Source organism: Bombina bombina, chromosome 6 (genome assembly GCF_027579735.1).
Source record: "Bombina bombina isolate aBomBom1 chromosome 6, aBomBom1.pri, whole genome shotgun sequence".
Classification (NCBI taxonomy): domain Eukaryota; kingdom Metazoa; phylum Chordata; class Amphibia; order Anura; family Bombinatoridae; genus Bombina; species Bombina bombina.
The window spans coordinates 763,067,279-763,120,186 of record NC_069504.1 but is presented as its reverse complement, the minus strand read 5'-3'; the positions used below and the strand labels follow the sequence as shown (position 1 = coordinate 763,120,186).

The 52,908-nt window shown below is 36.7% G+C and overlaps 6 non-coding genes across 6 annotated transcripts; all 6 read left to right on the top strand.

Annotated features, from left to right (window-relative positions):
- Positions 1–15,299: 15,299 nt before the first annotated feature.
- Positions 15,300–15,396, top strand: LOC128665388 (small nucleolar RNA U13). The gene has a single exon (XR_008403142.1). It is a non-coding gene; the product is annotated as a small nucleolar RNA U13 (small nucleolar RNA).
- Positions 15,397–21,226: 5,830 nt separating this feature from the next.
- Positions 21,227–21,323, top strand: LOC128665409 (small nucleolar RNA U13). The gene has a single exon (XR_008403161.1). It is a non-coding gene; the product is annotated as a small nucleolar RNA U13 (small nucleolar RNA).
- A 6,528-nt stretch (positions 21,324–27,851) lies between these two features.
- Positions 27,852–27,948, top strand: LOC128665404 (small nucleolar RNA U13). The gene has a single exon (XR_008403157.1). It is a non-coding gene; the product is annotated as a small nucleolar RNA U13 (small nucleolar RNA).
- Positions 27,949–32,690: 4,742 nt separating this feature from the next.
- LOC128665400 (small nucleolar RNA U13) lies at positions 32,691–32,787 on the top strand. The gene has a single exon (XR_008403153.1). It is a non-coding gene; the product is annotated as a small nucleolar RNA U13 (small nucleolar RNA).
- A 6,109-nt stretch (positions 32,788–38,896) lies between these two features.
- On the top strand, positions 38,897–38,993 carry LOC128665413 (small nucleolar RNA U13). Its single transcript, XR_008403165.1, has one exon. It is a non-coding gene; the product is annotated as a small nucleolar RNA U13 (small nucleolar RNA).
- An 8,063-nt stretch (positions 38,994–47,056) lies between these two features.
- On the top strand, positions 47,057–47,154 carry LOC128665412 (small nucleolar RNA U13). The gene has a single exon (XR_008403164.1). It is a non-coding gene; the product is annotated as a small nucleolar RNA U13 (small nucleolar RNA).
- Positions 47,155–52,908: the final 5,754 nt, after the last annotated feature.

The following is a 52,908-nucleotide window of genomic DNA, read 5'->3' as shown; positions in this document are numbered from 1 at the left end:
TATCCCACAAGTATGGATGAATCCGTGGACTCGATACATCTTACAAGAGAAAACATAATTTATGCTTACCTGATAAATTTATTTCTCTTGTGATGTATCGAGTCCACGGCCCGCCCTGTTTATTTAAGACAGGCAGTATATTTTTATTTAAAAAACTTCAGTCACCACTGACCCCTATAGTTTTTCCTTTTTCTTCCTAGGCTTCAGTCAAATGACTGGGGGTGGAGCTAAGGGAGGAGCTATATAGACAGCTCTGCTGTGGGTGCTCTCTTTGCCACTTCCTGTAAGGAAGGAGAATATCCCACAAGTATGTATGAATCCGTGGACTCGATACATCACAAGAGAAATAAATTTATCAGGTAAGCATAAATTATGTTTTCGTGATTCAGATAGAGCATGCAATTTTAAGCAACTTTCTAATTTACTCCTATTATCAATTTTTCTTCGTTCTCTTGCTATCTTTATTTGAAAAGAAGGCATCTAAGCTTTTCTTTGGTTCAGACCTCTGGCCAGCACTTTTTTATTGGTGGATGAATTTATCCACCAATCAGCAAGGACAACCCAGGTTTGTTCACCAAAAATGGGCCTGCATCTAAACTTATATTCTTGCATTTCAAATAAAGATACCAAGAGAATGAAGAAAATTTGATAATAGGAGTAAATTATAAAGTTGCTTAAAATGTCATGCTCTATCTGAATCAATAAAGAAAAAATTGGGTTCAGTGTCCCTTTAATGAAGGGATTATATATCTTTTTAAACAATAACAATTCAGGAGTTGACTGTCTCTTTAATAGCAAGGTGTGGGAGGCATTGGTTGGGGGAGGACTGTGCATTCTTACTAAGGGGGGGTTCTGAGGTTTCCCTTACATGTGTTTGTGCCCTCCAGACCCCTTTGGGGTCTCCCTAAATTTCATGGGGGGAACCAGACGTGGAGTCCCTGCCTGTTGTATTTCAAGAGAAAAAGAAAAAAAAAAGAAAAAGAAAAAGAGGAATACTTATCCTGCATTGCATATGGGAGTAGTAGGGAAGACCTGATATTGCAGTGGTTTTCTAGTCTCACTTGGAATCCTTTCTAGCAGGGTGTAGGAGCACAGACAGGGGCGAAACTACAGGGGGTGCAGAGCTCGCAGGTGCGACTGGGCCCCTGAGGGTGGGGGCCCAGCTTAAAAAAAATAAAAAAATTTTTTTTATTTTTTTTTATAATTTTTTTTTTTTTTTATAAAAAACGTTAACCTACCACTGCCTGCACTGATATCATGTGAGTGTGACATGACTACAGGGGTTAGTGTTTCTGTTTTACCCATTGGTGTTTATGTGTGTGTGTATGTGACTGTGTGTGTATTTATGTATGTTTGTGGAACCAGCAAATTACAGACCTTGTTACTACAGCATATGGGGGGGGGGGGCAGGGGGTAAACAGTGTCACTATACAGTACCACTATATACAGTAAGGGGGGCTGGACCATGTCACTGACTACTGTGGTCACTTTATAAAGTACTGGGCGGGTAGGGTCAGGCCAGCCATCTCACTGGCAGATTACAGACTGTGTTACTAACTCACTATATACAGTACTGGTGGGTTAAACAGTGTCACTATATACAGTAATAGGGGGTCAGACCATCTCACAGACTGTGGGCACAGGGTACCTCCTTTTGCAGACATGTAATCTGATTCACATTTTTTTTCCTGTGTTAAATGTAAAAAAAAAAAAAAAAAAAAAATGTATTAAATTCACATTTTTTTGGAGGGGGGAGGGGTGTTGTGGGGCCCCTTCTTAGATTCTTGCACCTGGGCCCTGTGGTTTCTAGTTACGCCTCTGAGCACAGAATAATCTTGTGTGGAAAGACACCTGAGTTTGTGGCGGTCGCTAGTGGGGTCTCCCTAAGTATTATGGGAGAAATCAGCTGTTAATATGATCAAGTGTAGTACTTTTTCTGTATTGCATATAGCAGTGATTCTCAACTCAAGGCCTGGTAAATTGTAGTGTATGTAGTATGAATGAATATTTATTGGTGTAAACGGGGGAAGACATTCATTGGTGAGCTGGTGTCACGTAACTGCGGTGCCCAGGTCTAGACCTATCTGCTCCTTGTCCCACGCTTGTTTGTATCTATCTATCTATCTATCTATCTATCGTAAAAGCTAAATACATAAAAAAAGAGAAGTGGCTGTTGTATAAGATCTAAAGGGGCACATTGTGCTCATACAATTGTTTGGACCTTCCTGGTTTGCACTGTCTTTAGCTTGCACATAATGCTGCCGATTCCAGGAGAGCGTGATATCCAACAGAGGGCGCTCTTAAGTGCACTGTCCACTCAATATTCCAGATCAGACTTCATTATGATTTGTATTGACAAATGCATTTTGGGTAAAATTACCAATAAATTCCAGTGATTACTAAATAACTTGATTTACTTTGTTCAAATTATTTTCAATAAAGCTGTGTTCCTGCTTCATTCCTGCTTATTACTTCTGTAAAATGTATGTTCCTGTACTGCATAAAAGTAATAATAATGATAAAAAAAGAAAAAACAATGGTGGGCATGTCCAAACAGCAAGTCTGAATGGTTGCACTTCTCTAGAGCTATAGCCGAGTATCCGCTGATTTTTGGAGACATTCTAAAGTAATAATTCATCATTTGCCATTTATACAATAGTAGTACTTAGTAGTGCGTTATATATCACGGTATTTACTGCATTCCTGACACTAGAGCACAGGATCAGATTACAGAGGCCTAAGGCGGCGGATAACAATTAGGCAAAGCACCCATGCACTGAGTTTGTAAACAAGGAAGAGAGCAGAACCGCCCATAATCCTCACAATACAACAGCAGAAAATGACCACCATGGGGGATACAGTTTCGCAAAATCACTGCAGCCAACGCCTGAAGAACTTTGAGAGACTCATGCTAAGACTACTTGTTAGAGCCCCATTGTAGTGTAGTGTATGTATGTATGTATTAATATATATATATTGGTCTAAATGGGGGAAGAAAATATATTCATTCTGAGTTGCTGAGTTACTATTGTGCAAGACGCATAATACATACAACACCTGATGGAGCTCTGAAGCAAATTCCTTGAATGGCGTCATTTCAGCTATGTGTGCAGCTGAAACAAGTAACCAACAAGGGAGGCCTAAACGACTGAATAACACAATCTTTCTGCCTATAGAATTTTACTCTACAATGGGACCCTCAACAAGTTTATGCAACTCACCTACTAACGCTGCAAGCTCCACTTTCATACATCCCTCCACCAGTGAGCAGCGTTCATCTTTTACAACATCATTATTCTCTGAGACCATCGGAGTATCAAATATGCCTCTGCAGGTGGGACAGACACCGATAGCATGTCTATGTCTATTCATTTGGGAAAGACACCAATGCACGATGTGCCTTTATGGATGCTTGGGGGGGCGGGTTCGGGAAAGCCACGAGCATTGTGATGACACGCTACCCATCTAACAACACCGCTTTTGTGATGAACACATTTTGCAAATTGAAGTCCCCAAAAAATTGTATGGCGGCCCATGGTCCTGGAGCTTACCAAAAGTACTGCCAGCCGATGCAACACTGAGACTTTTGGGTTCAATGAACTGGCTAACTTAACCTCTACATAGAGATTTTCAAGCCTGCACCATGGCCAGGTTTTATCAGCAGACAGTCTCTTGGGGCTGATAATATATATACAATCTATTATTGCCATTCTAAACGCGCCTCAAAGTTGATGGTAACTCCATAGAGTAAGTTTTTCACTCTACTTTGTTCTGTTTTGTGTTTCTCTTTATTCTACACATGTGTAGTCCTTTATTAGAAAGCATTTTTCATACAACCTATGACTATGTCGCAGATAGAATTATCTTACTGAGGCAATAGAAACCACATTGTATCTAAGCTATTTTTCACTGCTTTTACAGGCCTACAATCTAAGACCTATTAAAACCGTAATGGGAGAAATACTTTATCTTTATAAACTGAATGATGCTTTAAGTAATTATGATGACAGAGATGTTTGCCCAACATTTTTGCTCTTATCTCGCGGACTGCGGCTGGGGATACGGGTGGAGGAAATTATACCATATACAAGGAGTCACCTCCTGTCTCGATTTAGAAGAGATCATTTGCTCACCTGTAATTAATATTTTCCTGCCTATTGATATACAATTTCTTTTTTACCCACTAGATGGCAGTATTACCATACCATAATAATTAGCCATATTAAAAATAGTTATAGAGACATGGTTAGTTTCCTTTAATCCTCTAACTAAATATTCTTCATTCACCCTCATATCTGCCCTCTCGCACTCTACTCCTCACTACAGGCATTTTCTACCCTAAATATGAAAATCATAATTGCAAGGTGCTATGAATATCTCAGAATACTAATATTTAGTACAGTTTTGGTTTTAAGTTTATGTGTTTTATAAGACTTGGATTATATAGCTTCACTTATATTTGTTTCTAATCTAAGACACAGTGGAAAAGAAAACTTGTTAAAAAGAGCTGTACTAGGCGTGTCCTAGCAGCGACTGTGAATGGTCGCATCTTCTCTGTGCTCCTGCCGATAACCTAGCAATCCGCCGGTGTAGGGTACCTATTACAGTGACCTATCACAAAAACTGATCAACACTATTGGTTTAGTGGTCTGCTAAGAGAAAATCAGGTTCCTCACTGTGTTTCTGACGCTAAAGCAAGAGAGTGGACAAAAAAAGGCCTGGAGCGGCGGCTCAAGACAGGCAGCGCTACCCCCCTCGGTTCTCCGAGGGTTATTGTCAGGACTGGGCATAATTGAATATAAACTTCTCACACTTCTACAGCACTATAGCAGAAAGGGGACCTCTCAAACATAAAAACTTGCGGCTACTAAGCAACCTCTAGCTGCGCAATAAACATGGCCGCTGTGATGGAAGTTAATTGTCTACATCGCCTTGATGACATTATGGAAAGAATTGAACACCGCTTTCTGGATCTGTTACAAAGAGCGCCATGGGACTTTCTAACGCAATCACATATACTATACTTTAACCCAGAATGCAGAGCAGAGGACAAGGAGGCGGCAAGTATGGACGACACCTCCGCAGCAAAGAGCAATCCCATGGATTCCTCCCTACAAAGAAAGCGGGGAGTCAAGGCCGGTACAGATTTGGCTTTACTGGGTTCTCCTCGAAAGGTGTCGCCCCGGCAAAACAGCAAACAGCCAGTGATCAACATGCAACTGAAGCACACTAGTTCTGTGGAATCTTTCATTGCTGCTACAAAGCCCAAATGCAGCCCTGGCGACGGAACACGCTACACAGCAGCCTCTATACAACCCCAGCAGCCTGGCATTTTTCCACACGCTGGTTTGTGGTCAAATAGACGCGACCTGGAGGCATCCCATTCACAAGATGCTAGAAGTGATTCCTGGCTTATCACATCTAAGGAGGACACATCACCTTTTACCGAAGCAGCCTTAAAACAACTGATGAGTAAGTTTGCTCACTCTGGAAAAAATGACTCTGGGAAACAGTCCAAGATGAAATATTATTGGGACATGATGAAACCAGCATGACATAATTTTGGTACTGTAAAATGCTGTTTGAGTGTTGTTGGTTTGAATATGTTTTGATCCTGTTTATTTATACCTATGCTAATGTGGTTTTACTCGCTGTCACTTCCCCATGTTTTATTTAAAACGGCTACACACACTTTGCCTGATGCACGCTATGAGGGAGCTTTAGAGATATTCATGTATTTATGGCATAGTGGAGGCTTTGGGGATACACTGGCGCCCTTTTATTCCCCTGAGCGTTGCCTGTGGGGTTTGGGGGGGGGGCCCTGGGTTGACAAAATCGGAACTGAACGGGGGTCAGTGGTATGTGCGCTGCCTCAGAGCACATATAGAATAGCAATAACAGTGCCCCACTTGGCGGTCTACGGCCGGGACCGTTGTTGGGAGCCCATATGTCACTTATTATCGCTAACATGAGCTACACCTAATTGGAGAGTGCTGTGAGCCGTATTATAACCCATTGATACCTGCCCAGGGAATGTAACGCAACGATTAGAAGGAAGTGCATATATACAGCCACTAGGTTTAATAATGTAGACCATACTAGTTAGACAATAAGCCCTGCATGGGGGAGTTTCATTTTGTTCTGTTATGTAGTTTAATTTTTATGGTTCTCTCTTTGGTTAGGCCACAAAAATGGCCGCTTGTCACCGCGAGGTGTGTGTAAAAATGATATCCAGTCCTGACCGGTACATCTATATATATCTTTAAAAAAGAAGCAAACAGTTTCATGATACTTTTGAATATGACGATGTACGTCTATGTAAATCTTTCTTTATGTTGTGTGTTGTAACTAATGCTAGTATAAACTGAGGGCAGATGTCTTTATTTTGTGAACACAGTCGAAAGTATAACCCCTTGGACTCTGAACTGAACTACAACATAGGTCCAAAAGTGGCCTTACCTTTTGATATCAAGGGTTGGATGATGAAGACTTTTAATATCCACTGCAAATTAGATATGTCTTGAATGCCTTGTTATATGTTTTTCATTTGTGTTAATGCTTTTTGACCTCAATAAAAATATTTATTAAAAAAAAAAAAAAAAAAAAGAGCTGTACTATTACTGTGGACATTGGACCTAGTTACAATATCCTTAGTTACAATGCTTCTTTAAAGAACAAGTAAATACAGTAGATTTACATAATCAACAAATGCATGATAAAAAGACAATGCAATAGCTCTTAGTCTGAACTTCAATTGAGTAGCAGACTTTGTTCTGACAAATTTCAAACTTATGTCTATTTCCACTCCTCCTGTATCATGTGACAGCCATCAGCCAATCACAAATGCATATACGTATATTCTGTGAATTCTTGCACATGCTCAGTAGGAGCTGGTGACTGAAAAAGTGTAAATATTAAAAGACTGTGCACAATGTGTTAATGGAAGTAATTTGGAAATGTGTTTAAAATTGCATGCGTTATCTCAATTATCAAAGTTTAATTTTGACTTGAGTGTCCCTTTAAGTCATGTAATTTTAGTTATGGCATCGGTTTATTCCTGTTCTGGGTCATTGTGTTAGTTTTTGATGCAAACCATTATTTAATGATGGTAGACTGATTTTATTTCAATAAAGCTTTACAAATAAAATAAATACCTACTTTTTAATAAAAATTCTCTGTCTGAAACTCTTCTAGGTTCATTTAACCTGTTTAGTCTGAAACGTCATCTGTGAGATATTATGACCTGCCATAACAATATTTATAAAAAAATATTGGCATTATTAGAGCAACATACAACCCAAAGCTGTTCTTTGTATCTGTAGATAATATTGACCTTCAAATAATAAAAAACACCTTAATATTATCTCTAAAAGCTCAATCAAAAATAAATTTATAAAAATAATTAATAAAAAATTGTAAAAGATTTCTCCTTTCTTTTGAGGATTAGAATAATTTAGTATTTATTGCTTTAAAGTAAATATTTGATATTTGGTGGTGCTTGTAGTTATAACTTGTTAGGGATTAAATTGGAGTAACTTTGTACTATTAGCCACATGATGAATGAGCATTAATATGTGAAAAGTTGTTATTTTTTGTTCTTCACTGTTGCACAGACAATAAATAAAGAATTATTAACCTTTTAATGCCGTTATGCCGTTGTATTCCATCACAACGCCACTGGGCTTTAAAGCCGTTATGATGGAATACAACATCATCGCAAACGGCTGTCCTGAAGCCTACTAGGCTTGCAGGATTTGATTGCGGTCTGGAGGGCGTTTCTAGCGTCATAGGGATGCCCCCCAGACCCGATCCCATAATTGAAATCTCGGGATCATTTGCACGATCGTGTGATTTCAATTTGTCTACATCGGAACTTCGTTCCGATGTAGACTTTATAACCCTGTCATGAAAGGGTTAAAACAACAAAAAATATTGTTAACCCTTTCATGACCGGGTTAAAAAGTCTACATCAGAACAGCGTCCGATGTAGACAAATTGAAATCATGCGATCATGCAAAAGATCGCAAGATTTCAATTATGGGATCGGGTCTGGGGGGCGTCCCTAAGATGCTAGGAACGCCCTCCAGACCGCAATCAAATCCTGCAAGCCTAGTAGGATTCAGGACAGTCGTTTATGATGACGTTGTATTCCGTCATAACGGCTTTAACCCTTTCATGACAGGGTTAAAGTGTCTACATCGGAACACCTGTTCCGATGTAGACAAATTGAAACTACGCGATCGTGCATACGATCGCGAGATTTCAATTATTGGATCGCATCTGGGGGGCGTCCCTACAACCCTAGGAACGCCCTCCAGACCGCGATCAAGTCCTTGAAGCACAGAAGGCTTCAGGACAGCCGTTTGTTATGACGTTCTATTCCGTCATAACGGCTTTAAAGCCCAGTGTAAATATGACGGAATAGAACGGTATAACGGCGTTAAAAGGTTAAAGCCCAGTGCCGTTGTGATGGAATACAACGGCATAACGGCATTAAAAGGTTAAGATGTTTGAAAAGTGCTTTGTCAAATGCATGATATACATTTTAAGAGTTAAATGTCCCATTAACTTTTAACCATTCAAAAGTATTGCAGGTTGATTGGTAAAAATGGGTGTATATATTAGCATAGTAAATATTATTTGTAACCCAATTTTTAAAAATATATTTGTGGAAATTATAACAATGTTAAAAAATCTAATTTGAACAGGGAAAACAATACGGTTTTGGTAGCATAATAATAATAATAATAATAATAATAATATTAATAATCACCATTACTTTAAACAGAAATGCATTAGGTTGGGTAATTGTTTTGCAAGAAAACAATTTGATCCTTCTGGTTCTTACACAGGATGAGTGGGTGGTCATGCAGTTGCATGAAATGTGTCTTCCCTTATGATTTAGAACTAGAACTAGAAGTCAACTGGAATTACGTTAATAAACAGAAATAAATCTTAGTAGTCTAAACTCTAGACTATACCATATTGTTAGTAGGGGGGATCTGGTATTAGGTTTTCTAGTATCAGCCTGAAATTTTTGTAGCAGGATGGGGAAGGCTGTGTTTTCTTGCTTGAAGAGTATCCTGAGGTTCTCCCGTGTGCTTGAGCCATCCAAAGCTCACGTTGGTGGTCGACCTTTGGGTTCTACCTAAGTGTCGTAAGGGAGACCAGAACAACTCCCTGCCCAGTGTGTCTAGCTAAGATCAAGTGTAGTACCTACCCTGCTCATGAAAGTAACCTGGCTTTCCAGTGTCACCCTGAAATCTTAAAGGGACAGTCTAGTCAAAATTTAATTTTCATGATTTAGATAGGGCATACATTTTTAACCTTTTAAAGCCGTTATGACGTTCTATTCAGTCATAATTAGACTGGGCTTTAAAGCCATTATGATGGAATAGAACATCATAACTAACGGCTGCCCTGAAGCCTTCTGTGCTGTCAGGACTTGATCGCAGTCTTGGGGGTGTTCCTAGGGTTGTAGGGACGCCCCCCAGACGCAATCCAATAATTGAAATCTCGCAATCGTGTGCACGATCGCGTGGTTTCAATTTGTCTACATCGGAACAGTTGTTCCGATGTAGGCACTTTAGCCCAGACTCGAAAGGGTTAAACAACTTTCCAATTTACTTATATCATCAAATTTGCTTTGTTTTCTTGGTATTCTTTGTTGAAGCTAAATCTAGGTAGGCTTATAAGCAAATGTATAAGCCCTTGAAGACCGCCTCTTATCTCAGGGCATTTTGACAGTTGTTTACAGCTAGACAGCGCTAGTTCTTGCGTGTCATATTCATCTATTTACCTCTGTGAATACTTTGTATCTAAACCTCTGCAGGAAGTCCCCTTATAACAGTTAAAGAACAGACTTCCATTTTAGCCAATTAGTGCTGACTCCTAGGTAAATCCACAGTAGTGAGCACAAATTCATCTATTTGTGCTTACTCCTGTGGATTTACCTAGGAGTCAGCACTAATTGGCTAAAATGGAAGCCTGTTCTTTAACTGTTATAAGGGGGCTACATGCAAAGGTTTAGATACAAAGTATTCACAGTGGTAAAAAGTTTTTAACCCCTTCCCGGCATTAGGATGTTCCATGCCGTCCTAACCGTGCTGGTCTTTAGCGCCTTTAGTACGGCATGGAGCGTCCTAGTAGTTTGGCTGTCCTGAAACAGTAGCCGCTTCCTATATCATTAAAAAGACAAATGAGGCCTGGCAGGAATATAACTGTGTTTGTTATGCAAAAAATAGGGAATGGTTAATGAAGGGATTATATATCTTTTTAAACAATTAAAAATCCGGGAGTTGACTGTCCCTTTATTAGCAAGGTGTGGGAGGCATTGGTTGGGGGAGGACTGTGCTTTCTTGCTAAGGGGGGGTCCTGAGGTTTCCCTTGCATGTGTTTGTGTCCTCCAGAGCCCTTTGGGGTCTCCCTTATGGGGAAAACCAGATGTGGAGTCCTAAGGGAGGCCTAAATATCTTAATAACGCAATTGTTGTGCCTAGAGAATTTTACTCTACAATGGGACCCTTAACATATTTTTGCAACTCACCTACTAACGCTGCAAGCTCCACTTTCATAAGTCCCTGCACCAGTGAGCAGCGTTCATCTTTTACATCATCATCATTCTTGGAATGTACAGGAGTATCAAATATGCCTCTGCAGGCGGGACAGGCACCGATAGCATGTCTATGTCTATTCATTTGGGGAAGATACCAATGCTGGATGTGCCTTTATGGATGCTTGGGGGGTTCCGGACAGCCACAAGCATTGTGATGACACGCTACCCATCTAACACCACCGCTTTTGTGATGAGCACATGTTGCAAATTGAAGTCCCCAAAAAATTGTATGGCGCCCCATGGTCCTGGAGATTACCAAAAGTACCACCAGACTATGCAACACTGAGACTTTCAGGTTCAATGAACTGGCTAACTTAACCTCCACATAGAGATTTTCAGGACTGCACCATGGCCAGGTTTTATCAGCAGACAGACTCTTGGGGCTGATAATATATATACAATCTATTATTGCCTTTCTAAACGCGCCTCAAAGTTGATGGTAACTCCATAGAGTAATTGTTTCACTCTACTTTCTTCTGTTTTGTGAATCTCTTTATTCTACACACGTGTAGTCTTTTATTAGAAAGCATTTTTCATAGAACCTATAACTATGTTGCAGATAGAATTATCCTACCGAGGCAATAGAAACCACATTGTATCTATGCTATTTTTCACTGCTTTTATAGGCCTACAATCTTAGACATATTATAATGCTAATGGGAGAAATACTTTTACCTAACATTTTGGCCCTTATCTCAAAGCCTGGGCTGCGGAGGGAGGAAATTATATACCCTATGTACAAGGGGTTATCTTCTGTCTTGATTTAGAAGAGGTCATCTGCTCACCTGTAAATCCCTAACAGTAAAATTAATATTTTCCTGCCTATTGATATTCACTTTCTTTTTTACCCACTAGATGGCAGTATTACCATACCAGAAAAATTTAGCCTTATTAAAAGTAGTTATAGAGACATGATTAGTTTCCTTTAATCCTCTAACTAAATATTCTTCATTCACCCTCATATCTGTCCTCTCACACTCTACTCCTCACTACAGGCATTTTCTACCCTAAATATGAAAATCATTATTGCAAGGTGCAATGAATATCTCAGAATACTAATATTTAGTACAGTTTTGGTTTTAAGTTTATGTGTTTTATAAGACTTGGATTATATAGCTTCACTTATATTTGTTTCAATTCTAAGACACAGTAGAAAAGAAAACTTGTTAAAAAGAGCTGTACTATTACTGTGGACATTGGACCTAGTTACAATATCCTTAGTTACTGTGCTTCTTTAACACTTTCGTGTCTGGGTTAATGTGTCTACATTGGAACAACTGTTCCGATGTAAACAAATTGAAATCTCGTGATCGTGCACGTGATCACGAGATTTCAATGATGGGATCGCTCAGGGGGTGTCCATATGATGCTAGGCACGCTCTCCAGACCGTGATCCCAACAACGAAGCACCAGTAGCTTCAGGAAAGCCAAGCGGTTAGGACGTTGTATTTCGTCCTTCGGTGCTAAAGCCCAGCAAAATTTGGACGAAATACAACGTCCTAATGGCGTTACAGGGTTAAAGGACAAGTAAATACAGTAGATTTACATAATCAACAAATGCATGATAAAAAGACAATGCAAATAGCTCTTAGTCTGAACTTCAATTGAGTAGCAGACTTTGTTCTGACAAATTTCAAAGTTATGTCTATTTCCACTCCCCCTGTATCATGTGACAGCCATCAGCCAATCACAAATGCATATACGTATATTCTGTGAATTCTTGCACATGCTCACTAGGAGCTAGTGACTGAAAAAGTGTAAATATAAAAAGACTGTGCACAATGTGTTAATGGAAGTAATTTGGGAAAGTGTTTAAAATTGCATGCTTTATCTCAATTATCAAAGTTTAATTTTGACTTGAGTGTCCCTTTAAGTCATGTAAGTTTACAGTTATGACATTGGTTTATTCCTGTTCTGGGTCATTGTGTTAGTTTTTTTTTTATGTAAACCATTATATAAATAAGTAATGACTTGTAGACTGATTTTATTTCAATAAAGCGCTAAAAATAAAATAAATCCCTCCTTTTTAATAATAATTCTGTCTGAAACTCTTCTAGGTTCATTTAACCAGTTTAGTCTGAAACGTCATCTGTGAGATACCTGCCATAAAAATATTTATAAAACAATATTGGCAGAATTAGAGCAACATTTGAACCCATAGCTGTTCTTTGTATCTGTAGATAATATTGACCTTGAAATAATAAAAAACACCTTAATATTATCTCTAAAAGCTCAATCAAAAATAAATATATAAAAATAATAAATAAAAATTGTAAAAGATTTCTCCCTTCTTTTGAGGATTAGAATAATTTAGTATTTATTGCTTTTAGATAAATATTTGTTATTTGGTGGTGCTTGTAGTTATAACTTGTTAGGGATTAAATTGGAGTAACTTTGTACTTTTAGCCACATGATGAATGAGCAGTAAAATGTGAAAAGTTGTTATTTTTTGTTCTACACTGTTGCACAGACAATAAATAAAGAATGATTAACCTTTTAACGCCGTTATGCCGTTCTATTCCGTCATATTTACACTGGGCTTAACAACAAAAAATATTGTTAAGATGTTTGAAAAGTGCTCTGTCAAATGCATGATATACATTTTAAGAGTTAAATGTCCCATTAACTTTTAACCATTCAAAAGTATTGCAGGTTGATTGGTAAAAATGGGTGTATATATTAGCATAGTAAATATTATTTGTAACCCAATTTTTTAGTATATTTTTAGTATATTTTTTATATTTTTAAAGTATATTTGTGGAAATTATAACAATGTTAAAAAATATAATTTGAACAGGGAAAACAATACGGTTTTGGTAGCATAATAATAATAATAATAATAATAATAATCACCACCATTACTTTAAACAGAAATGCATTAGGTTGGGTAATTGTCTTGCAAGAAAACAATTTGATCCTTTTTGTTCTTGCATAGGATGAGTGGTTGTGCAGTTGCATGAAATGTGTCTTCTCTTATGTTGTGATTTGACGCAATACCTTTCTGATTTAGAACTAGAAGTCAACTGGAATTAAGTTAAAGAAACACTAAATCCAAATTTTTGGTGGATCAGAAAGAGCATTAAATTTTAAGCAACTTTCTAATTTACTCCTTTTATCAAATTTTCTTCATTCGCTAGGTGTATTTATTTCAAATGCAAAAATGTAAGTTTAGATGCTGGCCCATTTTTGGTTAACAACCTGGGTTGTTCTTGCTGATTGGTGGATACATTCATCCACCAATAAAAAAGTCAGAGTTCTGAACCAAACAAAAGCTTAGATGCATGATTTTTCAAATAAAGATAACAATTGAATGAAGGAAAATTGATAATAGGAATATATTAGAAAGTTGCATGAACTACAAAAGAAAAAAAAATGGGTTCAGTGTCCCTTTAAGGTGCAGATATCTCCCAAAGCTCAATCAATAAGAAGAATTGAAGATGTAAATATATATATATATAAATAATTTAAAAAAATGTAAATTATGTCTCCCTTCTTTTGAGAATATAATAATATAGCAGTTATCACTTCTAAATAAATATTTGTAATTTGGTGCATGTTAGGGATAACATGTTTTCTTGCAAAGCAATTACCCAATCTAATGTCATTCTTTTTAAAGTAATGGTGATTATTATTATCATTATTATTATTTTGCTACCAAAACCTTATTGTTTCCACTGTTCATATTATTTTTTGTTATATTGTTATAATTTCCCAAAATACATTTTAACAAATTGTCTTGTTACAAATAAAATTTACGATGCTAATATAAACACCTATTTTTACAAATCCACCTGCAAGTTGTTATTTTTTTGTTCTTCACTGTTGAACATACAATAAAGACAGAATTATTAAAACAACAACAAAAAAATATTGTTAAGATGTTTGAAAAGTGCTCTCTCAAATGCATGATATACATTTTAAGAGTTTAATGTCCCTTTAAATTTTAACCATTTAAAAGTATTGCATGTGGATTTGTAAAAATTGGTGTATATATTAGCATAGTAAATATAATTTGTACAGAAAGAAGTGCACTCACAGGAACGAACAACTGCTCAATACCATTGTTAGCCTGTTCTATGGCAAATAACCACCTGGGTGCAGCTTTTTAGCCCAGTAATGCTTTTCACAGAGAAGAACTTTCCTGTAGTATATCAGTCTGATCCCACCTATGACGGTCAGTCCAGCACCGAAATACCAGGCAATTCCTCTCTGAACAAGGAATACAGCAACCCCAGACAATCGTTTTGGCCTTCATTGGGCCTCGTCAGTGAGGTGTAGCCATATTCCTCTAAGCACACTGAGCAAGGAGTCCACGTCGGGTTGCCCCTTTTTCCCATAGAGAAATAGGAGGGATCAGACTGATTTACTACAGGAAAGTTCTACTCTGTGAAAAGCATTACTGGGCTAAAAAGCTCCACCTGGGTGGTAAATCGCCATAGAACAGACTAACAATGGTATTGAGCCAGTTGTTCGTTCCTGTGCGTGCACCTCTCTCTGTAAATATTATTTGTAACAAGACAATTTTTTAAAATGTATTTGGGGAAATTATAACAATGTAAGAAAATATCATTTGAACGATGGAAACAATAAGGTTTGGTAGCAAAATAATAATAATGATAATAATCACCATTACTTTAAACAGAAATGCATTAGGTTGGGTAATTGTTTTGCAATAAAACAATTTGATCCTTCTGGTTCTTACACAGGATGAGTGGGTGGTCATGCAGTTGCATGAAATGTGTCTTCCCTTATGTTACGACCTGACACAATACCCTTCTGATTTAGAACTAGAAGTCAACTGGTTTTCAGTTAGCGAATAGAAATAAAGGCTTAGTAGTCTAAAGGAGTAGAAGTGAAGATCTGGTGTTGTGGTTTTCCAAGGTCACCCAAAATCCTTTTAAGCAGATTGTGTGAGGCCTTGGTTGGGGAGGGCTGGGTATTATTGTTTGAAGGGGATCCTGAGGTTCTCCCGTGCTTGTGCTCTCCAAAGCCCTTCTTAAGTGTCATAGGGGAGACCAGAAGTTGACTCCCTGCTTAGTGTGATGTAAGTAAGATTAAGTGTAATACCTACTCTGCATTGCATATGAAAGTGACCTGGTTTTCAGTGTCACTTTGAACTCTTAAAGGGACAGTTTTGTCAAAATTAAACGTTCATGATTCAGATTGGTTATGCATTTTTAAACATCTTTCCAATTTACGCTTATCATCAAATTTGCTTTGTTCTCTTAATATTCTTTGTTGAAAGCTAAACCTAGTTAGGCTCATATATTATTTTCTAAACCCTTGAAGACCGCCTCATATTTTTTTTTCACAGCTAGGGGGTGTTAGTTTGTCCGTGCCATAGAGATAATACTGTGCTCGTACCCGTGGAGTTACTTATGAGAGGGCACAAATAAAGGTGGCTTTTTGCAAAGGCTAAGATACAAGGTAATCACAGAGGTAAAAAGTAAATTATTATAACCGTGTTGGTTAAGCAAAACTGGGGAATAGGTAATGAAGGAATTTAAATAATGTGATTTATTGTATTAGCTACTAGGTTTATAGAACATTTGGTGTAACAAATGAACTTAAAAAAATTATTGGAGGGAAAAGAAAACAACTTCATTTGTAGTTAGATATTTCTTAGAAAAGCACAAAGAAACCTATTTTATTTTTTAATTCAAACTACTAGTATCTATCTATCTATCTATCTATCATTCATCTATCTATCTATCTATCTATCTATCTATCTATCATTAAAGCTAAATATATAAAAATTAGCTTTTCTATAAATAGACTTTTACTACCTCTCTATAAACTAGAGCAGTGGGTGCACATTGTGCTCATACAATTATTTGGACCTTCCTGATTTTACTCTCTTTAGCCTGCACATAATGCTGCTGATTCCATGTCTCCAGTAAAGCGTGAAAATGTACAAGTGTGATATCCAACAGAGGCTGCTCTTAAAGGGACATTAAACCTAATTTTCTTTCTTTCATTATTTGGATCGAGAATACAATTTTAAACAACATCCCAATTTACTTCTATTATCTAATTTACTTGGTTCTTTAGCTATTCTTTGTTTAAGAAATAGCAATGCACATGGGTGAGCCAATCATATGAGGCATCTATGTGCAGCCACCAATCCGCAGCTTCTGAGCCTATCTAGATATGCTTTTCAGCAAAGAATATCAAGAGAATGAAGCAAAGTAGATAATAGAAGTAAATTAGAAAGTTGTTTAAAATTGCATGCTCTAGCTGAATCATGAAATAAAAAGATGGGTTTAATGTGCATTTAAGTGCACTGTCCACTCAATATTTCAGATCAGACTATATTATGATTTGTATTGCCAAATGCATTTTGGGTAAAATTACCAATAAATTCCAGTGATTACAGAAGAAGTTGATTTACTTTTTGGGTTCAATAGTAGCGGGTGAAGCCCCCTCCCTGAAATTAGTTTTTGCAGGTTGGGATGTCTGAAAATATCACCTGAACATCTCTATGTAAAAAAGGAAGATATTTTTCCTCAAAATGTCCTAAGTATTCAAACCCCATTGCAAAGGACTTTAAACAGCAAATCAGTCCTGGGACAGGCAAGGGAGTGAGCCTTGTGCACACTCCTGTAATTTTACTATTCAGTTTAAGGAAGTTTACTATGAAACCTCAGGAGAGTTAAATGGACACTGAACCCAATTTTTTTTCTTTCGTGATTCAGATAGAGCATGCAATTTTAAGCAACTTTCTAATTTATTCCTATTATCAAATTTTCTTTATCGTCTTGGTATCTTTATTTGAAATGCAATAACGTAAGTTTAGATGCCAGCCCATTTTTGGTGAATAACCTGGGTTATTCTTGCTGATTGGTGGATACATTCATCCACCAATAAAAAAGTGCTGTCCAGGGTTCTGATCCAAAAAAGAAGCTTAGATGCCTTCTTTTCCAAATAAAGATAGCAAGTGAATGAAGAACAATTGATAATAGGAGTAAATTAGAAAGTTGCTTAAAATTGCATGCTCTATCTGAATCACAAAAGAAAACATTTGGGTTCAGTGTCCCTTTAAGTCAAATCTCATGAGATCACAGTAAAAGAGTTCATGACCTCAGCAGTGTGGATGCTGATTGGCTGCAGTTCATTTCTTCAGTTTTTTTATTTTTTTTTTACCTGCAGCTGGACAGCAGCTGAAGTATAACTTTTTACACAGAACTTACTCTGTTTAGCTGAGGAAATTGTGAGGTAAAATATCTTCTTTTTTTACATAGAGATGCTCAGGTGATATTTTCCTGCCAGCTTTTTACAGTTATACTGCATCAGTTTCAAGTGACTTAGCATATGAGTATTATGTCCCTTTAAGAAGAGCTGTACTATTACTGTGGACGTTGGACCTAGTTACAAGGTCCTTAGTTACTATGCTTCTTTACGTGGGACAGTTATGACATTGGTTTATTCCTGTTCTGGATCATTATGTAACTTTTAATGCAAACCATTATATAAATAAGCAATGACTTGTAAACTCATTTTATTTCAAAAAAGCTCTAAAATAAAAATTATTAAAGGGATACTAAACCCGTTTTTTTTTCTTTCATGATTCAGATAGAGCATGCAATTTTAAGCAGCTTTCTAATTTACTCCTACTATCGTATTTTCTTCGTTCTCTTGCTATCTTTATTTGAAAAAGCAGGAATGTAAGCTTAAAGGGACAGTAAAGTAAAAAAAAATCTTTCATGATTTAAATAGGGCATGTAATTTTTAAACAACTTTCCAATTTACTTTTATTATCAATTTTGCTTTGTTCTCTTGGTATTCTTAGTTGAAAGCTAAATCTAGGAGGTTCATGTGCTAATTTTTTAGACCTTGAAGACTGCCTCTAATCGGAAAGCATTTTGACAGTTTTTCACCACTAAAAGGCGTTAGTTCATGTGTTTCATATAGATAACATTAAGCACAGGCACGTGAAGCTCCTAGGAGTCAGCACTAATTGGCTAAAAATGCATGTCTGTCAAAAGAACTGAAATAAGGGGGCAGTTTGCAGAGGCATAGATACAAGGTAATCACAGAGGTAAAAAGTATATTATTATAACTGTGTTGGTTATGCAAAATTGGGGAATGGGTAATAAACAGATTATCTACCTTTTTAAACAACAAAAATTCTGGTGTTTACTGTCCCTTTAAGAGCCAGACCATTTTTGGTTCAGCACCCTGGGTAGTGCTTCCTGATTGGTGGCTAAATGTAGCAAACCAATCCGCAAGCTCCACCGAGGTGCTGAACCAAAAATGGGATGGCTCCTTAACATACTTTCCTGCATTTTCAAATAAAAATACCAAGAGAACAAAGAAAAAATGATAATAGGAGAAAATTAGAAAGTTGCTTAAAATTGCCTGCTCTATCTGAATCCTGAAAGAAAAAAATTGGGTTTAGTATCCCTTTAAAAAAACAAAACTTTTTTTTATATGTATCAATAGTGCTCTTTCTTTTGCATGATGAAATCCCTCCTTTTTTAATAATAATTCTCTGTCTGAAAATCTTCTAGGATTATTTAACCTGTTTTAGTCTTAAACTTCATCTGTGAGATATTATGACCTGCCATAAAAATATTTATAAAAAAATATTGGCAAAAATCTACTCCTGTGGACTTACCTAGGAGTCAGCACTAATTGGCTAAAATAGAGGTCTGTCAAAATAACTGCTATAAGGGGGCAGCCTGCAGAGGCTTAGATACAAAGTATTCATAGAGGTAAAAAGTTTATTTAACCCTTCCCGCCATTAGGACGTTCTATGCCGTTAGTACGGCATAGAGCGTCCTAGCTGTTTGGCTGTCCTTCAACGATAGCTACTTCCTATATGGTATCGCAAGAGAAGTGGCTGTTGTATAAGCACTAAAGGGGCACAATTATTTGGACCTTCCTGGTTTTCACTGTCTTAAGCCTGAACATATGCTGCTGATTCCTGGAGAGCGTGAAAATGTACAAGCGTAATATCCAACAGAGGGCTCCTGTACTGCAAAAAATTATAATAATGATCATAAAAATAAAAAACAATGGTGGGCGTGTCCAAACAGCGAGAGTCTGAATGGTTGCACTTCTCTAGAACTATAGCCGAGCATCTGTTAATCCGCTGATTTTTGGAGACATTCTAAAGTAATAATTAATCATTTGCCATTTATACAATAGTACTACTTAGTAGTGCGCTATATATCACAGTATTTGCTGCATTCCTGACACTAGAGCACAGGATTAGATGACAGAGGCCTAATGCGGTGGCTAGCAATTAGGTCAAGCATACCCCTCTGTTTTCTAGGTAACCTGCCTTAACCTTTTGCCGCCGTTATGCCGTTGTATTCCGTCACAATGGCACTGGGCTTTAAAGGCGTTATGACGGAATACAACGTCATAGCCAACGGCTGTCCTGAAGCCATCTGCGCTTGCAGGATTTGATCGTGCTCTAGAGGGCGTTCCTAGAGTCATAGGGACGCCCCCCAGACCCGATCCCATAACTGAAATCTCGCAATTTCAATTTGTTTACATCGGAACGTTGTTCCGATGTAGACTTTATAACCCGGTCACGAAAGGGTTAACTGAACACAGAAGCACCCATACACTGAGTTTGTAAACAAGGAAGAGAGCAGAAATGCCTATAATCCTCACAATACTACAGCCGAAAATGGCCACCATGGGGGAAACAGGTTTGCAAAATCACTGCAGCCAACATCTGAAGAACTTTGAGAGACTCATGCTAAAACTACTTGATAGTGCACCATTTGATGCTGAGTTACTATTGCACAAGACGCACAATACATACAACTAGTGATGGTGCTCCGGATGCAAATTCCTTGAATGGCGTCAATACAGTTATGTGTGCAGCCGCAACAAGTAACCAACAAGGGAGGCCTAAACGACTGAATAACACAATCTTTCTGCCTATAGAATTTTACTCTACAATGGGACCCTCAACAAGTTTATGCAACTCACCTACTAACACTACAAGCTCCACTTTCACACATCCCTGCACCAGTGAGCAGCGTTAATCTTTCACAAAATCATCATTTTCGGAGACCACCGGAGTATCAAATATGTCTCTGCAGGTGGGACAGACACCGATGCTGGATGTGCCTTTATGGCAGCTTGGGGGGGGATTTCTGGACAGCCACGAGCATTACGATGACACGCTTCCCATCTAACAATATCGCTTTTGTGATGAACACATTTTGCAAATTAAAGTCCCCAATAAATTGTATGGTGCCCCATAAAAAAATATTTTTTGTTCTTCACTGTTGCACAGACAATAAATAAAGAATGATTAAAACAACAAAAAATATTGTTAAGATGTTTGAAAAGTGCTCTGTCAAATGCATGATATACATTTTAAGAGTTAAATGTCCCATTAACTTTTAACCATTCAAAAGTATTGCAGGTTGATTGGTAAACATGGGTGTATATATATTAGCATAGTAAATATTATTTGTAACCCAATTTTTTAAAATATATTTGTGGAATTTATAACAATGTTAAAAAATCTAATTTGAACAGTGAAAACAATACAGTTTTGGTAGCAAAATAATAATAATAAATAATCACCATTACTTTAAAAAGAAATGCATTAGGTTGGGTAATTGTTTTGCAAGAAAACAATTTGATCCTGCTGGTTCTTACACAGGATGAGTGGGTGGTCATGCAGTTGCATGAAATATGTCTTCCCTTATGTTACGACCTGACACAATACCCTTCTGATTTAGAACTAGAAGTCAACTAAGTTAATAAACAGAAATAAAAGCTAAGTAGTCTAAGGTCTAGATTATACCATATTCTTAGTAGGGGAGACCTGGTATTGTAGGAATTTTTCCTAGCAGGGTGTGGGAGACATTGGTTGGGGGAGGGATGTTTATTCTTGCTAGAAGGGGATCCTGAGATTCTTCTGTGCTTGTGCCATCCAAAGCTCACGTTGGTGGTCGACCTTTGGGGTCTACCTAAGTGTCATAGGGGAGACTCAGAATGACTATCTGCTCAGTGTGTCTAGCTAAGATCAAGTAGTACCTACCCTGCACATGAAAGTAACCTGGCTTTCCAGTGTCACCCTGAACTCCTAAAGGGACAGTCTAGTCAAAATTAAACTTTCATGATTTAGATAGGGCATACATTTTTAAACAACTTTCCAATTTACTTATATAATCAAATTTGCTATGTATTCTTTGTTGAAAGCTAAATCTAGGTAGGCTTATATGCAAATTTATAAGCCCTTGAAGGCCGCCTCTTATGTCAGACCATTTTGACAGTTTTTTACAGCTAGACAGCGCTAGTTCATGCGTGTCATATAGATGAAATTGTGCTCACTCCTGTGGATTTACCTAGGAGTCAGCACTAATTGGGTAAAATGGAAGTCTGTCAAAAGAACTGCTATAAGGGGGCTGCCTGCAGAGGTTTAGATACAAAGTATTCACAGATGTAAAATTTTTATTAACCCCTTCCCGGCATTAGGACGTCCCGGCATTAGGACGTTCCATGCTGTCCTAACCGTGTTGGGCTTTAGCACCGTTAGTACAGCATGGAGCGTCCTAGTTGCTTGGCTGTCCTGAAACAGTAACTGCTTCCTATATCATTAAAATCATGCAACAATCGCATTATTTCTAGTTTTACTCTTTTGTTTACATCGGACCTTTGTGCTGATGTAGACAAATGAGTCCTGGCAGGAATATAACTGTGTTTGTTATGCAAAAAATAGGGAATGGTTAATGAAGGGATTATATATCTTTTTGAACAATAAATATTCAGGAGCTGACTGTCTCTTTAATAGCAAGGTGTGAGAGGCATTGGTTGGGGGACGACTGTGCATTCTTACTAAGGGGGGGTCCTGAGGTTTCCCTTGCATGTGTTTGTGCCCTCCAGACCCCTTTAGGGTCTCCCTAAGTCATATGGGGAAAACCAGATGTGGAGCCCCTGCCTGTTGTATTTCTTGAAAAGAAAAATACTTATCCCGCATTGCGTATGCGAGTAGTAGGGAAGACCTGATATTGCAGTGGTTTTCTAGTCTCACTTAGAATCTTTTCTAGCAGGTTGTAGGAGCACAGAATAATCTTGTGTGGAAAGACACCTGAGTTTGTGGTGGTCGCTAGTGGGGTCTCTCTAAGTATTATGGAAGAAATCAGCTGTTAATATGATCAAGTGTAGTACTTTTTCTGAATTGCATATAGCAGTGTTTCTCAACTCAAGGCCTGGTAAATTGTAGTATATGTGGTATGAATGAATATTTATTGGTGTAAACGGGGGAAGACATTCATTGGTGGGCTGGTGTCACTTAACTGCTGTGCCCAGGTCTAGACCTATCTGCTCCTTGTCCCACCCTTGTTTGTATCTATCTATCTATCTATCTATCTATCGTTAAAGCTAAATACATAAAAAAAGAGAACTGGCTGTTGTATAAGATCTAAAGGGGCACATTGTGCTCATACAATTGTTTGGACCTTCCTGGTTTGCACTGTCTTTAGCTTGCACATAATGCTGCCGATTCCAGGAGAGCGTGATATCCAACAGAGGGCGCTCTTAAGTGCACTGTCCACTCAATATTCTAGATCAGACTTCATTATGATTTGTATTGACAAATGCATTTTGGGTAAAATTACCAATAAATTCCAGTGATTACTAAATAACTTGATTTACTTTGTTCAAATTATTTTCAATAAAGCTGTGTTCCTGCCTTAGTCCTGCTTATTACTTCTGTAAAATGTATGTTCTTGTACTGCATAAAATTAATAATAATGATAAAAAAAAGAAAAAACAATGGTGGGCGTGTCCAAACAGCAAGTTTGAATGGTTGCACTTCTCAAGAGCTATAGCCGAGTATCCGCTGATTTTTGGAGACATTCTAAAGTAATAATTCATCATTTGCCATTTATACAATAGTAGTACTTAGTAGTGCGCTATATATCACGGTATTTGCTGCATTCCTGACACTAGAGCACAGGATGAGATGACAGAGGCCTAAGGCGGCGGATAACAATTAGGTAAAGCACCCCCTTAACTGAGCACAGAAGCACCCATGCACTGAGTTTGTAAACAAAGAAGAGAGCAGAACCGCCTATAATCCTCACAATACAACAGCCGAAAATGCCCCCATGGGGGATACAGGTTCGCAAAATCACTTCAGCCAACATCTGAAGAACTTTGAGAGACACATGCTAAAAATACTTGATAGAGCCCCATTGTAGTGTAGTGTAGTGTGTAGTGTAGTGTATGTATGAATTAATATATATATAATGGTCTAAATGGGGGAAGAAAATATATTTATTCTGAGTTGCTGAGTTACTTAATGCTGCGTTATTATTGTTCAAGATGCATAATACATACAACACCTGATGGAGCTCCAATGCAAATTCCTTGAATGGCGTCAATACAGCTATGTGTGCAGCTGAAACAAGTAACCAACAAGGGAGGCCTAAATGACTGAATAACACAATCTTTCTGCCTATAGAATTTTAGTCTACAATGGGACCCTCAACAAGTTTATGCAACTCACCTACTAACGCTGCAAGCTTCACTTTCATAAGTCCCTGCACCAGTGAGCAGTGTTCATCTTTTACATCATCATCATTCTTGGAATGCACAGGAGTATCAAATATGTCTCTGCAGACGGGACAGGCACCAATAGCATGTCTATGTCTATTCATTTAGGGAAAGATACCAATGCTGGATGTGCCTTTATGGATGCTTGGGGGGGTCATTGTCATTGTGATGACACGCTACCAATCTAACAACACCGCTTTTGTGATGAACACATTTTGCTAATTGAAGTCCCCAAAAAATTGTATGGCGCACCATGGTCCTGGAGCTTACCAAAAGTACCGCCAGCCGACGCAACACTGAGACTTTCAGGTTCAATGAACTGGCTAACTCAACCTCCACATCCAGATTTTCAAGCCTGCACCATGGCCAGGTTTTATCAGCAGACAGACTCTTGGGGCTGATAATAAATATACAATCTTTTATTGCCATTCTAAACTTGCCTCGAAGTTGATGGTAACTCCATAGAGTAATTGTTTCACTCTACTTTGTTCTGTTTTGTGTTTCTCTTTTTTCTACACACGTGTAGTCCTTTATTATAAGCATTTTTCATAGAACCTATGACTATGTTGCAGATAGAATTATCCTACCGAGGCAATAGAAACCACATTGTATCTAAGCTATTTTTCACTGCTTTTACAGGCCTACAAACTTAGACATATTATAACCATAATGGGAGAAATACTTTTTCTTTATAAACTGAATGATGCTTGAAGTAAATATGATGACAGAGATGTTATAAATGTTTACCCAACATTTTGGCCCTTATCTCCTGTGGCTGGGGCAGCAGAGGGATGAAATGATATACCCTTATTTACAAGGAGTCACCTCCTGTCTCGATTTAGAAGAGAGCATCTTCTCACCTGTAAATCCCTAACAGTAAAATTAATATTTTCCTGCCTATTAATATTCACTTTATTTTTTACCCACTAGATGGCAGTATTACCATAACAGAAAAATAAAAATAGTTATAGAGACATGATTAGTTTCCTTTAATCCTCTAACTAAATATTCTACATTCACCTTCATATCTGCCCTCTCACACTCTATTTCTCACTACAGGCATTTTCTACCCTAAATATGAAAATCATAATTGCAAGGTGCAATGAATATCTCAGAATACTAATATTTCGTTCAGTTTTGGTTTTAAGTTTATGTGTTTTATAAAACTTGGATTATATAGCTTCACTTATTTTTGTTTTAATTCTAAGACACAGTAACATAGTAACATAGTATCATAGTAGATAAGGTTGAAAAAAGACTGAAGTCCATCGAGTTCAACCTATACAAATCTAAAATACTTACAAAAAGCTCCAGTTAAGCTTAAATAACCCAATTAAAATGTGACCCATTTAATACTAGCAATCATATCCATGAATTTTGTTTATATACAGAAATGTATCCAGACTATTTTTAAATGTATCTATGGTATTGGCATTCACTACCTCCTTTGGTAATGAGTTACACAATTTTATTGCTCTTACAGTGAAAAAATGTTTCCGTTGCAGGAGATTAAATCGCCTTTCCTCCCACCTTAAATTATGACCTCTTGTCAGAAACAATTTTCCTGGAATAAACAGAGCTTCTGCCATCTCTGTATATGGGCCTTGAATATATTTATATAAAGTAATCATGTCACCTCTCAAGCGCCTTTTTTCTAAAGAAAACAGACCCAGTTTGGCTAGCCTCTCCTCATAGGTTAATTTCTCCAATCCCCTTATTAGCTTTGTGGCCCTTCTCTGAACTTTTTCTAGTTCTGCAATATCTTTTTTAGCAATCGGTCCCCAGAACTGCACTCCAAACTCAAGGTGAGGTCTTACCAGGGCTTTATATAATGACAGAATGATGCTTTCCTCCCTTGAATCAATGCCTCTTTTAATACATGCGAGTATCTTATTAGCCTTTGAAGCCGCTGCCCTGCATTGTGCACCCATCTTTAGCTTGTTATCTATTACTACTCCCAAATCCCTTTCCTCCTGTGTTTGGCTAAGTCTTGTCCCATTTAAAAAATACGTAGCCTGCTTATTTTTACTTCCAAAATGTAAAACCTTGCATTTTTCCGTATTAAATCTCATTTTCCATTCACTTGCCCATAGTTCTAATTTTAGCAAATCCCTTTGTAAAGAGAGTTTGTCCTGCTCTGACCTAATGACCTTACTTAACTTAGTATCTGCAAAAATAGAGATGTCGCTATTTAATCCTTGCTCCAAGTCATTTATAAAAATATTAAAAAGAACAGGGCCCAGTACTGATCCCTGGGGGACACCACTGATTACCTTTGTCCAATCTGAGTATGATCCATTTACTACTACTCGTTGCTCCCTATCTTTTATCCAGTTATTTATCCATGAGCTAACATTTTCAGCTATTCCCAGTCCCTTAATTTTGTGCATTAATCTCTCATGTGGCACTGTATCAAATGCCTTTGCAAAATCTAAGTATATCACATCAACTGATTCCCCTTTATCTATATTTTTACTTACTTCCTTGTAGAATCTAATTAGATTAGTTTGACATGATCTATTTCTCCTAAAGCCATGCTGATTAGAACTCATAATCTTGTTTACACGAATATGCTCATCAATATAATGCCTTATAATCCCTTCAAATATCTTCTCCACTATTGATGTCAGACTAACTGGTCTATAGCTTCCTGGATCATCCCTGCTTCCCTTTTTGAAGAGTGGCACCACATCAGCTTTACGCCAATCCTGGGGTACCATGCCTGAGGATAATGAGTCTTGAAGAAAAGAAAACTTGTTAAAAAGAGCTGTACTATTACTGTGGACATTGGACCATGTAATTTTACAGTTATGACATTGGTTCTGGATCATTGTGTTAGTTTTTGATGCAAGCCGTGCTTATATTAGCAATGACTTGTAAACTCATTTTATTTCAATAGCGTATCAATGTATCAATAGTGCTCTTTCATTTGCATGATGAAATCTCTCCTTTTTAATAATAATTCTCTGTCTGAAAGTCTTCTAGGTTCATTTAACCTGTTTTAGTCTGAAACGTCATCTGTGAGATATTATGACCTGCCATAACAATATTTATAAAAAATATTGGCAAAATTAGAGCAACATTTGAACCCATAGCTGTTCGTTGTATCTGTAGATAATATTGCTCTTGAAATTAAAAAAACACCTTTATATTATCTCAAAAATCTCAATAAAAAATAAACATTGAAGATGTAAATATATATATATATATATATAAATAATATTGTTAGTATAATATTTATTGCTTTTAAGTAAATATGTGTTATTTGGTGCTGCTTGTAAATTAAATTGGAGTAACTTTGTATGTACTATTAGTCACATGATGAATGAGTAAAATATGAAAAGTTATTTTTGTTGTTCACTGTTGAACATACAATAAAGAAAGAATTGTTAAAACAACAACAAAATATATTGATGTTTGAAAAGTGCTCTCTCAAATACATGATATACATTTTAAAAGTTTAATGTTCCTTTACATTTGAACCATTTAAAAGTATTGCAGGTTGATTGGTAAAAATGGGTGTATATATTTGCATTGTAAATATTATTTGTAACAATGTAAGAAAATATAATTTGAACAGTGGAAACAATAAGGTTTTGGTAGCAAAATAATAATAATAATAATAATAATAAAAAATAATAATCACCATTACTTTAAACAGAAATGCATTAAGTTGGGTAATTTCTTTGTAAGAAAACAATTTGATCCTTCTGGTTCTTACACAGGATGAGTGGGTGGTCATGCAGTGTCATGAAATGTGTCTTCCCTTATGTTACGACCTGACACAATACCCTTCTGATTTAGAACTAGAAGTCAACTGGTTTTAAATTAATAAACTTAAATGAAAGTTTAGTAGTCTGGAATCTAGATTATGCTATGTAGGGGAGACCTGGAATTGTAGTGGTTTTCCAGTTTCACACTGAATCCTTCCTAGCAGCGTGTGGGAGGCCTTGGTTGGGGAGGGCTGTGTATTATTGTTTGATCCTGAAGTTCTCCCTTGCATGTGCTTGTGCCATCCAAAGCTCCTGGACCTGGTGGTCAACCTTTGGGGCCTACATAAGTGTCATGGGGAGACCAGAAGTGGACTCCCTGTCTAGTGTGATGTAGCTAAGATCAAGTATAGTACTTACCCTGCATTGCATATTGGGGTAGTAGGGGTGACCGGGTTTTAGGTGGTTTTCCGGTGTCACCCTGAAACCTTCCTAGCAGGGTATGGGACTGCTTGGTCGAGGGGGACTTTGGTATCTTGCTTGGGGGGCTGTGAAACCTCCTCTTGCTTGTATTGGACCCTTCAGAGTATACAGTAGTGGTTACCCTTTATTATACGCCAGCCTGGCTATTTTTTGCCTTTCCACCGGGAAAGATTATTGAGAAATGATTTGAAGAAATTGAATTTTGACTGATTATTTTGGATTTTGAGATTTGGCAAGGATTATTGGCTTGGATTTGGAATATTGGACACGTTAGCTGTGTAAATTTGTGAATATGTGAATATATGTATATAGTAATTAGATGTTAGGAATTAAGGAAAAAATAGTCTAGTCTAGTAAAAAAAATAAACTTTCATGATTCAGATAGGGCATGAATTTTTAAACAATTTTCCATTTTACTTATATCATCACATTTGCTTTGTTTTCTTGGTATTCTTTGTTGAAAGCTAAACCTAGGCAGACTTTGGTTGGGGGAGGATTGTGCATTCTTGGTTAGGGGGGTCCTGATGTTTTCCCTTGCATGTGTTTGTGCACGCCAGAGCTAACGGTGGCGGTTTTCCTTTGGGGTCTCCCTAAGTGTTATGGGGGAAACCAGATGTGGACCCCCTGCCGATTGTAGTTCAAAAAAGAAAAAGCATTTTTCATAGAACTTTTGATGCAGATAGTATTAGCCTATCGAGGTAAAAGAATCCACATTGTATATAAGCTATTTTTCACTGCTTTTACAGGACTACAATCTTAGACGTAATAAACTGTAATGGGAGAAATACTTTTTCTTTATACACTGTTTGAATGTTGCATGAAGTAATTATGATGACATAGATGTTTTAAATGGTTACCCAACATTTTGGCCCTTATCTCAAAACCTGGGCTGCGGAGGGAGGAGATGATATACCCTATGTACAAAGGGTCATCTCCTGGCTTAATTTAGTAACAACTGAAGTCCACAGCAACCATTTGAAGGAAAATGGTTTTGCAAGTTTTATAGCATTTATTTATCCTTTACAGCTTCATACAGCATAGACACCCAGCACCAAATGCAACGTTTCGGGCGTTAACCCTTACTCATGCTAATCCAGAACACCTGTGAGCTGCTCCTTAAATACCATATGATTTAACCATTACCTCACCTTGATACAAAAACACACATTTAAAAACACAGTATACCACCACCTGGTGGTCAAGAACATAATTCATTTATATATAGATAAACAAAGTATCATTAAAACCAAACTGCTGTTACTTATATCTTTTGTACATTTTTTCATATGATAAATTCATTTATACTGCATGTAACTTATAAACAGAGAACTGAACATTGTCTGCAATATATTGAAGTTTACAAAAAGACTGTCATGTCTATTTCCCTGTATATGCCTCTAGGGGCTAAAGTTTCCAATTTATTTATCCAAAAGGATTCTTTCCTCTTGAGTTGTAATTCCCTGTTCCCTCTTGATTTAGAAGAGGTCATCTGCTCACCTGTAAATCCCTAACAGTAAAATTAATATTTTCCTGCCTATTGATATTCACTTTCTTTTTTACCCACTAGATGGCAGAATTACCATAACAGAATAATTAGCCATATTAAAAATAGTTACAGAGACATGATTAGTTTCCTTTAATCCTCAAACTAAATATTCTACATTCACCCTCATATCTGTCCTCTCACACTCTACTCCTCACTACAGGCATTTTCTACCCTAAATATGAAAATCATAATTGCAAGGTGCTATGAATATCTCAGAATACTAATATTTAGTACAGTTTTGTTTTTAAGTTTATGTGTTTTATAAGACTTGGATTATATAGCTTTACTTATATTTGTTTCAATTCTAAGACACAGTGGAAAAGAAAACTTGTTATAAAGAGCTGTACTATTACTGTGGACATTGGACCTAGTTACAATATCCTTAGTTACTATGCTTCTTTAAAGGACAAGTAAATACAGTAGATTTACATAATCAACAAATGCATGATAAAAAGACAATGCCATAGCTCAGGGGTAGATTTATTATAGTGCAAGCGGACATGATACAATGTATCGTATCATGTCTGCTGCACATCGATAAATGATGACAGCATACGCGTACTGGGTGTCAATCAACCCGATCGTATTTGATCGGGTTGATTTCTGTCGGCGGCCTCAGAGCAGGTGGACAAGCTATGGAGCAGCAGTCTTTAGACCGCTGCTTCATAACTGCTGTTTCCGGTGAGCCTGAAGGCCCCTTAGTCTGAACTTCAAATGAGTAGTAGACTTTGTTCTGACAAATTTCAAAGTTATGTCTATTTCCACTCCCCCTGTATCATGTGACAGCCATCAGCCAATCACAAATGCATATACGTATATTCTGTGAATTCTTGCACATGCTCAGTAGGAGCTAGTGACTGAAAAAGTGTTAATGGAGGTAAATTGGAAATGTGTTTAAAATTGCATGCGTTATCTCAATTATCAAAGTTTCATTTTGACTTGAGTGTCCCTTTAAGTCATGTAATTTTACAGTTATGACATCAGTTTATTCCTGTTCTGGGTCATTGTGTTAGTTTTTTGATGCAAACCATTATATAAATAAGTAATGACTTGGAGACTCATTTTATTTCTGTAAAGCTCTAAAAATAAAATAAATCCCTCCTTTTTAATAATAATTCTCTGTCTGAAACTCTTCTAGGTTCATTTAACCTGTTTTAGTCTGAAACGTAATCTGTGAGATATTATGACCTGCCATAAAAATATTTATAAAAAAAAATTGGCAGAATTAGAGCAACATTTGAACCCATAGCTGTTCTTTGTATCTGTAGCAGTGGCGTATTTATGTTTTGTGCTGCCCTAGGCACTCATGGGAGGGGAAAAAAGGGAGGTAAAGGAAAGCAGGAAGGGAGGGAGGGAGAGAGAGAGAGAGAAAAGTGGTGAGGGAAAGAAAGGAGTGAAAGAAGGGAGCAAGGGAGGGAGTTGAGAGGGAGCAAGGGAGGGAGTTGAGAGAAAGAAGGGAGGGAGTTGAGGGAGTGAGTTGAGGGAGGGAGTGAGTTGAGGGAGTGAGTTGAGGGAGGGGGAGAGGAAGGGAGGGAGAAAAAAGGGAAAGAGGAAGGGAGGGAAAGAAAAATACACTTTGAAACAATCACTGCCCTTTACAGGCAACAGCATACATTAATTACCATTATTCAAGTAATTAAACTTTTTAAGTGTCCGTTTCCTATTTATGGATTCATGAATGCAGATAAAGCTAGCTATTAGTAGCTAACATACATTACATACATTAATCACTGAGAGTTTATGATTATACATCACAAGCTGATCTAAGAAGTGCACAGGCGCATCCAGTCTGTTAGCTGCTAAGACCTGCAATAAGCACTGCGCTTGCAGACCCACCACAGCTGATAAGGGGAGGCAGCATATCGGCACTAGGTCTTCTCCTCCAGCCTCACCTTGGAAGCATATCCCCGGGCAAGTTTCTCACCAAGAACGCTTCCACTGCAAAAATGCTGGCAGCTCTAAATGAAGCAACGGTTTAAAGGAACACTACCTGTAAAGAGCGACCTTAATCAGCGCATGTGCCTTGTCTTCTCTGTAAAAGCCTGCACTTTATCGCTCACTGTACTGTGTGCTGGCTTTTAGAGAGAGGATAGGACAGATGTGCTGCCGCTCCCAAATCTGCTGGCCTTGTTGGCCTAGGCCATTATATGCCCCTGATCTGTAGATAATTTTGACCTTGAAATAAAAAACACCTTAATATTATCTCCAAAAGCTCAATCAAAATTAAATTTATAAAAATAATTAAAAAAATTGTAAAAGATTTCTCCCTTTTTTTGAGGATTAGAATAATTTAGTATTTATTGCTTTTAGGTAAATATTTGTTATTTGGTGCTGCTTGTAGTTATAACTTGTTAGGGATTAAATTGGAGTAACTTTGTACTATTAGCCACATGATGAATGAGCAGTAAAATGTGAAAAGTTGTTATTTTTTGTTCTTCACTGTTGCACAGACAATAAATAAAGAATGATTAAACCAACAAAAAATATTGTTAAGATGTTTGAAAAGTGCTCTGTCAAATATTTTAAGAGTTAAATGTCCCATTAACTTTTAACCATTCAAAAGTATTGCAGGTTGATTGGTAAAAATGGGTGTATATATATTAGCATAGTAAATATTATTTGTAACCCAATTTTTTTAAATATATTTGTGGAATTTATAACAATGTTAAAAAATCCAATTTGAACAGTGAAAACAATATGGTTTTGGTAGCATAATAATAATAATAATAATAATAATAATAATCACCATTACTTTAAACAGAAATGCATTAGGTTGGGTAATTGTTTTGTAAGAAAACAATTTGATCCTTCTGGTTCTTACACAGGATGAGTGGGTGGTCATGCAGTTGCATGAAATGTGTCTTCCCTTATGTTACGATCTGACACAATGCCCTTCTGATTTAGAACTAGAAGTCAACTGGTTTTCAGTTAGCAAATAGATATAAAAGCTTAATAGTCTAAAATCTAGACTATACCATATTGTTAGTAGGGGAGGCCTGGTATTGTAGGGGTTTTCTAGTTTCACCCTGAATTTTTCTTAGCAGGGTGTGGGAGGACTTAATTAGAGGAGGGCTGTGTATTCTTACGTGAAGGGGATCCTGAGATTCTTCTGTGCTTGTGCCATCCAAAGCTCATGTTGGTGGTTGACCTTTGGGGTCTACCTAAGTGTCATAGGGGAGACCCAGAACGACTACCTGCCCAGTGTGTCTAGCTAAGATCAAGTAGTACCTACCCTGCACATGAAAGTAACCTGGCTTTCCAGTGTCACCCTGAACTCTTAAATGGACAGTCTAGTCAAAATTAAACTTTCATGATTTAGATAGGGCATACATTTTTAAACAACTTTTCAATTTACTTATATCATCAAATTTGCTGTTTTCTTTGTATTCTTTGTTGAAAGCTAAATCTAGGTAGGCTTATATGCAAATGTATAAGCCCTTGAAGGCTGCCTCTTATGTCAGGGCATTTTGACAGTTTTTTACAGCTAGACAGAGCTAGTTCATGTGTGTCATATAGATGAAATTGTGCTCACTCCTGTGGATTTACCTAGGAGTCAGCACTAATTGGGTAAAATGGAAGTCTGTCAAAAGAACTGCTATAAGGGGGCTGCCTGCAGAGGTTTAGATACAAAGTATTCACAGATGTAAAAAGTTTATTAACCCCTTCCCGGCATTAGGACGTTCCATGCCGTCCTAACCATGCTGGGCTTTAGCGCTGTTAGTACAGCATGGAACGTCCTAGTTGCTTGGCTGTCCTAAAACAGTAGCTGCTTCCTATATCATTAAAATCATGCAACAATTACATTATTTCAAGTTTTACTTTTTTGTTTACATTGGACCTTTGTGCTGATGTAGACAAATGAGTCCTGGCAGGAATATAACTGTGTTGGTTATGCAAAAAATGGGGAATAGTTAATGAAGGGATTATATATCTTTTTAAACAATACAAATTCAGGAGTTGACTGTCACTTTAATAGCAAGGTGTGGGAGGCATTGGTTGGGGAGGACTGTGCATTCTTGCCAAGGGGGGTCCTGAAACCTCAGGACCCCCCTTGGCAAGAATGCACAGTCCTCCCCCAACCAATGCCTCCCACACCTTGCTATTAAAGGGACAGTCACCTCCTGAATTTTTATTGTATTCCCTTGCATGTGTTTGTGCCCTCCAGAGCCCTTTGGGGTCTCCCTAAATTTCATGGAGGGGACAAGATTTGGAGTCCTTGCCAGTTCTATCTCAAGAGAAAAAAAAAGAAAAGAGGAATATCTAGCCTGCAGTGCATATGGGATTAGTAGGGAAGACCTGATATTGCAGTGGTTTTCTAGTACAGGTATACCCCGCTCATACAGCGGGTTAGGGACCGGTGCCCCGATGTAAAGTGAAAACCGCCTTAAAGTGAAACAAGGCAGTTTTAGCTTTCTTTTCACTTGCCAGTGTGTTTAAAAACTTAAAAACATGTTTTAACTAACTTATATTACGTGTACAATAGTGCTAAGTTTAGTTTAACACTCGCACAGCACAGTATTCAATAAATACTGTACCTGTAAAATAGTGACAATTACTGTAGTACAATTTGCCAGAGTATAGCACTGAGACACAGATTGCACTGTAATGCTGTAAACAGAGTGAACTGAGCATAATAAAATGGTGCCAGTCACTTTTCTTGCAATCTCACGAAGATTACAGCACTGTCTTAAAATCCTAGGAGGTTGAACTTCAGCTCCACAAAGCACTGTATTAGCGAAGCGCTGTAAAGTGAAGCGCTGTAAAGTGAGGTATACCTGTATCACTCGGAATTCTTTCTAGCAGAGTGTAGGAGCACAGAATAATCTTGTACGAAAAGACACCTGAGTTTGTGGTGGTCGCTAGTTGGGTCTCCCTAAGTATTATGGGAGAAATCAGCTGTTAATATGATCAAGTGTACTACCTTTTCTGTGTTGCATATATCAGTGATTCTCAACTCAAGGCCTGGTAAATTGTAGTGTATGTAGTATGAATTAATATTTATTGGTGTAAATGGGGGAAGACATTCATTGGTGGGCTGGTGTCACTTAACTGCGGTGCCCAGGTCCAGTCCTTCCTAGTTTGCACTGTCTTTAGCTTCCACATAATGCTGCTGATTCCAGGAGATCGTGATATCCAACAGAGGGCCCTCTTAAGTGCACTGTCCACTCAATATTCCAGATCAGACTTCATTATGATTTGTATTGACAAATGAATTTTGGGTAAAATTACCAATAAATTCCAATGATTACTAAATAATTTGATTTGATTTTACTTTGTTCAAATTATTTTCAATAAAGCGGTGTTCCTGCCTCATTCCTGCTTATTACTTCTGTAAAATGTACATTTCTGTAGTGCATAAAAATAATAATGATAAAAAAAGAAAAAACAATGGGGGGCCATGTCCAAACAGCGATCCCGAACAGGTGCACTTCTCTAGAGCTTTAGCCGAGCATCCGTTAATCCGATGATTTTTGGAGACATTCTAAAGTAATAATTCATCATTTGCCATTTATACAATAGTAGTACTTAGTAGTGCGCTATATATCATGGTATTTGCTGCATTCCTGACACTAGAGCACAGGATCAGATGACAGAGGCCTAAGGCGGCGGATAACAATTAGGCAAAGCACCCCCTCTGTACCCCTAGGTAACCTGCCTTAACTGAACACAGAAGCACCCATGCTTTGTAAACAAGGAAGAGAGCAGAAACGCCTATAATCCTCACAATACAACAGCCGAAAATGCCCCCATGGAGGATACAGGTTCGCAAAATCACTGCAGCCAACTACTTAAGAACTTTGAGAGACTCATGCTAAAAATACTTGATAGAGCCCCATTGTAGTGTAGTGTATGTATGTATGAATTAATATATATATATTGGTCTAAATGGGGGAAGAAAATATATTCATTCTGAGTTGCTGAGTTACTATTGTGCAAGACGCATAATACATACAACACCTGATGGAGCTCCGATGCAAATTCCTTAAATGGCCTCATTTCAGCCATGTGTGCAGCTGCAACAAGTAACCAACAAGGGAGGCCTAAACGACTGAATAACGCAATCTTTCTGCCTAGAGAATTTTACTCTACAATGAAACCCTCAACAAGTTTATGCAACTCACCTACTAACGCTGCAAGCTCCACTTTCATACATCCCTGCACCAGTGAGCAGCGTTCATCTTTTACATCATCATCATTCTCGAAACGCACCAGAGTATCAAATATGCCTCTGCAGGCGGGACAGGCACCGATAGCATGTCTATGTCTATTCATTTGGGAAAGACACCAATGCACGATGTGCCTTTATGGATGCTTGTGGGGGGTTCCGGACAGCCACGAGCATTGTGATGACACGCTACCCATCTAACAACACCGCTTTTGTGATGAACACATTTTGCTAATTGAAGTCCCCAAAAAATTGTATGGCGCCCCATGGTCCTGGAGCTTACCAAAAGTACCGCCAGCCGATGCAACACTGAAACTTTCGGGTTCAATGAACTGGCTAACTTAACCTCCACATAGAAATTTTCAGGACTGCACCATGGCCAGGTTTTATCAGCAGTCAGACTCTTGGGGCTGATAATATATATACAATCTATTATTGCCATTCTAAACGCGCCTCGAAGTTGATGGTAACTACATAGAGTAAGTAATTGTTTCACTCTACTTTGTTCTGTTTTGTGTTTCTCTTTATTCTACACATGTGTAGTCCTTTATTATAAGCATTTTTCATAGAACCTATGACTATGTTGCAGATAGAATTATCCTACCGAGGCAATAGAAACCACATTGTATCTATGCTATTTTTCACTGCTTTTACAGGCCTACAATCTTAGACATATTATAACCGTAATGGGAGAAATACTTTTACCCAACATTTTGGCCCTTATCTCAAAGCCTGGGCAGCGGATGGAGGAAATGTTATGTTCAAGGGGTCAAGGGGTCATCTCCTGTCTTGATTTAGAAAAGGTCATCTGCTCACCTGTAAATCCCTAACAGTAAAATTATTTTCCTGCCTATTGATATTAACTTTCTTTTTTACCCACTAGATGGCAGTATTACAATACCAGAATAATTAGCCATATTAAAAATAGTTATAGAGACAGGATTAGTTTCCTTTAATCCTCTAACTAAATATTCTTCATTCACCCTCATATCTGTCCTCTCACACTCCTCACTACAGGCATTTTCTACCCTAAATAGGAAAATCATAATTGCAAGGTGCAATGAACATCTCAGAATACTAATATTTAGTACAGTTTTGGTTTTAAGTTTATGTGTTTTATAAGACTTGGATTATATAGCTTCACTTATTTTTGTTTCTAATCTAAGACACAGTGGAAAAGAAAAGACAACTTATTAAAAAGAGCTGTACTATAACTGTGGACATTGGACCTAGTTACAATATCCTTAGTTACTGTGCTTCTTTAACCCTTTCGTGCCGGGGTTAATGTGTCTACATCGGAACAACTGTTCCGATGTAAACAAATTGAAATCTCGTGATCGTGCACGTGATCACGAGATTTCAATGATGGGATCGCTCAGGGGGTGTCCATATGATGCTAGGCACGCTCTCCAGACCGCGATCCCAACAGGGAAGCGCCAGTAGCTTCAGGAAAGCCAAGCGGTTAGGACGTTGTATTTCGGCCTTCGGCGCTAAAGCCCAGCAAAATTTGGACGAAATACAACGTCCTAATGGCGTTACAGGGTTAAAGGACAGGTAAATACAGTAGATTTACATAATCAACAAATGCATGATAAAAAGACAATGCAATAGCTCTTAGTCTGAACTTCAATTGAGTAGCAGACTTTGTTCTGACAAATTTCAGTTATGTCTATTTTCACTCCCCTTGTATCATGTGACAACCATCAGCCAATCACAAATGCATATGCCTATATTCTGTGAATTCTTGCACATGCTCAGTAGGAGCTAGTGACTGAAAAAGTGTAAATATAAAAAGACTGTGCACAATGTGTTAATGGAGGTAATTTGGAAATGTGTTTAAAATTGCATGCGTTATCTCAACTATCAAAGTTTAATTTTGACTTGAGTGTCCCTTTAAGTCATGTAAGTTTACAGTTATGACATTGGTTTATTCCTGTTCTGGGTCATTGTGTTAGTTTTTTTATGTAAACCATTATATAAATAAGTAATGATTTGTAGACTGATTTTATTTCAATAAAGCGCTAAAAATAAAATAAATCCCTCCTTTTTAATAAAAATTCTCTGTCTGAAACTCTTCTAGGTTCATTTAACCTGTTTAGTCTGAAACGTCATCTGTGAGATACCTGCCATAAAAATATTTATAAAAAAATATTGGCAGAATTAGAGCAACATTTGAACCCATAGCTGTTCTTTGTATCTGTAGATAATATTGACCTTGAAATAATAAAAAACACCTTAATATTATCTCTAAAAGCTCAATCAAAAATAAATTTATAAAAATAATAAATAAAAAATTGTAAAAGATTTCTCCCTTCTTTTGAGGATTAGAATAATTTAGTATTTATTGCTTTTAGGTAAATATTTGTTATTTGGCGGTGCTTGTAGTTATAACTTGTTAGGGATTAAATTGGAGTAACTTTGTACTATTAGCCACATGATGAATGAGCAGTAAAATGAGAAAAGTTGTTATTTTTTGTTCTTCACTGTTGCACAGACAATAAATAAATAATTATTAAACCAACAAAAAATATTGTTAAGATGTTTAAAAGTGCTCTGTCAAATGCATGATATACATTTTAAGAGTTAAATGTCCCGTTAACTTTTAACCATTCAAAAGTATTGCAGGTTGATTGGTAAAAATGGGTGTATAGATTAGCATAGTAAATATTATTTGTAACCCAATTTTTTAAAGTATATTTGTGGAAATTATAACAATGTTAAAAAATATAATTTGAACAGGGAAAACAATACAGTTTTGGTAGCATAATAATAATAATAATCATCACCATTACTTTAAACAGAAATGCATTTGGTTGGGTAATTGTTTTGCAAGAAAAGATTTTGATCCTTTTTGTCCTTGCATAGGATGAGTGGGTGGTCATGCAGTTGCATGAAATGTGTCTTCCCTTATGTTGTGATCTGACGCAATACCTTTCTGATTTAGAACTAGAAATCAACTGGAATTAAGTTAAAGGAACACTGAACCCACATTTTTGTGGATCAGATAGAGCATGACATTTTAAGCAACTTTCTAATTTACTCCTATTATCAAATTTTCTTCATTCGCTAGGTATATTTATTTGAAATGCAAAAATGTAAGTTTAGATGCTGGCCCATTTTTGGTTAACAACCTGGGTTGTTCTTGCAGATTGGTGGATACATTCATCCACCAATAAAAAAGTCCAGAGTTCTGAACCAAACAAAAGCTTAGATGCATTATTTTTCAAATAAAGGTGGCAATAGAACAAAGGAAAATTGATAATAGGAATAAATTAGAAAGTTACATGAACTACGAAAGAAAAAATTTGGGTTCAGTGTCCCTTTAAGGTAAAAAACATGCAGATATTATCTCCCAAAGCTCAATCAATAAGAAGAATTGAAGATATAAATATATATATAAAAATAATTTAAAAAAAATGTAAATTATGTCTCCCTTCGTTTGAGAATAGAATAATATAGCAGTTATCACTTCTAAATAAATATTTGTAATTTGGTGCATGTTAGGGATAACATGTTTTCTTGCAAAGCAATTACCCAATCTAATGTCATTCTTTTTAGTAATGGTGATTATTATTATCATTATTATTATTTTGCTACCAAAACCTTATTGTTTCCACTGTTCATATTGCATTTTCTTATATTGTTATAATTTCCCAAAATACATTTTAACAAATTGTCTTGTTACAAATAAAATGTACTATGCTAATATAAACACCTATTTTTACAAATCCACCTGCAATACTTTTAAATGGTTAAAATTTAAACTTTACCATTAGCCACATGATGAATGAGTAAAATATGAAAAGTTATTTTTTGTTCTTCACTGTTGAACATACAATAAAGACAGAATTATTAAAACAACAACAACAAAAATATTGTTTAGATGTATGAAAAGTGCTCTCTCAAATGCATGATATACATTTTAAGAGTTTAATCTCCCTTTAAATTTTAACCATTTAAAAGTATTGCAGGTGGATTTGTAAAAATTGGTGTATATATTAGCATAGTAAATATAATTTGTACAGAAAGCAGTGCACCCACAGGAACTAACAACTGTCTCAATACCATTGTTAGCCTGTTCTATGGCAAATTACCACCTGGGTGCAGCTTTTTAGCCCAGTAATGCTTTTCACAGAGAAGAACTTTCCTGTAATATATCAGTCTGATCCCGCCTATTACGGTCAGTCCAGCGCCAAAATACCAGGCAATTCCTCTCTGAACAAGGAACACAGCAACCCCAGACAATCGTCTCAGCCTTCATTGGGCCTCATCAGTGAGGTGTAGCCATATTCCTCTAAGCACACTGAGCAAGGAGTCCACGTCTGGTTGCCCCTTTTTCCCATAGAGAAATAGGCGGGATCAGACTGATTCACTACAGGAAAGTTCTACTCTGTGAAAAGAATTACTGGGCTAAATAGCTCCACCTGGGTGGTAAATCGCCATAGAACAGGCTAACAATGGTATTGAATATATGGAAGAATGAAAACAGCATCAATCTGCAGGGAGGTGCACGTACCCAGGTCCTGCCAATGACCTCCAATAATGTCCAATCCACAAAAAGAACAGCACCATCCAAAGGTAAGTTAAAAGTGTATCTTTATTGGGACATCTCCAAACACAGCACAAAACACGACGTTTCGGTCAGATGACCTTAATCATGTGATTAAAAACAAGACCTATAACCACTCCTTATATACCCACCTTGGGGGAGGTGATAATTACCTATACAGGTGAATTTTATACATTCTATTTCAACATTGAACTCTTTAGCACCCTCTAGTGGTAAAACAAGGTCATTTATCATTCTTACATATTACTTGGCAAACTCACAGAAAAAAACAGAAAAAAGGGATGACAGTATATATACATACATAATTACTTATAACATTTCAATAGATATATGAAAAAATACAAAACCCCTGAGGAAAGATATGATAATATCCCACACATATATGATTAAAATAAATTTTTTCAACCATATAGCCAATATGTTGACAGAAATGAATAAATCTCAAGTGGAACTAGCTCACATTGTAATGTTCCAATCTATCTCTTTATTCATTCCATACTTTTTAATATTTTTTGTCTATTCCCCCCTCTTCTTGGTCTCTTAACTTGCTCAATTATCTGAAATCTCAATTGAGAAATATTATGTCCTGCAGTCAAAAAATGATTGGCAACAGGGGCTTCTTTAATGCCACACCGTATGTTAGATTTATGTTAATTTATTCTATCTCTTATTCTCCTAGTCGACTCTCCTATGTAAATTTTGGAACAAGGACATTTAATTAAATAGATTATATAATCAGAGTTGCAAGTAAAGAAGCCTGGTATTTTATATTTCCTTCCATTAAGAGGGTGAAGAAAACTATCCCCTCTAATGATATTATTACAATTACAGCAATTGAGACAGGGGAAACACCCTAACTTGGGAGTAGATAACACTGTTTGAACTTGTTTCTTTTTTGGACCTATATCTGCTTTTATTAATGAATCTTTAATATTTTTACATCGCCTGTATGCAGGCATAGGTAACTGTTGGAAATCAATAACATTAGGATTCAAATCTTTGATGGTGGACCAATGTTTCTTAATAATGTTATTGATCTTATTACTTAAAGGGTTAAATCTAGATATGAAAATCATACGTTTATTTTTATTCTTCTCTTGTCTCTTGTCTAAATTATATTCTCCTTTAAGAATAGTTTGTCTGGGAATATTTTCTACTTCTTTAATATGGCGTTCAATCAAGGGCTTTGGATAACCCCTCTGTAGAAACAGATTACCCATTTCTCTAAGTCTATTGTGAGCTAGCTGATCATCTGAAACAATTTTTTTAGCTCTTAAAAGCTGACTCTTGGGAAGACTGTTAATAAGAGGTGGATAGTGTGCACTTTCATATTTCAATAGGTTGTTCCTATCACTTTCTTTCCTAAATAAATCAACCTTTAGTTCTCTACCAATCTTTTGAATAGTAGTATCCAAAAAATCTATAGATACCTCACTACATACCAATTTAAGTTTAATGTGTCTAGTTGAAATATTGAGGTCATCTACAAAGGACTGCAGTGAGCCAATGTCACCCCCCCATATGCCAAAAATATCGTCTATATATCTATACCAACATAATCCATATTTTTGGAATGCTTTCTGAGTGTATACAAACCTCTCTTCATAAGTATTCATAAAGACATTGGCATATGTGGGGGCGACATTGGATCCCATTGCAGTCCCCTGGCATTGAATGTAAAAAGTATCCTGAAAACGAAAATAATTGTGGTATAAAATTAACTGTAGTAGCTCAAGAATAAAATGACATTGAGAACTAGAGAATTTACCACTAGACATAATGGTTTGTTTCATTGCACCCATCCCACTCTCATGTGTGATTGATGTATACAATGATGTTACATCTAATGAGAATAAGATAAATTTGTCACTTTGTAATTCTAAGGAATCTAACTTTGTTATAAAATCCCCAGTATCCCTAATGTAAGACATAGATTGAGTAGCAAACGGTCTTTGTACTCTGTCAAGATATTTAGATACATTAGATAGAATAGAATCTGTGCTGGCTACTATGGGGGTTCCAGGTGGAGCACAACTATCTTTGTGTATTTTGGGCAGTGTGTAAAGGACTGGTATAGAGAATGAATCAGGTATTAAATACTTCTGTTCTTTTACAGAAATAAGTCCATTACACACTGCCCTATTCACACAGTTAACAAGACATTTCTTGATCCCAAAAGATGGATCAGTATTCAAAACCTTATATACATTCTGGTCTGAAAGTTGTTTCTCAATTTCTTGTATATAGTATGTTTTATCTAGGATGACAGTTGCGCCACCCTTGTCGGCCTGTTTACAAATAATATCTTTATTCTCCTTTAATTTAGACAGGGCAAGCCATTCAGCCTTAGAGAAATTCTTATGCATATTAGATGTTATAGATATACGATTTTTCTCTTTCAATATATTGATATCCCTTAACACTAGCTGTATAAATGTTTCAATGCTATTGTTATAGACATTAGGTGTAAAAGAACTTTTGTTTTTAAGATCTAAAGTGTTTAAAGATAAGGGATTTTCATCATGCAGCAATTCATTACATCTCAATATGTCATTACTCTTAGACTCTAATGTTGCAAAATATGCCTTTAACTTAATATTCCTGAAAAAAGAAAAAAGATCACGTTGTAGTTCAAAAAAGTCACATTTAGCAACCGGACAAAAGGATAGTCCTTTCTGTAGTACTTCTCTTTCGACATCATTAAGAGCATATGCAGAGATGTTTACCGTTAGTTCCGGTTGCTCTGATGTTCTTTGCTGCGAGTTATTCTCTGGGCTTTTGGTGCTTTCGCAGCAAAGAACATCAGAGCAACCGGACAAAAGGATAGTCCTTTCTGTAGTACTTCTCTTTCGACATCATTAAGAGCATATGCAGAGATGTTTACCGTTAGTTCCGGTTGCTCTGATGTTCTTTGCTGCGAGTTATTCTCTGGGCTTTTGGTGCTTTCGCAGCTGACTTCTTCTTGCTTGCGGCGGTGTTTGCGGCCGCCTCGCTTCCTCTTCCGCTCCCGTCTGAGTCCCCCGACGTATTGGCTGATGATGATTGGCTAGTGTCGTCATTACGCCAACGGCGTTGTCTCCGCCAATGGAGTGCGCCTGATCTTTTTCCATCATCCTGAGTGTCCTTCTTCCAACGATACACATTATCGTTTCTGTAATCTTCTTCATCTCTATGGAACTTTTGTCGTTTCCGGCTCTCTATCGTTGTCTTCAACTCTGTAATAGTTGTCTTGACAGATGTCAGAAGTTTGTCCAGATCTTCAGATGACAAAGAGGCTTTCAGTACACTCTCCAATCTTGTCAACTCTTCTTTCTGCACATCTAAATCTCGCTGTAAGTACTCCACAGTTAGTACCAGCAAATCAAAGGAACATTTGTTGAGTATGTGAGTAAACTTTTCACAATATTCTTTATTTTCACACATCAGAGTAGGTCTAACATTCATACCTAGCCCTCTAGGGATCCGTCGGACTCGATAGTATTCTGCCAATGTAGTGGCATGTAGGTCATAGGCTAGATTCTTTTTGGATATTCTTTCATATTCTCTGGATGAATTTTCAACCGGTGGGGTTTGTAAAAAAGTTCTTGAACCCCGCACCAGGGTAGTAATCCGTGAGGCTTCCAAGTCACTGTAAGTAAACGTTTTGCTTAGAGGTTCAGTCCCATTTAATTCCATTATGCTTATAATATAACACAGCAGCAGTGATGCACGTAATCCAAGGCAGTCAATATATCAAATATATGGAAGAATGAAAACAGCATCAATCTGCAGGGAGGTGCACGTATCCAGGTCCTGCCAATGACCTCCAATAATGTCCAATCCACAAAAAGAACAGCACCATCCAAAGGTAAGTTAAAAGTGTATCTTTATTGGGACATCTCCAAACACAGCACAAAACACGACGTTTCGGTCAGATGACCTTAATCATGTGATTAAAAACAAGACCTATAACCACTCCTTATATACCCACCTTGGGGGAGGTGATAATTACCTATACAGGTGAATTTTATACATTCTATTTCAACATTGAACTCTTTAGCACCCTCTAGTGGTAAAACAAGGTCATTTATCATTCTTACATATTACTTGGCAAACTCACAGAAAAAAACAGAAAAAAAGGGATGACAGTATATATACATACATAATTACTTATAACATTTCTTGACAGAGTACTAAGACCGTTTGCTACTCAATCTATGTCTTACATTAGGGATACTGGGGATTTTATAACAAAGTTAGATTCCTTAGAATTACAAAGTGACAAATTTATCTTATTCTCATTAGATGTAACATCATTGTATACATCAATCACACATGAGAGTGGGATGGGTGCAATGAAACAAACCATTATGTCTAGTGGTAAATTCTCTAGTTCTCAATGTCATTTTATTCTTGAGCTACTACAGTTAATTTTATACCACAATTATTTTCGTTTTCAGGATACTTTTTACATTCAATGCCAGGGGACTGCAATGGGATCCAATGTCGCCCCCACATATGCCAATGTCTTTATGAATACTTATGAAGAGAGGTTTGTATACACTCAGAAAGCATTCCAAAAATATGGATTATGTTGGTATAGATATATAGACGATATTTTTGGCATATGGGGGGGTGACATTGGCTCACTGCAGTCCTTTGTAGATGACCTCAATATTTCAACTAGACACATTAAACTTAAATTGGTATGTAGTGAGGTATCTATAGATTTTTTGGATACTACTATTCAAAAGAATGGTAGAGAACTAAAGGTTGATTTATTTAGGAAAGAAAGTGATAGGAACAACCTATTGAAATATGAAAGTGCACACTATCCACCTCTTATTAACAGTCTTCCCAAGAGTCAGCTTTTAAGAGTTAAAAAAATTGTTTCAGATGATCAGCTAGCTCACAATAGACTTAGAGAAATGGGTAATCTGTTTCTACAGAGGGGTTATCCAAAGCCCTTGATTGAACGCCATATTAAAGAAGTAGAAAATATTCCCAGACAAACTATTCTTAAAGGAGAATATAATTTAGACAAGAGACAAGAGAAGAATAAAAATAAACGTATGATTTTAATATCTAGATTTAACCCTTTAAGTAATAAGATCAATAACATTATTAAGAAACATTGGTCCACCATCAAAGATTTGAATCCTAATGTTATTGATTTCCAACAGTTACCTATGCCTGCATACAGGCGATGTAAAAATATTAAAGATTCATTAATAAAAGCAGATATAGGTCCAAAAAAGAAACAAGTTCAAACAGTGTTATCTACTCCCAAGTTAGGGTGTTTCCCCTGTCTCAATTGCTGTAATTGTAATAATATCATTAGAGGGGATAGTTTTCTTCACCCTCTTAATGGAAGGAAATATAAAATACCAGGCTTCTTTACTTGCAACTCTGATTATATAATCTATTTAATTAAATGTCCTTGTTCCAAAATTTACATAGGAGAGTCGACTAGGAGAATAAGAGATAGAATAAATGAACATAAATCTAACATACGGTGTGGCATTAAAGAAGCCCCTGTTGCCAATCATTTTTTGACTGCAGGACATAATATTTCTCAATTGAGATTTCAAATAATTGAGCAAGTTAAGAGACCAAGAAGAGGGGGGAATAGACAAAAATTATTAAAAAGTAGAGAGACTTTTTGGATTTATACTCTGCAATCCCTCATTCCATATGGAATGAATAAAGAGATAGATTGGAACATTACAATGTGAGCTAGTTCCACTTGAGATTTATTCATTTCTGTCAACATATTGGCTATGTGGTTGAAAACATTTATTTTAATCATATATGTGTGGGATATTATCATATCTTTCCTCAGGGGTTTTGTATTTTTTCATATATCTATTGAAATGTTATAAGTAATTATGTATGTATATATACTGTCATCCCTTTTTTTCTGTTTTTTTCTGTGAGTTTGCCAAGTAATATGTAAGAATGATAAATGACCTTGTTTTACCACTAGAGGGTGCTAAAGAGTTCAATGTTGAAATAGAATGTATAAAATTCACCTGTATAGGTAATTATCACCTCCCCCAAGGTGGGTATATAAGGAGTGGTTATAGGTCTTGTTTTTAACCACATGATTAAGGTCATCTGACCGAAACGTCGTGTTTTGTGCTGTGTTTGGAGATGTCCCAATAAAGATACACTTTTAACTAACCTTTGGATGGTGCTGTTCTTTTTGTGGATTTAACAATGGTATTGAGCCAGTTGTTTGTTCCTGTGAGTGCACCTCTCTCTGTAAATATCATTTGTAACAAGACAATTTCTTAAAATGTATTTGTGGAAATTATAAAAATGTAAGAAAATATCATTTGAACGATGGAAACAGTAAGGTTTGGTAGCGAAATAATAAATAATAATAATCACCATTACTTTAAACAGAAATACATTAGGTTGGGTAATTGTTTTGCAAGAAAAAAAACAGTTTGATCATTCTGGTTCTTACACAGAATGAGTGGGTGGTCATGCAGTTGCATGAAATGCGTCTTCCCTTATGTTACGACCTGACACAATTACCCTTCTGATTTAGAACTAGAAGTCAACTTTAGAAAATAGAAATAAAGACTTAGTAGTTTAAAGGAGTAGAAGTGAAGATCTGGTGTTGTGGTTTTCCAAGGTCACCCAAAATCTTTTTAAGCAGGTTGTGTGAGGCCTTGGTTGGGGAGGGCTGTGTATTATTGTTTGAAGGGGATCCTGAGGTTCTCCCGTGCTTGTGCTCTCCAAAGCCCTTCTTAAGTGTCATAGGGGAGACCAGAAGTTGACTCCCTGCTTAGTGTGATGTAAGTAAGATCAAGTGTAATGCCTACTCTGCATTGCACATGAAAGTGACTTGGTTTTCCAGTGTCACTTTGAACTCTTAAAGGGACAGTTTTGTCAAAATTAAACCTTTATGATTCAGATTGGTTATGCATTTTTAAACATCTTTCCAATTTACGCTTATCATCAAATTTACTTTGTTCTCTTAATATTCTTTGTTGAAAGCTAAACCTAGTTAGGCTCATATATTATTTTCTAAACCATTGAAGACCGTCTCATATTTTTTTTCACAGCTAGGGGATGTTAGTTTGTCCGTGCCATATAGATAATACTGTGCTTGTACCCGTGGAGTTACTTATGAGAGGGAACTAATTGGCTAAAATGCAAGTCTGACAAAAGTACTCAAATAAAGGGGGCAGTTTGCAAAGGCTAAGATACAAGGTAATCACAGAGGGAAAAAGTAAATTATTATAACCGTGTTGGTTAAGCAAAACTGGGGAATAGGTAATGAAGGAATTTAAATAATGTGATTTATTGTATTAGCTACTAGGTTTATAGAACATTTGGTGTAACAAAAGAACATAAAAAAATTATTGGAGGGAAAAGAAAACAACTGCATTTGTAGTTAGATATTTCTTAGAAAAGCACAAAGAAACCTATTTTATTTTTTAATTCAAACTACTAGTATCTATCTATCTATCTATCTATCTATCTATCTATCTATCTATCTATCTATCTATCTATCTATCTATCTATCTATCTATCTATCTATCTATCTATCATTAAAGCTAAATATATAAAAATGAGCTTTTCTATAAAAAGACTTTTACTACCTCTCTATAAACTAGAGCAGTGGGTGTTTTATAAGAACTAGAGGTGCACATTGTGCTCATACAATTATTTGGACCTTCCTAATTTGTACTCTCTTTAGCCTGCACATAATGCTGCTGATTCCATGTCTCCAGTAAAGCGTGAAAATGTACAAGTGTGATATCCAACAGAGGCTGCTCTTAAAGGGACATTAAACCCAATTTTTTGTTTCTTTCATTATTCGGATCGAGAATGCAATTTTAAACAACATCCCAATTTACTTCTATTATCTAACTTACTTGGTTCTTTAGATATTCTTTGTTTAAGAAATAGCAATGTACATGGGTGAGCCAATCATATGAGGCATCTATGTGCAGCCACCAATCCGCAGCTTCTGAGCCTATCTAGATATGCTTTTCAGCAAAGAATATCAAGAGAATGAAGCAAATTAGATAATAGAAGTAAATTAGAAAGTTGTTTAAAATTGCATGCTCTAGCTGAATCATGAAATAAAAAATGGGTTTAATGTGCCTTTAAGTGCACTGCCCACTCAATATTTCAGATCAGACTTTATTATGATTTGTATTGCCAAATGCATTATGGATAAAATTACCAATAAATTCCAGTGATTACAGAAGAAGTTGATTTACTTTGTTCAAATGATTTTCAATAAAGCTGTGTTCCTGTCTCATTCCTGCTTCTTCCTTCTGTAAAATGTATATTCCTGTTCTGCAAAAAAAAAATAATGATAATAAAAATAAAAAACAATAGTGGGCGTGTCCGAACAGCGATCCTGAAGCGTTGCACTTCTCCAGAGCCTTAGCTGAGCATCTTTTAATATGCTGATTTTTGGAGACATTCTAAAGTAATAACTCATCATTTGCAACGGAACAGGAATATACATTTTTCTACACAATATAAAATTTGTTAAAGGGCCATGGTACCCAAATGTTTAAACACTTGAAAGCGCTGCAGCATAGCTGTAAAAAGCTGACTAGAAAATACAGACATCCCAACTCTCCCTGTAGTTCAGGGAGTCTCCCTGATTGTAATAGCAACTCCCTGATGCCAGCAAATGGAATGCAATCTTCCTGAAACTCCAAGTACTATAATCCAATATGGCCCAATCCAGAAAAGTGTTTCTTTGAGGATTGCTTTTAGTTGTTGGGACATTATAGACCCCTCAAAGCATGCATAAAAAACCCCACTGGTTTTAATAAAATAAAACACAAATACTACCTTATTTACTGCCCATAATTAAACTTCGTATTCTAAAATATTTAAGCATTCAACAAGCATATGATCACTGAAAAATAGGTTTGTTGTATGTGGTTGTGCAATAAAGCTACTTTTTTTAAATGTGATTTTAGTGGGAAGCTACTTTAATGATAAGTCTCTATCTTATTTAGGGTTTCAAGGTGTCCAATATATAACGGGGGGAGGGGGGGGGTGGCTGCGCAGTAGCGGGTGAAGCCACCTCCCTGAAATGAGTTTTTGCAGGTTGGGATGTCTGAAAATATCACCTGAACATCTCTATGTAAAAAAGGAAGATATTTTCTCTCAAAATGTCCTAAGTATTCAAATCAAATTGCAAAAGACTTTAAGCAGCAAATCAGTCTGGGGACAGGCAAGGGAGTGAGCCTTGTGCACACTCCTGTCATTTTCCTATTCAGTTTAAGGAAGTTTACTATGAAATCTCAGGAGAGTTAAAGGGACACTGAACCCAAATTTTTTTTCTTTTGTGATTCAGATAGAGCATGCAATTTTAAGCAACTTTCTAATTTACTCTTATTATCAAATTTTCTTTATTCTCTTGGTATCTTTATTTGAAATGCAAGAATGTAAGTTTAGATGCCAGCCCATTTTTGGTGAATAACCTGGGTTATTCTTGCTGATTGGTGGATAAATACATCCACCAATAAAAAAAAGTGCTGTCCAGAGTCCTGAACCAAAAAAAGAAGCTTAGATGCCCTCTTTTTCAAATAAATATAGCAAGTGAATGAAGAACAATTGATAATAGGAGTAAATTAGAAAGTTGCTTAAAATTGCCTGCTCTATTTCAATTGTGAAAGAAAAAAATTGGGTTTAGTATCCTTTTAAAAAAACAAAACTTTTTTTTATATGTATCAATAGTGCTCTTTCTTTTGCATGATGAAATCCCTCCTTTTTTAATAATAATTCTCTGTCTGAAAATCTTCTAGGATCATTTAACCTGTTTTAGTCTTAAACTTCATCTGTGAGATATTATGACCTGCCATAAAAATATTTCTAAAAAAAAATTGGCAAAATTCCACTCCTGTGGACTTACCTAGGAGTCAGCACTAATTGGCTAAAATAGAGGTCTGTTAAAATAACTTCTATAAGGGGGCAGCCTGCAGAGGCTTAGATACAAAGTATTCATAGAGGTAAAAAGTTTATTTAACCCTTCCCGCCATTAGGACGTTCTATGCCATTAGTACAGCATGTTTGGCTGTCCTTCAACAATAGCTACTTCCTATATGGTATCGCAAAAGAGAAGTGGCTGTTGTATAAGCACTAAAAGGGCACAATTATTTGGACCTTCCTGGTTTGTACTGTCTTAAGTCTGCACATAATGCTGCTGATTCCAGGAGAGCGTGAAAATGTACAAGCGTGATTGCAATTTTTGACCAAGTGACTAAAACGTATATGCACTTTATTCTTAAGTGTCTATTTAAACTTAGAAATGTTGTAAAGGTAGTAACATACACACACACAGACACACTCATACACTGAAACACACACACACACTCACAAATAAGGATTCACATATAGACACTGTAACAGACACGCAAAAAAAAACCACTCAGACACAGACACCCAAACAGACACTGAGCACTTGTTTACATTGACCTGACAAGTAATGAGGTAAACTACAGTTTTGTAAAAAAAGGAGATTTAGAAAACAAAATATGGAGTTCTGATTATTTGTAAAGGAAGATGCCAACTAAATGATGACAACAGCATGCAGTGGCTGAAAGGAAGGGCCCTGAACTGCCTAAACAATTTAAAGGTAAAATGGTGGATTGGTGACTTCCGGAAAGGTCTCGTTAGTCTCAAAGTCTGTAGAAAGATGTGAATAATCAGTAGTAAGGTCAAAATGTCCTAAAAAGGAACAGACAATGGACACACACACACACACAAACTCACACTTGCACATACACCCAAGGAAACATCGACAGAGACAACCTCAGAAAACACACAAAGACATACACACACACACACACAGAGACACCCACAGAAAACACACAAAGACATACACACACAGAGAGACAACCACATAAAACACAGAAAGACATACATACATGCACCCTCACTGAGACATCCACAGAAAACACACAAAGACATACACACACACTCACAGAGACACCCACAGAAAGCACACACCCTCACAGAGACATCCACAAAAAACACAGACATAGACACTGACCCGCACAGAGGCATCCAGAGAAAATACACAAAGACAAACATACACACACCCTCACAGAGACACCCATAGAAAAAGCTCAAAGACATATGCAAACACCCTCACAGACATCCACAGAAAATGCACAAAGAGATACACACCCACCCTCACAGAGAGACCCACAGAAAAAAAAAAACATACACACTCATAGAGACACAAACCAAAGCACAAAGACATAAACACCCACAGAAAACTCACAGGAGGAAACATTTATGCACCTTGCATCCCCTAAATCAACAGTGTGTGACATGCATGTTAAAAAAATTGCAGAATTTAAGAGATCACTTTTTAAAGAATCATATTTGTAAATGTGCAAACAAAATTCTGTGAATTCAAAATTGTACATTAATGATCTGGGTAGATGGCTAGATGAAGAAAAGTACTTTTAAAAGGTTTACATATGTTTGTTTTTTCCCCATTTTCCCCAACCAAGAGCATCACTTCAAATATAGTCTACAAATGTTCCCATCTGTCAGCTGTACTTATGGGTTTTGAAAATGCTGTACTCTATATGGTCTTGATGGAACCATAAGCTGTGGTACTCATACCATTAGATCTGGTTAAATGCAGGATTTAGGATTGTTGGTATGTATTTCAAAATTAAGTCAGCTGTAGTGTAAACTGAACAGTTTTAAGTTAACCTGTCTCATTTCAAACACTGAGCAATCTTAGTCTGAGAGTATAACATCTTATGCAGATGTAAAAATCTTAGATAAAATGCCTCCTTGCATCTGGAAAGTCCTTGCATAAAGGGGCAGTAAATTGGAATGGTATATATATATATAAATATATATAAATAAAATGTATATCTGCCAAAAGGGCACCTACCATTTGTGTATTGAGGAGGAAACATTTCTGCGTGCTTTAAATATAGAATTTCTACAGCATTGTCAAAAAATGTGTTTTTATGGACCCCTGGCCCCACCATACAACTACTACTACACTGAAGTTACAATCCGAAATTTCACAAAGAAATAAAAAACATTTGCTAAGTAAGTCCTACCTCCTTTGCAAATGAAAGTGATCTGCCGTCTGACACACACTGTACAAACAAAGTGCCAAGTCTGTCTCACACTGTGCATAGTGGTTTAGTGCACACTCAGAAATACTCTCAAATGCTAATACTTTACTCCTTGTAATAACATTTCCTATGCTCAATTAGCACTCTGCTGTAGTACCCACTGGTGGCTGCCAAAATGTAAAAAAAAAAAAAAAATTTTTTTTTTTTTT